The following is a 66,081-nucleotide window of genomic DNA, read 5'->3' on the forward strand; positions in this document are numbered from 1 at the left end:
GCCTATAGGACTTCCCGTCATGGCGCAGCAGAAATGAATCCAACTAGTATCCATGAGGATGTGGGTTTGATCCCTGGCCTCGCCCAGTGGGTTAAGGATCTGGTGTTGCCGTGAGCTGTGGTGTAGGTCACAGATGTGACTCAGATCCTCTGTTGCTGTGACTGTGGTGTGGGCCAGCAGCTGTACCTCCAATTCAACCCCTAGCCTGGGAACCTCCATATGCTGCAGGTGTGGCCCTAAAAAGGAAAATCGATTATTGAGTAGCTGGACCCAAAGAGGCCAATCCCTGTGGAAGGAGGTCTGTGGCTCCCTTGTCCCCTGGCTTCCTCTCCTGGAGCAAGAGAGGAGAGTGAATCCTAGTTTTTAATCCCTGTTCCCTCCCTGCCATGTTGCTGAAGACTGTCTGTACCCCTAGACCGAAGGTCACTGTCCCCCTCCCCACACTGCTAAGGCACCGGGAACCATCCCTCCCCTGGTCTCATGGCCTCAGGGAGAGGACAGCCCTGGCACTATCCCCCAGAACTGTTCCTCTGAGCGTCCCCACCCCCTGGCCGTAACTCTGCACCTCCCTCACATCATCTGAATGTGAGGATATCTGGCTTTTCTTGAGACTCAACTAAAAAAACTTGCACAACTTTAAAGTCGAGAATTATGTTTTACTCTTTTATTTGGCAGATAAAACTGCCAAATAAAAGAACTTGAGCCCAGGAAGGAGGCAGCTGCCCAGGTGGAACCATTCTTTGGAAGAAGGAAGGGAGGAGCCAAACAGGATACATAAGAGTTTTTGCAACAGACAAACAACAGACAAACAACAACAGTTGTTAGAACATCAACTGTCTCTGGTAACTAAAGAAAACCAGGCATCTCGGATGAATTTAGCCCTTTTCTTTCCATGGGAAGATGCAAGAGGCTGGGCTTGTAGAAATGGTCCCTCTATGGGCACCTCAGCTCTCTAGGGCCCACATCCATCCCGAATCCCCTCAGGGTACAGTGTCCATCTGGGTGGCTGCAGGAGCTGATGGTGGTGACCTCCTTAGATTGCTGATACCACAAGTGACATTCTTTGTCCACGAGACCCTAACTGATACACAAGTTCATAACTCTATGATCTGCTTTTGAGTATGTTTTTAAATGCTTGCAGCTTGAGGTGTTTGTTTTTGTTTGGGGAGGCAACGCTGGCAATGCAGGATCCTTAGCCTACTGAGCAAGGCCAGAGATCTCTCGAACCTGCATCCTCATAGAGACATCACAGAATCACAGAGATCCTCACAGGCTCTTTAACCCACTGAGCCACAATAGGAACTCCTGTAGTTTAGTTTAAAAACAAAAACATAAAAAGCTTTTTTATAACCACACCTCACATATACTGTGGTGTAGGTTAGGATATGGGTTAATTACAGTGTTACTAGCGGGTATGAACTATACAGATGTACAAAAAGAGGACCCAAAAGTCCTATTTAGTTCAGTAGCTCATTTTGATTTCCAGACACAGAGCCCTGAAGTGGCAGAAAACCAAATCTGCTCACTCTGGGGGATTCTCATTCAAAACAGTGATCGCTTTGTCATTCCAGGGTCAAACTCAGTGGTATTCAGGAGTGCCATCGCCCCAGCCAACCCCCGAACCCAAATCTAAACTCCCTGGACTACTGAGCAGCACCCTAGGGGGTCCTCCTGGGCACAAAGACTTTTCTGTGTCCCCAGTGTTTTATTTGCAAAAGGAAGGCTGCAGCCTCCTAGACCTTCCTACAGGAGAGCAAGTTCAAACTGACTAATCAGGGAAGGGAGGGGATGCAGAAACAAAGCAGGAGCAGTCAAGAAATGGCCCTGTTGGAGTTCCTGTCGTGGCACAGCGTAAATGAATCCAACTAGGAACTGTGACGTTGTGGGTTCAGTCTCTGGCCTCGCTCTGTGGGTTAAAATTCCGGCATTGCCGTGAGCTGTGGTGTAGGTCACAGACGCAGCTTGGAACTGGCATTGCTGTGGCTGTGGCGTTGTCCAGCAGCTATAGCTCCCATTTGACCCCTAGCCTGGGAACCTCCATATGCCGTGGGGGTGGGGGTGGGGGCCCAGTTCTCTCCTCAAGGAACAGGCAGAACAATGTCTTGAAGCTTCTCTGTAGGAACAAAGGACCCCACCCCCGTGGAAGAAAGATGGTGAGTTCAGGCTGAGCCAAGATTCCAGCACTGCCCTCTGACCTCACCACCTACCGATCAGAAGAAAGACATACACCCTGTGGTCCACACCCAGATTTTTGCCTAAAAGACTTCTCCCTGAGGAGTTCCTATAGTGGCTCAGCAGTGATGAACCTGGCTAGTATCTGTGAGGATGCGAGTTTGGTTCTTGGCCTCGCTCAGTGAGTTAAGGGTCTGGCGTTGCCGTGAGCTGTGGTGTAGGTCACTGCTGTGGCTTGGATCCTGCATTGCTGTAGCTGTGGTGTAGCCCAATGGCTGTGGTGTAGGCCAGCGGCTGTAACTCTGATTCAGCCCCTAGCCTGGGAACCCCTATATGCCATGCGTGCCGTCCTAAAATGACCAAACAACCAAAAAACTCCCTGAGAACCACCCAGGAGTTCAAAGCTTTGGAGCACAAGCCACCCACAGTCCTTGCCTGGATCTGCAGTAATCCTTTCTCTGCTCCAAACTCTGACCTTCCGGTGGGTGTGGCCTCGCTGTGCATCGGGCATGCGGACTAGTGCTTGGCCACACCTGGAGCTTGTGGAGGGGCTGCTTAGGATGGCTCCAGCCCTGCACTCTGAGTAGTCCTCCAGGCGTGCTGCCTGTCCTGGGTAGCTTTCTGGCCCCACAGGCTCCCCTCATTAGGTCTCAGGGTCTCTGGATCCTTGTGGATCACTCTGTGGTGTCTTTGTCCCGGTGCCTGTCCTGTCTGGACCGCAGCGGCTCCCAGCCCTTCTGCAAACCAGGTAAGGTGCTCCCACCAGGATGTGGCAGTGGATGGGCTGCCCTCCTCCCTCACTTCCTGTTCTTGGGGGCCACCCCTGCAAGGGTGGGAGGGGTACACACAGGCCCTGCAGCCTCTGCCTCCTTCCCCCTTTCCTCCTACCCTGCTCTGAGCTCCCCCAGGGGCGACGAGAGGACCCCTCTGCCCACAGGCACTGCCTGGCCAGTCTTTCCTATCTCACCTTGTTCACCATCATTCCAACAACAGCCCTCCTGGGACAAATATAGACCCAGTGATGTGGTCCCAGCAGGCTGGAGTGTAGAGAGAAAGGGCACCCTATAGGTTGATGCCTCAGATGACAATTTGCATGCACGCGTGCACACACACACGTTAAAGAGGCCAAAAAGAAATAATGACAGTATAATGGATCCAAAAGGCTTCTCAGAGGGAATGAGATGCTGGGTGTTAAAAGACAGACAAGCTGTGCAGATAGAATTGCTTTGATCAACAATGCGCAAAGCCAAATGCATCTCCTTTTCTATTACTTAAGCCATTTCATTTTAATACTTAGAGCAACTAACTTTTCTTGCCAGAGCAATAAAGGTTTGGGGGTCTGATCACTAAGCCCAAGAGGGCTTCTCCTGTTTCATTCATAACTACCACCACAGGAATTCCCGTTGAGGCTTGGCAGGTTAAGAACCCAACTAGTTCATATCCATGAGGTTGTTGGTTCAATCCCTGGCCTCGCTCAGTGGGTTAAGGATCGGCGCTGTTGTGGTGTAGTTCACAGACGAGGCTCAGATTCCACGTTGCTGTGGTGGTGGCATAGGCCAGCGGCTGCAGCTCTGATAGGACCCCCTAGCCTGGGAACTTCCCTATGTCACAGGTGTGGCCCTAAAAAAAAAAAAAGAGCAAAAAACCACCATCACACATTGCATATCTGTTAGGTGCACATACAGAACTGGGCCTCAGAGAACACAAATATTAACACTTAGAATTTCTGCCACTGCAGAAGGCAGGAAACAAATGGCCTCGTGACAGAAGTAGGTGAGAGGCATTCACATACTTGCCCTCAGAACTGAGTTCTGTGGGGCCAGGGGCCAGGCTCGGTGCTGGGAAGGGGTGGCCCCCAGGGCCTCTACCTCCTGCCCCTGGCACATCCAGCTGTCTCACACCTATGAAAGTTGCTCCCAGCTGCTGAGCCTGTGGTCTCTGTTGCTGTGTGCTCCCGGGGGAGGGGGGGCTCTGGCATCCTTAGCTCTGATGCCCACCTGCCCCCTGTGGCCCCCTCCCTGGGCCCACAGCTCCCATGTTCTTCCTCAGAGGCCTCCAGGGAGAGGGCAGAGCACAGAGGGAGCCTTCCCAACAGCCCTCAGCTCTCACGGCACCACCCAGGGGTGAGAGGGCGGTGTCTGTCTGAGGGGGACAGAACCTCCAGAAGCAAGCAAGGGAATTGAGAACAGTAGTCAATTAGACAGCCCTGCTCCCCGACCTCCACGTCTGCTCCCTGTTCTGCGGTCTATGTGGGGCTGCTGGGCTCCTGTGCTTTTCCCCACAGGGCACCTCACTCCAGCACCCTTTCCTGTCCCTTAAGTCTGGGTCACTCAGTCCAGGGAAGCCAATAAAAGACTCTAGGACAAAAGCATATCACATTACAACAACATTTTATGAGGAAGGGGAGTACAGGCACAAAGAGAGAAAGGATGTAAAGGGCTTTTTTTTTTTTTTTAATTCATTTATTTGGACTTGAAATTTATTTTTATTTTAAAATTAATTTTTATCTTATTATTTTTTGACCTCGGTATGCAGGTGCCTGATGTGGGAATCTCAGTTCCCAGACCAGAGACTGAAACCGAGCTGCAGTGGTGAAAGCACTGAATTCTAACCACTAGACCAGCAGGAAACTCCTGTAAAGGGCTTGTTCATAGCTCCTTTCAATAGCTGAGAGTGGACATGAAATGATCTTGTACTTGGGTTTGCTGGATACATCTGTAGAGTGATGGAACAGTGTTTTTTTGTTTTTTTTTTTTTAAATGCCAATGTGGAAAATACACTTGAAATTACTTCTCTCTGTAACTAAGCAAACCTATGATGAAAAATAATTTTGAATTAAAATGTGAGAGGCAATACCTTTTTTTTTTTTTTTTTTCCTCTCTTGGCTGTCCCACAGCATATGGATGGAGTTCGGGGCCAGGAATCAAATCCAAGCTGCTGTTACGATCTATACTGCAGCTGCAGAAATGCAGGATCCTTAACCCACTGTACAGGCCAGGGGTTGAACCTGAGTCCCAGTGCTTCCAAGACGCGGCTGATCCCGTTGTACCGCAGCGGGAACTCCAGGAAATACGGTTACCCAATTTTCTTTCAGCGGGTCCTGGAGCCAGCACTTTGGAAGGCGGCTGGGCTGAAGGGAGGAGGAGGAGGAGGAGGCAGGGCCACAGCCATCCCCCACCTCCCACCCCCGGGGCAGAACAGTGGCTGCTGGGTTGTGGTTCTGAGGTCCAGCCCTGGCTGCTCCAGCTTCTCTTGAGCCAGGATGTGGGCCACTGCCTAGAGCAGAGTCCCTTACTTTGGAGAAGGACCCTTACGAGGGGCCATTGTTTAAAATCACACCCCTTAAGTGTCAGAAGGGCCAAAAAGCCTTGAACAACAGGTTCTGAGATTGGCTTCTTGGTTGCTTGAAGCGGAGGTGGGGATTGATGAGCCTGAGAGCAATCCTGCGACTCCAGGTTTCTCCTTGGAGGCGGTTCCAGAAGAGACCACTAGAGGGCAGGAGATGCCGCTCAACCTCCTCTTGGGTCTCCGGGTGGGCGTGTCGGTTGAGGCTCCCGGGGCCCTCGGCCACATTCCTTCTCCCAAAGAAGCGGGGCTTCGGGCTTCCCCACCGTCCTGACCAAGAATTTTCCTAAGGTCAGTTGCCTAACCTGCGAACAAAGGAGGTCTAAATGCTAGTCTCTCCTACGTGTTCAAACCTCTTCATTGTAATGCAGATTCCCACCCTCCGCCCCGCCCCAAGCAGCTTTCCTCCCCATCATCTCGTTTTAGAGAGGTCGCCAGGTGAGCCACACACAAGGGATCCTCAGTGAGCTGTGTACATGTGACTGTACCCCTGTCTTCAGGGACCCAGGTTCCCGGTATCTGAGAGGAAAGTAACACAGAATAAAAGGCTAATTCCAGATGATGCTGGCCCCTTGCCAACAAGCCACGATCCTCGCCTGCAAGCCTGTGTCTAGTTGCCTAGAGAAGTGAATGCCAGGTGGTGCTGAGTGATGGCTTTAGGTTAAGAAATGAAAAGGGAGAGGGCTCAGCAGGAAGTGAGAAGCCTTCCTTTGCTGAAGGTAAGTGGGAAGTGGGGTCCTTCCTACCATAACTTGTGTCCATTGTGCAGCTTGGGAAACTGAGACCCAAAGTGAGGGAACTGGGCAAAGAGCACACACTTTTTTGTTTGTTTGCTTTTTGGGGCCGAACCTGCAGCATGTGGGACTTCCCAGGGTAGGGGTCTAATCAGAGATGCAGCTGCTGGCCTACGCCACAGCCACAGAAACGCTGGATTGGAGCTGCATCTGCAACCTACACCACAGCTCACAGCAATGCCAGATCCTTAACCCACTGAGTAAGGCCAGGGATCGAACCCAAGTCCTCGTGGATTCTAGTTGAGTCCCTAACCCACTGAGCCACAATGGGAACTCCAGGTCACACAGTTTTATCAGAGCAGAGTCTGGTTTGCTCTCCAGGCTATTCTATCACAGCCTTCTTTCCCGCCTCCTTACAAAATATTTCAAATGGAAATTTCATTTTACTTTACCTTACCTTGTTATTTCTTTGTATTTCATGCATTTGCATTTAGAAAACTGAGAAATAAAGGTATAAGAAAATCACCAGAAATCTCACTATTTAGCAGTCATCTCAATACATTTGTGTCTCATTCCAAAAAATGTTATAAATACACATACACAAAATGGTGTTGTATGTATTTTGTGAAAAATATGTAACATAAGTGGGGTCCTGCTAAATATAGGCATTTTTGTTTTCCACTTAAATGCACACACAAACAGCACTTTTTTAAAAATTTAATTTTATTGAGTATAAGTGATTTACAAAGTTGTGTTAGTTTCAGGTGTGCAGCAAAGTGAATCAGTCATCCATGTAAATATACCCATTCTTTTTTCCCGTATAGGATATTACAGACTATTGAGTAGATGTTCCTGTGCTATATAGTAGGTTCTCATTAAGCATCTATTTTATACAGTTTACAGTGGTGTGTATATGTTATTCCCACCCTCCCAATTCTTCCCTTCCCCCATGATTTCACCTGTGATAACCATAAGATTGGTTTTGAAATCTGTGAGTTTGTTTCTGTTTCTTAAATAAGTTCAGTTTGTATCATTTTTTATTAGATTCCGCATATAAGTGACATTATGATATTTGTCTTTGGCTTACTTCACTCAGTATGATAATCTCTAGTCCATTCATGTTGCTGCACATGGCATTGTTTCATTCTTTTTTATTGCTGAATAATATTCCACTGTATATATGTACCATATCTTCTTTAGTCCTCTGTCAATGGACATTTAGGTTGCTTCCATGTCTTGGCTACCATGAATAGTGCTTCAGTGAACATAGAGGTGCATGTATCCTTTCAAATTAGAGTTTTCTCTGGGTATATGCCCAGGAGTGGGATTGCTGGATCATGTGGTAGTTCTATATTTAGCTTTTTAAGGAATCTCCTTACTATTCTTCATAGTGGTTGCACCAGTGTGCCAGCCCACAAACAGTGTAGGAGGCTTCCCTTTTCTCCACACTTTTCTCCAGCATTTATTGTATGTATTGTTTATTGTTTGTAGGCTTTTTTAAAAAAGATTTTTATTTTTTCCATTATAATTTAGAGTGTTCTGTCCATTTCTACTGTACAGCAAAATGACCTATATATATATATATGTGTGTGTGTGTGTGTGTGTGTGTGTGTATATTTATGTGTGTGTGTGTGTATATACATATATATATATATATATATATATCCTTTTTCTTACATTATCTTCCATCATGTTCCATCACAAGTGACTAGACATAGTTCCTCGGATTCATTTCCGCTGAGCCACAATGGGAACTCTGGTTACTACCATTGCTTTTAAATGTTGCATTAAAATATGATTTATCTTGATTACTGAGTTTTTGGCATCTCCTTAAATTTCGCGCCTGAGCCAAAGGCCTTTGCCTCACTCTACTCCCCGCCTGGCTGAATGAGGATGAAAGGGTTACTGAATGAGCAGGTGACCAAAACGGGGTCAGATCAGATCCTCAATCCCTTCCCTCTGGAGCCTGAGTTTCCACATCTCTACAATGGAGCCCATAACCCTCTGGTTTCTATGGAATATCCCAGGCCTGGCCAATGAGGTGTTTGGGAAAAGTCTAAAGTGCTTTCTGTATGTGAAGAACTGTTAGTACTTTTTTTCCAAAGATAGGTCCAACAAAGTGGTGCGCAGCATTCAGTTTTGGGTTTTGTTCCCTGTGCTATGCAGCAGGATCTCATTGCTTATCCACTCCAAATACAATAGTTTGCATCTATTAACCCCAAACTCCCAGTCCATCCCACTCCCTCCCCCTTCCCCTTGGCAACCAGAAGTCTGTTCTTCAAGTCCATGAGTTTCTTTTCTGTGGAAAGTTTCAATTGTGCTGTACATTAGATTCTGGGTATAAGTGATATCATGTAGTATTTATCTTTCTCTTTCTGACTTACCTCACTTAGTATGAGAGTCTCTAGTTCCATCCATGTTACTGCAAATGGCATTATTTTGTTCCTTTTTATGGCTGGGTAGTATTCCATTGTGTATATATACCACATCTTTTTAATCCATTCATCTATCAATGGGCATTTAGGTTGTTTCCATGTTTTGGCTATTGTGAACAGTGCTAAAATGTACATACGGCTGCATGTATCTTTTTCAATGAAAGTTTTGTCCATATATTTGGAGTGGGATTGCTGGGTCATGTAGTTGTTCTATATATAGTTTTCTGAGGTACCTCCATACTGTCTTCCATAGTGGTTGGACCAATTTACATTCCCAGCAATGCAGGAGGGTTCCCTTTTCTCCATACACTCTCCAGCATTTGTTATTTGTGGACTTGTTAATAATGGCCATTCTGACTGGTGTGCGGTGGTACCTCATTATAGTTTTGATTTGCATTTCTCTAATAATTAGTGATATTGAGCATTTTTTCATGTGCTTATTGGCCATCTGTATATCTTCTTTGGAGAAATGTATATCTTCTTCAGGTTTTCTGCCCATTTTTCAATTGGGTTATTAGTTGTGGGCTTTTTGATGATGGCCATTCTGACTGATGTGACGTGATACCTCATTGTAATTTTGATTTCTCTAATAATTAGTGATGTTGAGCATATTTTTCATGTGTTTTTCAGCCATCTGTTATGTCTTTGGAGAAATCTCGAATAGCACTCTTTTTTAAACTTTTTTTTAAAAGTTGAAGTATAGTTGATTTACAATGTTGTGTTAGTTTCAGGTGTACAGCAAAGTGATTCATATATAAGAATGAATTCTTTTCCATTATAGGTTATTACAAGATACTGAATAGTTCCCTGTGCTATACAAGTAGGTCCTTGTTGTTTATTTTATATATAATAGTATATATCTATTTTTTTTCCTTTTAGGGCTGCACCTGCAGCACATGGAAGTTCCCAGGCTAGGGGTCGAATCAGAGCTACAGCTACTGGCCTACACCACAGCCACACCAGATCTGAGCCAGATCTGCAACCTACACCACAGCTCATGGCAACGCCAGATCCATAACCCACTGAGCAAGGCCGGGGATTAAACCAGAGTCCTCATTGATACTAGTCAAGTTCATCACCTCTGAGCCACAACGGAAACTCTAATAGATTGTATCTATTAATCTCAAATTTCTAGTTTATCCCTCCCTTCCCCCCTTTCCTCTTTGTACCCATACATTTGATGGGCATGACTTTTAATGACTGCATAGTATTCTATTCAGTTGTATGAATGAATAATAAACTCCAACCAGCTTTCTTACTGACAAACATTTAAGATGGTTCTGTTTTTTTGGGTTTTATTTTTTAACTATGGTATATAACACTTAATGTATGCCCTTGTACTTATACCAAAGTGTCCTTATTTATTTCTCTAGGATAAATTCCAACACACTATTATTTGAGATTTCATGGCTTTTCATAAATACCTCCCAACTGACCCACAGAAATTTGTACCAGCATATACTCCCACGAGCAGAAGGGTTTGTGCCCCTTCCCTGGTTGTCTGCCTTTTGAGAGTTCTTTTTGAAAAAACCTTTGACAATTAGAAGATACCCATGGGGGGTGTCATTTATGAAAACCTAGTTGAGTGATCCTTTAAGTATTTATTCCTCACTTTTTAATTCCTTTTTTCAGTTGCCTTTTTGAGTCCTTTGTTGATGTTGTTGTTTTTAAAACTGGGACAATCTTACCGATTTATAAGGGCTTTATGCATTTTAAAGTTAATTAGCCTTTTCCATAGATATTGCAAATAATCTATCTCAGGGATTTGGGGATTTTGTTTTTGGGTTCCTTTGCCAGTGAGGGGAGGGGTTGATCTAGAAGTAGTCAATTCCTGCTTATTCTGCAGCACTACATGCCTCCCAAAGCAGCCTGAACCAGGGGAGAAGCTCTGGCCTAAAGGTCACGAGGCCCAGGCTCTACCCTGTGGCAGATTATTTTCCAACGTGGCCTCAGCACCACCACCCAGCCCATGTATTTTTAAAGAGCTCGGGGAGTTCCTGTTGTGGCTAAGTGGGTTAGGAACCTATCATAATGTTGGTGAGGATGCGGGTTCGAGCCCTGGCCTTGTTCAGTGGGTTAGGATCTGGCATTGCTGCAAGCTGCAGTTGTAGGTGGCAGATGTGGCTCAGATCTGGTGTGGCTGTGGATGTGGTATAGTCCTGCAGCTGCAGCTCCGATTGGACCCCTAGCCTGGTAATTCCCATATGCTGCAGGTGCGGCCCTAGAAAGAAAAAAAAAAGTAAAACACCGTTTTAATTCCTTCACCACCAATTATGGGTTGAATTCTTCCCCCTCAAAAAGAAATGCTGAAGTCCTAACCCCATGTACCTCAGAATATGACCTTGTTTGGAGACAGGGTCTTTACAGGTACTTGGGTTCAGGTAAGGTCATTGAGATGGGCCTTCATCCAGTAGGATCTGGTGTCTTTATAAAAAGAGAAATTTGCAGAGTTCCCGTCATGGCGCAGTGGAAACGAATCCAGCTAGGAACCATGAAGTTGCAGGTTCGATCCCTGGCCTTGGTCAGTGGGTTAAGGGTCTGGTGTTGCTGTGAGCTGTGGTAGAGGTCGAAGATGCAGATCTGGTGTGGCTGTGGTGTAGGCGGCAGCTGTAGCTCTGATATGACCCCTAGCCTGGGAACCTCCATGTGCCTTGGGTGTGGCCCTAAAAAAGCCCCCCCCCCCAAAAAAAAGCGAGAGAAATTTGGACTCAGAGACACACAATCCAGGAAAAGCCCATGTGAAATGGAGGCTGGCACTGGGGTGATGCATCTACAAGGCAAAGAGGCCAAAGCTGACCGCCAAGCCCCTAAAGCCAGGAGCAGATCCCTCCCCAACCCTCAGAAGGGACTGACCCTGGGAGTTCCCATGTGGCTTAGCAGTAACAAGCCCAACCAGTATCTATGAAGTTTTGGCTTCGATCCCTGGCCTGGCTCAGTGGGTTAAGGATCTGGTGTTGCCGTGAGCTGTGGTGTAGGTCACAGATTTGGCTCAGATCCTGCATTTCTGTGGCTGTGGTATAGGCTGGCTGCTACAGCTCCAATCAGACCCCTAGCCTGGGAACATATATATGCTGCGGGTACGGCTGTAAAAACAAACAAAAGCCAACAACAACAATAAAAAAGAAGAGCCTGACCCTGACAACACCCTGACCCCAGACGTCTGACCTCCAGAATGTGAACACCGTAAATCCCATTGGACGTCGTGAGGGGAGCCTAGACAACGAATGGCGTGGGATACACTGTACCTTGGTTCTAACAGCTGAGTTCCTGGGAGGGAAAGAGCACATGGGTTCAGAAAGGAAACCAACGCGGGGAGTTCCCGTCATGAATCTGACTAGGAACCATGAGGTTGCCGGTTCAATCCCTGGCCTTGCTCAGTGGGTTAAGGATCCGACATTGCTGTGAGCTGTGGTGTAGGTCGCAGACGCGGCTCGGATCCCACGTTGCTGTGGCTACACCGTAGCCCGGTGGCTACAGCTCTGATTAGACCCCTAGCCTTGGAATCTCCATATGCCCCCGGAGCGGCCCTAAAAAAAAAAAAAAAAAAAAAGGGAAACCAACGTGAGCGTGAGCTGCAAATGTGTGCCCGCCTCCCGGGCCCCCGCATCCCTCATCCAGAGCTCAGCACCTCCTGCGAGCCTGGCAGTCAGCCCTGTGTTAGGTCAGGGCCTTGGAGGCTGGATTAGACTTCACTGGTCTCCACAAGTGACTCCCATGTGGAGCAAGGTGGGAACCATTGCACATTTAATGGGGAGAAAAAAAACCCTAAGGGATTTAATGGGGATGGAGTTACATCAGTTATTGCTTAATTCTTAGTACAACCGAGGTTTCCAATCCATCAACATCTGATGTCTTTCCGTTTATTTAAAAGCTACAATTTTTTTTTTTTTTGTCTTTTTTGGGCTGCACCTGCAGCATATGGGAGTTTCCAGGCTAAGGGTTTAATCAGAGATGCAGCTGCTGGCCTATACCACAGTCACAGAAACGCTAGATTGGAGCTGCATCACGGCAACACAGGATCCTTAACCCACTGAGCAAGGCCAGTGATTGAACCCGCAACCTCATGGTTCCTAGTCAGATTCGTTTCTGCTGCGCCATGAGGGGAACTACCAATTCTTTTTTTTTTTTTTTTTAATTTTTTTTTTCTTCAGGGTTGCAGGTGTGGCATATGGGAGTTCCCAGGCTAAGGGTCGAATCAGAGGTATAGCTGCCAGCCTATGTCACAGTTCATGGCAATGCAGGATCCTTAACCCACTGAGCAGGGCCAGGGATCAAACCCATATCTTCATGGATACGAGTTGGGTTCATTTCCACTGAGCCACAATGGGAATTCCAAGAGCTATAATTCTTGAGCAACTATTACACTCTGACCCATAGCCTAAATCAAATGTCATCTACTTGTTATTGATGTGGCATCTGAACCCAACCCAGAGAGGTAAATAAACCTGCAAAGGCGACACAGTGAGCATGCTGGAATCCTGGGCTCGATCTGTCTCATGCTCTTTCCATTTTGTGGCCTCTTCTCATTACTAAGGAGGCCTCCAGCCAGTTCTAGTTTACAGCCTTTCATGGGCATAAGTAGCTGCCTTAAAAAAACAGACAAGGGACTGATAAAAACAAATTGCAAATCAGGTCATCTGTCGTAACATGGGAAAATGTACAAATGTAGAGAGACGGGAATGAAGCGGTCATGGAACACTGTGCATCCTGCTGCCTATTTTTGTACAACCAGGGGTACATGTGTTTTGCACTTAGGGAGAGACTGGAAGCAGACACGAGAAACTGGTAACCGTGGTTCTCTCTGGGGAGGGGTATGTGGTGCTGGGTTAGGGAGAAGGGGTTTCACTTTTCTGCACAGATTAACCTCTACTGTCATTAGAAGGCTTTGCTAGAAGCATGCACTACCTTTCTAACTAAAAGAACTCGTTGAGAGAGAGGTGAGGAAAGATTTTCCCCATATGGCTGATTGCAGAACCTTGAAAATGGGAAGTTCCTTGGTTCCCCTTCACAACCGTAGTGGCCGTGGAGTAATTGCATCCTCCTGCGGGTCACCTTGTGGCGTGGGGGTGGGGGTGGGGAAGGAAGAGGCAACACGCCTGTCCCTGGCCTCCCGAGGGTCCTCTGCTAGGCTGACGGTGAGTGTAGCCATAGCTGCTGCCCTGAAGATGAGCTGGAGGTGGTCCCCACTGGGGTGTGAAGGCTGCTTCACCGGGGGCTCCAGAGGGCCTTGCAGCACTTCCTGTTTGGGGACCACGTGAAAGTGACAGAGGAAGCTGCGGTTGGGACAGTGAGAGTGCCATATGGGGAGGATACTCTTTGCTCTTTGGGGTGGAACACTCCTGGGAGCACCTGCAAAAGGCTCAGCCAGGTGGGGATGCACCCCTATGCTGCCCCAGGTCCCTGGAGACCATGGGGTATGCGAGACCTTCACCCTGATTCCCTGCCCCACCCCAATAGCCTCCCCCGCCCTCACCGGACCCACCCTTCCCTCTCCCCAGCACTTCTCACACTGCGCTGAAATGACCTATTTCTTTGTCCAATTTCCGGACTGGCCTTTGCAGTTTTTGAAAGCAAAGTCTCTGTTGTACGCACCTTTGCTTTTCTAACACTTAGCGTGGTGCAGGGCTCATAACAGGCACACCTTAAACTTTAGATGGAGGGACAGATGGATCGATGGAGCTAGTGCTGTGGAAGCCAATATACTCCCAATCCAGATACAAATTCTTCCAGCCCAAACTCTCTCCCACTGCCTAGATGTGGCCCCCCACATCAGCCAGCTGTCCAGTGGGTGTGAGCATACAGCACACTCTAGGAGACATTGCATGTCTGTTCTCATTGGTCTTCCTGAGTGGCTGAAAAGAGAACAGACTTGCAACAATGAGAAGTCACAGACTGGGAGAAAATATTTGCAAAGCACCTACCTGATAAAGAACCAGCATCCGAAATATGTAAAGAACTCTTAAAACTCAATAGTAAGAAAAAAGAAGACTCGACTTAATAAGTGGGCAAAGGATCTAAACCTATCTCATCAAAGAAGATATACAGGTGGAAAGTATCATGTGAAATGATGCTCAGCACCAATGTAAGTAGGGAATTATTAATTAAAAGAGCAATGATAATTAAATGAAAGAGCACTGTGGTGGTTTGGGTTGCTGCTGTGCCAAAGTTTCCATCCCTGGCCTGGGAACTTCCATGTGCTTTAGGAGCAGCCGAAAACAAAGCCAAAAAAACAAAACCCCAAAAAACAAAAACAAACAAACAAAAAACAACCATGAACTACCACTATTTATCTTAGGAATGACCAAAATCCAGAACACTAACACCACCAAATGGTGGCAAAGATGTGAAGAACAGCAACTCTTGTTAATTTCTTTGGGAATACAAAGTGGAACAGATACTTTGATATCATTGCTTACAAAACTAATTATGCTCCTACCACACGATTTAGCAATCATGCTCCCTAGTATTCATCCAAAGAAGCTGAAAACATACCCACACAAAAACCTGAAATCAGATGTTTACAGCAGCTTTATTCATAACTGCCAAAACGTGGAAACCAAGGAAGATGTCCTTCGGTAGGTGAATGGATCAAGGAGCTGTGGTCCATCCAGACAATGGGATATTAGCCCCAAAAAGACATGAGCTATCAAGCCATGCAAAGACATGGAGGAGCCTTAGATGCATATTACTAAGTGAAAGATGCCCATCTGAAAGGCCACACACTGTATGACTCCAACTACTTGACATTCTGGAAAGGAAAAACTATGGAGACAGTAAAAAGATCAGTTGTTTCAGGGTGGAGTGGAAGGGAATGATGAAGAGGTGGAGTGCAGAGGGGTGAATACAATAGAGCTATGAACTATTGTGTATGATATTGTATAGGTGAACACATGTTATTCCACCCTAAACAGAGCCCATAGAATGTACAGCTCCAAGAGTGAACTTTAAACTATAGACTATATATAAGAACAGTGTATCAACATTGCCTCGTCCATTGTAACGAGAGTACCACACTTCCTAATGCAAGATGTTAATAATAGGGGAAACTCTGGATGTGTGTGTGTGTGTGTGTGAAGTGTATGCACTTTCTGCTCAATGTTTTCTGTAACTATAAAACAGCTCAGGAGTTCCCCAGTTGCACAGTGGGTTAAGGATCCAGCATTGTCACCACTGTAGCTAGGGTTGCTGCTATGGCACAGGTTTGATCTCTGGCCTGGGAACTTCCACATTCCACAGGTGTGGCCAAAAAACAAAACAAAACAGAAGTTACCAGTTCATACTCATCATGTCAAAATAAAGAGAAAAGTGGTACTCAAGTGTGGATTATTTTGTATCAAATTAGATGGCAAAGCATTATGCTTATTGTTTAATAACACATAAGGATGATAGAGGAATCCAGCATTGTCACTGCAGCAGCTTGGGTTGCTGCTGTGGTATGGATTTAATTCCTGTCTGGGGAATTTTCCCCTGTCATGGGTGTGGCAAAAAAAAAAAAAAAAGTTGAGGAAATTGGGAGCAATATCAATAACGACTCAAAAACAAGGTGAATGATTTCAAGTGGTTTTTCTTGTCTCTTGATGACTTAACAGATGTTGCCAATACTGTTTAGTTAGTGTTGTTGATTTGAGGAATGGACGAGTTTGAAATAACTCAAGAATTGGCCTCTCTCTGAAACAACTATAGGCAAGAATATTTTTAAAGACATTAAGAAAACACTAAATCAGTGCAAACTGAAGTGGAATCTGCTAAGATGTGTTACAGATGATGTTGGCAAAAATATAGGTGGAGTAGAAAAAGCCTTAGTCGAGAGTTCCCAGGTGGCACAGCACATTAAGGACCCAGATTGTCACTGCTGTGGCTTGAGTTCCATCCCTGGCCCAGGAAATTCCACACTCTACTCTTTTAAAAAAGAGCAAGAGCAGCCCTTGACAACTGATTATTTGATGTGTGGAGGTGTTAGGATAGCCATGGTAACTTCTCTCTGCAACAGTCATTGGCATCAGATATTTACAAATCAGGGTCTTCTCTGTGCACTGGGGGAGATGCACAGAACTGCAGCAGGATGATCTGGTGGGATGATGACTTCCACCCTACATCTCCAGTCCGGCCAGCTCAGGGTCTGCTCTGTGACTAAGCATCCCATTCTGATACACCTGAGTCCCCTTAGCAAGCCAGATAGCTATTTATAGCAGCCCTGCTTTTCTAGGAAGATGTCTTCTTTCATCTCAAGGGAGCTCCTAGAATAGAGAACAAGTCAGCACTCTGCTCAGATGTGCCTGCCCCTGACAGCTGAATCCTGGAACAGTGAGAGTCTTTTGCCTCTGGGCAGAGGAACAGATCTGGGAAGGCAGAGACCAAATGCTGCTGCCTTAAAATATAAACCTTTATTGGAACGGACTTTTTTTTTTTTTTATGTTTTCCGCTGTACAGCATGGGGACCAAGTTACACATACATGTATACATATTTTTTCCTCCCATTGTTGTGTTGCGATGTATCTACACATAGTTCTCAATGCTACACAGCAGGATCTCATTGTAAATCCACTCCAAGAGCAATACTTTGCATGGAACAGACTTTTAAAACTGCACATATGGTTGTCCCAGAATGTTTAAAACAGCATAAAACACAAATCTAAGGTTTCATTTTGGGACTGGTGATTATAGTGCTGAAACTGAAGGGGTTGAGAATGTAGATTGTGTGGGAAGAGAGGGCCCCTGGGCCTGGCAGTGGGCCCCTTCAGCTGTGTTAGTGTCCCTGGGGCAGCCACAACAAAGCACACAGAATGGTGGTTTAAACAACAGGCATTTATTGCGTCAAAGGCCTGGAGTCAGGAAGTCTGAGATCAAGGTGTGTGAAGGGCTGGTTCTGAGGCCTGTGGGGGAAGGCTCTGTTCCAGCCTCCCTTCCTGGCTTGTGGATGGCAGTCTTCATGTTTACTTCTTTTATTTATTATTTTAATTTTATATTTTAGGAGTTCCCTGGTGACTCAGTGGGTTAAGGAGCAGGCATTGCTACTGCAGTGGCTCGAGCCATTGCTGTGGTGTGGGTTTGATGCCTGGCCCAGGAACTTCTATGCAGTGAGTGTGCCCAAAGGGGAAAAAAAAAGAATACTTCTTTAAAATTGATGTACAGTTGATTTGCAATGGTTAATTTCTGCTGTACAGCATAGTCATATATATATATATATATATATGGCACCTCATATATATACATTCTTTTTCATATTCTTTTCCATGATGGTTTATCACAGGATATTGACTACATTTCCCTGTGCTCTACACTAGGACCTTGTTTATCCATCCTGTATATAATGGTTGGCCTCTGTTAATCCCAAAGTCCCAATCCATCCTTCTCCCACCCCCACCCCTTGGCAACCACAAGTCTCTAAGTCTGTTTCTGTTTTGTAGAGAAGTTCATTTGTGTCATATTTTTATTTTATTTTATTTTTTATGGCCACACCCCATGGCATATGGAAGTTTCTGAACCAGGGATTAATCCAAATCAGTCAAGTTCTTAGCCCACTGTGCCACAGTGGGAGCTCCTGTGTCATATTTTAGATTCCACACGTACGTGATATCATGTCATGACACATGACATTCTTTCTGTGTCTGTCCAAATTTCCTCTTTTTATAAGGACCCAAGTCAAACTGAGTTAGCATCCACCATAATGACCTCATTTTGACCTGTTTGGCCACAGTAAGTCATTTGAAGCAGTTACCTGAGTTGTACATGGGTGGGGCTGGTGGGAGCATTTGAATGCACTGATTTAATTGATTATGTTAGTGGAATAGATGCCCAGTGTCACTCTTTGGATCCACATCTGCCACCCAAGGGCCATCGTGGAAGAGGCCGCTCTGCCCTTGTAGGGCTGGGTGCTGGGAAGAACCCTGTCCCCGCCTCCGGGACAGTGTAGGGGTGCTGACGGTGCAGACCCGGAGGGAACAGCCCTTCCAGTCCATCCCAGTCTGGGGATGAAGGCTAGTGGCAGGACCACTGCTATGAGCAAGGTCAGCCGCCGTGCCTGTAGCCTGGGTGTTGCTAAATGGAAAACACTTGGACCACAGGTCTAGGCTGGACCGGAGCCACCCAGCAGATCCACCGCGGTGCCAGCGGCCTCCTGAACCATTTTGAATTGTCCCCAGCAGTGCTCCAGAGACTACATGCAGCAGAAGACCTAGAAGCAATCCCAGGGTCACCTTTGGGAACTGAGCACTCTCTCTGGGTGACTGAACCTGGTGAGAGACAGTGTGGCTCCTGCTTGTGCACTGGGGGTCATTTGGCTTGGCAGACACTACGGCCCTGGGTAGAAGCAGATGGTTGTGCTTTCTGCACATAAGGCTTTCTGCCCAGAGGTAAGTGGACTTCTGTTGTCTTAGGACAAATCATTCTATGGAAGGAATAGAAGTATTTTATATCTTGCCTCTTTCCAAAAGGAAGTTGAGATAGCTGCCCGTATCGTAAGGGAAATTACTATTTTGTATGGTGTGAGTCCTGGAATTCATTGAAAGGCCTTGTAGCCCTTTTCACATTGGGTTCCCTTGACCCTGGCCTGAAAGGGAAAGTGGGAAGTGAAACAAAACAGCCTTGAGCAAAGCAAACTGTCTCTGGGAGGACTCGGGGTGTCTGAGGACTTGGGAGGAGAGAGCTGCCTTGGGCATCTCCTCCCAGTGGCCCTCAGGGGACAGGTCAGTGATCTGGAGATGACCAGAAGCTGACCATCCTGTTTAGAGTCCGTATTTTAGCAAAGTTTTTACCTGGGTTTTATGATCATCCCAGCTATGAGCTTAGTCCTTTATTATTATTATTTTATCTTTTTAGGGCCGCACCTGAGGCACATGGAGGTTCCCAGCTAGGGGTCTAATCAGAGCTATAGCTGCCAACCTTCACCACAGCCACAGCAACACCAGATCCGAGCCGAGTCTGCAACCTACATCACAGCTTATGGCAATGCTGGATCCTTAACCCACTGAGCAATGGCAGGGATTGAACCAACAACCTCATGGTTCCTAGTCAGATTTGTTAATCACTGAGCCACGACGGGAACTCCTATGTTGGGTTCTTAACCCACTGAGCCATAACAGAAACTCCGAGCTTCATCCTTTAATATTTTGACTTCCAAGTTCGTCCTGACTTTGATAAACTCAGGTGTAACAACTGAGGAATTATTCCTCTTTTGAAAAGCTGGAAATTGTTGGCCACTAGTTTAATTTTTATAGAATTTACTTTCTCATCTGGACTTTCAGACCTGGGGCAGGGTATCATAAGCTCAATGATGCACGCATCCTTTGAAAATGTAAGACAATTAGGAATTTTAGCATGGTTTTTGTTAGTGATTAGACTTCCTCTGCCATATCATTTTCTTTATTTACTACTCAAAAATCCACCCAGTGCTTATACTGACAGAGCCTCATGGTTTTTTGTTTGTTTGTTTGTTTGTTTTTGTCTTTTTACCTTTTCTAGGGCTGCTTCCGCAGCATATGGAGTTTCCCAGGCCAGGGGTCCAATTGGAGCTGTAGCCACCAGCCTACCCCAGAGCCTCAGCAACACGGGATCCAAGCCGCGTCTGCAGCCTACACCACAGCTCACAGCAACGCCGGATCCTCAACCCACTGAGCGAGGCCAGGGACCAAACCCGCAACCTCATGGTTCCTAGTCGGGTTCATTTCCACTGCGCCACGACAGAAACTCCTTGTTTTTTTTTTTTTTTAATTTTACTGAGACATAATTGACATATAACATTATATGGGCTTCAGGTATGCAACGTCATGATTCAGTATTTGTACATAGTGTGAAATCATCACCACAAGTCTAATGAACATCTGTCCCCACACATGGTTACAATTTTTTTTCCTCGTGAAGAGAGCCTTTAGGATCTACTCAGTACTTTTCAAATACACAGTACGGTGCTCTTAACTACAATCACCACCTATATGCCGTACGGTACACCCCCAGGGCTTGTAACTGGGCATTTGTGCCTTGAGACCCAATTCACCCCTACACAGTAAATGTACTGTCACAAGAAAGCAATTGCTTGCTTTGGAGAATCTAAGAAGGCGTCTGCCTGGCCGTGTTGAGCAGAGCTGCCTAACACCTGTGGTTTACACAGAGGCTCGTGGGAGTCCCAGCTGGCGTCCATCGAGCCTAAGCCTCAAGCATGGGGCGAGCAGGGAGGTCGCTCAGAGCCTGGATCACACAGGGCACTTGGCTCCTGCCCAGCCAAGCCACCCTCCGCTGGAACCATTTCTCTTCTCCAGGACTGAATCCCAATGACTTGGTTTATCCAGGAATCATGCTCATCATTTATAGTTGGGTCTTTTTTGGAAGGGCAAAAAGAACAGAGATTTGGAGACTGCAAATGCAGGCTCGAGCCCTGGCTTTCCCTCTCTGCTGGCTCTGTTGATCCACCTTTCTGAGCCTGAGCCTTGTCCCGCGGGCACTGCTGGCCCTTCCCTGGGCAGAGCTGACCTGTCGTAGGATCCTGGTCCGGGTCCCACCACCACCTCCCATGCAAGATTAGGGCTGCAAAGTTGCAGCCTGGTTTTGTCTGCAGTGCTGGTCTGTCTGGGATCCGCTGTTAGTAACTGTCTCCTGGTCCTAGAGGGCAGCAGTGACACACCTATTCTAAATGGCCAACAGTCCGGGAAGAGTGGCTGCAGAGAAACAGAAGGCAGCCAAGCCCATTCAGCTGATTGCTGAGCCGTGGGTCATGGAATTACCAGGAATGACAAGATGGCCTACAGAGACTGAGGGACCAAGCCCAGATGAAGAGGAATGGAGAGGAGGAGGACTCGGTCCTAACCCAGTCATGGAAGGCATGGAGCCCTTGGCCCGGTCACGTGGCAGGGAAGTCTTGTGCAAGCCACCCTGGGTGTAACGTATGCATCTGCCGAGGAAGGACTTGTCCACGACCAGTAAGTGAAACCGAATTTAGCATCACTTGGGGTTAAAGTTCAGCCCACAAAACCTCCCTTGGTGTACCTCCAGATGCTGCCAGATTAGCCCTGCCCACAGGGCAACCCTACAGCTGGGTCTGAGTCCGGACTCAGCTAAGTTCACACACGTGGGACCATCTCTGTCATGTCCGTGACCTTTCTGTACCCAACACACATGAGAATTTTTGTAAGCAGACCTCATGCAGGATCCGGTCTCAGGCCTGATTTCCAACTTGTGATTCTTTGCCTACAGGCCTCAGCTATGGGCTGTCCATTCCCAATCCCCTCCTCCCACCCTCTGCCTCTGCCTCTGCTCGGTCCCTACCTCCCCCAGCCCAGCCACCCTGCTTCCTCACCTTCTCCTCCTGTGGCCTCTGCCCCAGCTCCTGAGTGTGAGCATGAGCGTGTGTGCCTGGGTATACAAAGCTGCCACTGATGTAAAATCTGGCAGATGGAACAAGAATTCCTTCATTCAGTGAATTCTTGAATTAGGCACTTATGACCTGTAGGAACTAGGGAGAGAGCAGTGAAGTGGCAGACAAAATCCTTGTCCTCCTAGTGGGGCCTGGCCCAGAAGTGCACTGTCGAGGGGACCAGAGTGATGGTGCTGGGGGACCGGGGGGGGGTCCCTTTCTGAGGGGAAGGGGGCAGGGCAGTCTCTGGGTCAGGGAGAGTTGAGGGCAGGGATCCGGCTCCTCCTGGAGGGCTCTCCTTCTGCTCAGGGCCCTTGTGCCCCAGGCTCCATCCAGGAAAAACCAGGGAAGCCTTGTTTTTCCCACCGGCTTTTGCAGTGTGTGAGGATCAAGGCCTTGGAAGTCTCAATATCATCTGCAGGAGTTTTTTCTTTTACGGAAAGTTGTGAAAGGAGAGGGAGTGTTTCTCTAGGCCTGGCCTCATTCCTTCAGGAGCCAAGCTGGCTCCGGGTATGGTGTGGATCTGTGGAAGGGTTGAGATGCTTTGATGACACCACCGTGGAAATCAGAGGAGGGCAGGGCTCGACCTTGGGCTGGGGGTGGGCGGTGGGGGAGAAAGCTGGAAGGTACTGGAAATGGTAGGGCAGTGATGGAGGCTGGCAAAGTTGGTCAAGGTGGGAAGGTAGGTCGTAAGGTCTTGGGACCACCAAGAAGTGAGTGACTTTGGCTGTGTGCTGATGGCGGGCCAGGCACTTGTCACTGTGGTAGCCCGGGTGAGATACTAGAGACAGATCAGTGAGGGAGCCCTGGCACGAATCCTCCTCCAGCTCATCTCCAGCTGTGTGTCCCTTGGTGAGTTACTTAACCTCTCTGGGCCTTGTTTCACTCATCTGGAAAATCCTTTTCATGGTGCTTATTTTATTTTTTGGCCATGGCAGCAGCATGTGGAACTTCCTGGGCCAGGGATCAAACTTGTGCCACAGCAGCAACCCAAGCCGCTGCAGTGACAACTCTGGATCCTTAACCCTCTGCCACAAGGAAACTCACCTGATGACACTTTAGAGGGTTGTTTGAAGGCATTTATTTATTTATTTATTTGCCTTTTAGGGCCTTACCCGCAGCATATGGAGATTCCCAGGCTAGGGGTCTAAACAGAGCTACAGTAGCCAGATCCAAGCTGTGTCTGCGACCTATACCACAGCTCATGGCAATGCCAGATTCTTATCTCACTGAGCGAGGCCAGGGATTGAACCCGTAACCCCGTTGTTCCTAGTCGGATTTGTTTCCACTGAACCACAATGGGAATTGGAAGGCATTTCATAATTCATACCCATCATAATTACCACATTTAATGCTTCTGGCACTTAAGCATTTGTCTGGGAGATTTGCTCCCTAGCAGGAATTTTTGAGATCTTCCAGTTCAATGGCTCTCAAACTTCAGCCTGCACCAGAACTGCCCAGAGGACATGTGAAAACTCAGATTTCTGGACCCCCCCCCACCCCAGAGGCTCAGATCAGTGGGTCTGGGTGGGGCCTGAGAACATGCCTTCTTAACAAGGTTCAGGTGGTCCTGATGCTGCTGATCTGGAGACCACACTTTGAGAACCTCTGTGCGGGCGTAAACACCAATTTTAGAGATGAGAACACAGAAATTCCAAGTGCTTACTCCTTGCCCTTGCTCAGCAAGAGTCTAGGCCTCCCTGGTCCTGGTCCAGGCCAAGATCAGGAGACAGGCGGGCACAGTGCCAGGTTCCAGGGAGTGTCAGGACGCAGGAAATCAGGCTCTAGGTGAAGGGCCCAGAGGTTCCAGTGAGAGGAGTGAGCTTGTCAGAGAGCAGGGCCCGCTATTCGAGGAAGGGAACCGGCCTCAGTGGGAGCCTGAGCCACGGCAGCCTGAGTCTGGATTCAGGAAGTGTGTGTGAGTGTGTGAAGGGAGTAACTACGTTTGTTCCTGTACATGTGAGAGAGTTGCGAAGGGAGGAAGTACATGTGTACTTGTACATGTGTGAGTGCTTGAAGAGGCTATATGTGTGTGCACTTGGACATGTGAGAGAGTGTGTGTGGAGCAGGTATTGTGTAGGTGGCATGGGGGTGGGAGATGAGTGTGAGACTGTGCATGTATGAGAGTGATTTGTGTGTGCGAGCGTGTGTGTCTGTGTGAGTGTGTGAATTGGGGTGAAGCTCTATCTGTCTGCTCAGGCTGCCATAACTAAGCACCACACACTAAGCAGCTTAGACAGCAGACGTGTATTGTGTCCTGGATTTGGAGGCTGGAAGCCTGAGATCAGAAGCTGGGTTGGGCTGGGCTGGTTCCTTCCGAAGCCTCCCTCCTGGGCTCGTGGACCGCCACCTTCTCTCTGTCCTCACACAGCCTCCCTCTGTGTCTGTGTCCCAAACACCTCTTCTTATAAAGACACCACGCATCCTGGATCAGGGCCCAGCCTAATGACCTCGTGTTACTTCATCACCTCTTCAAAGGCCCCATCTTGACACACAGTCCCATTCGGAGGTCCTGGGGGCGAGACTTCACCATATGAACACTAGGGGGCCATGGCTCCGCCCATGACAGTGTGTGTGTGTGTGTGTGTGCACGTGCACATGTGCGCGAGTGCATGTGTGTGTGCACACATGGAAAGCCCAAGTTCCAGAGGACACACTGGTCTGCTGCCTACCCTGTAAGGGTGCTGGTGGGATGAAACCTTTCCTGCTGCACCCTGGGTTTGAGAGTTTATTGGCAGGCCAAGGACTCCCTGCCGTCCCAGGGGGACGTGGTGCTTTAGGTCTCAGGATTGGAGAGGCATTCCTCCCAAGTTGGGTTATTTTTCACCTCCGCCCCGGCCATCACGTGGCAACGTGGCTGTCCCCAGCCCACCCTCAACCTCCACAGGTTCCCCCTGGCAGAAGTTTGGGAAAGGTGGCCTCCCACCCAGGACGAGGGCTGTTGATCAGCCCGGACCCCCTGGTTTGACCCCACTCCCTGGAGCTGTCCCCATGCGGTGTCACCCTTTGTGTCTCCCTGAGGCCAGAGCCCCCGTTTTAAGCCGTTTTGGAGACTGTAGTTAGTTAAGCTCGTTGTGGCGCAGTGAAAGAACTGTTTGTGGGCTTGAAGGGAGATGTGGCAATAGTTAGTTTCAGGCCTTACAAAAGGCGTGTTTTCCATCTGGGATGGATTATTACCTAACAGGCCGTCCTTTATAGGAACGGAACAAAGACCCTGACACAATCTCAACTGTTGGCTTTCTCGGGGCAGCTGGGCAATTGTGTTCACACAAGGGAAGCGGCCTGGGTGCACATGGACTCCCGAGTTAGAACGGGCTAAGTCCTGAACGACAAAGCACCAACACAGTGTCTCAAGGGGGCTGGGGTGGAGGGCAGGTGCTGCAGGAGTCTCAGGGGTGTAGACCACAGGCTGCAGGCCGGCGACCCCCCAGGGCAGTGAGCACAGGGTGTGCCGGGGGCCCACTCTGGAGGTGGTGTTCATGTTTGTTGGCTAAATATTTGTTGATTGAATAATTAATTGATGAACTGAAGATAAGATTTAAAGGGAAAAAGCACATTCCAGGTAGGAAAGAGGGCTGGAAGTGGCAGAGAGATGTTATCACCAGCTTCCTTTTGGGTGGAGTTGCTGCCTTTGAGAAAAGCTTTTAGTTAGGATAATGCCATTCTGCCCAAGATTCCGTATTAAGCACCCATTATATGCAGGACACTAGAAGCAAATAAAAGACATCTGGTTAAAAATGTTGGTTTCTCAGGAAAGGGGAGAGATAAATTAGGAGTTTGGGATTAACTGATACACACTATTATGTATAAAATAGATAACAAGGGCTTGCTGTATAGCACAGGGAATTCTACTCAATATTCTATAATAACCTATATGGGAAAAGAATCTGGAGGAGGTGGTGTTTGAGATGAGTCTCAAAGAAGAGTTAGAAGATGAAGACTTTCTGCAAAGAAGGTGCTATGCCAGAAAGGCATGGAGGATTCAGAGAGTCCTGGAGGGCAATAGAAAGGGGCCATAAGAACATCCGCCTGGAGCCAAGGGGGCAAAAGGGGAAGGGACCTAAAGTAGGTGTGGTCAGGAGTTCCCTCTGTGGCTCAGTGGGTTAAGAACCCAACTAGTATCCATGAAAATTCAGGTTCAATCCCTGACCTCGCTCAGTGGATTAAGAATCCGGCGCTGCTGGGGACTGTGGTGTAGGCTAGCAGCTGAATCTCAGATTCAACCCCTAGCCTGGGAACTTCCATATACTGCAGGCACAGCCATAAAAAGAAAAATAAAGTAGGTGTGATCAGACTTGGAAGGGTCTGGTCTGTCCTGCAAAGGAGTATGGACTTATCCTACAGATAATGGGTCGCTTGGGTCTTAAAGCAGGGTGAGGACAGGGTAACCCTGGTTTTTTAGCCAGAGAATTCTGGTGGCCATTGGAAGGGTAGGGAAGGCAGATCAGGGGCCAGAGGAGCAGAGGGAGGATCAGGAGGAAGTGGGGTGATGAAAGTATGAGCTAAGGTCCCAGCAGCATGTGTCAATGGGACGCTGCCTTTCTGTGTCTTGCAGCTTGATCGGGTTGGTGGGAGGGGGAGGGTGGAGATGCCAATAGGTCCAGGCAGTTCTGAGCAGCAGCACCCCACCTTCCCTCTGTCTGCCAGCCCCATGTTCTGAGTGCTGGTCAACACCCTGGTGCCCGGCTCTGCCCCCTGTCTTGGTATTTCCTAGGGTGAACAAACCTCGGTGCCAGGACACTCCCGTCTGTCCTCATGGCCCCTCTGTTTCTGCAGCTGCCACTCTCCTCACAAGGTCCCCAGGGCTCCTCTCTTCCACGGCTCACCTCCTCCAGGAAGCCTCCCCACTGAGGTTCCTTGCAGAGCGCCCTCCCTCTTCTGACTCCCACAGCATCAATTTCCACACTCCACCCTCCTGGTTTTGCACTGTTACACATTTTGGGCATCTGTCACATCTCTTCAAGTATAGAATGTGGGACTCCAAGGCCTCTCCAAGGAGAATAAAATTCAAAAAGCCTCTGGCCGAGATAAGAATTACCAGACACTCATCATCCCACATGCCTGATTGTAATTGTTAAATTGTTCCTAAGGACCTCCCCCACCCCAGCAACCTGACCTACACCTTCCAGCCCCTACTAGGAAAGGTATGTGACCCACTCCTCACTTCGCTCCTACAGGGGCCTTATACGCCCCCAACCAATCAGCAAGCATACTGAAGAGCCCATCTTTCCCCAGCCAATCAGCAGGTCAGCAGGTGTATCCTGAGACCCCGCCTCTCTCCCTCAGCTGTAAAAGCAGACATGACCATGAGCCCAGGGTCGGCTCTCCCTCATTATCCGGAAGTCAGACCACTGCATTAACAGTGTCTCTTGCCTCAGTAAACGTGTCTTTTCTTCACCTTTTGCTTTAAATCTAGAACATTCCTTTTTTTTTTTTTTTTTTAATCTTTTTAGGGCCAGCCCCATGGCATATGGAAGTTCCCAGGCTAGGGGTTGAATCGGAGTTGCAGCTGCCAGCCTACGCCACAAAAAAGCCACATGGGATCCAAGCCTCACCTGTGACCTACACCAGAGCTCATGGCAATGCCAGATCCTTAACCTACCGAGTGAGGCCAGGGATGGAACTGGAGTCCTCATGGATATCAGTCAGGTTCATTACCACTGAGCCAAATCAGGAACTCCAAATCTGGAAAATTCTTTTTCCAGCCTTTGTGCACAGACCACAACATAGAGTAAGCTCTTTGTGGGAGAGATGATATCACTTAAAGACTTTTCTATACCTCACAGAAGCTGGCACCATGCCACCTGAATAGTAGGACTTGATAGCTGATGGATCCCTTGCCAATCGGCCTGTCAGGAGGCTTATCCACAGCACTGGTTGCTCTGCTGGCTTCAGTGTCACTTGTGGTGGGCAGTAGGGAAACTCAGTTCTGGATGTGACATCAGAAGCCTTGGCCATTTACCATAGCTCACAACCATGATCTGGCTACTGAAACTCTCTGGACTTTCATTTCCTCATTGGTGAAGTGGCAAAGACTAATCCACGGTTGTCAACTACTTTTCACCTTTTGTTGACAACAGGACCCTTTGAAATGTTTTATGCAACTGAGGGAACTGATCCCGCTATAAACTAAAGCCTCCTCTTCCTCCTCCTCTTCCTTCTCCCCTTCCATCCATAGTAGACTTAGGAAAAAAAAAAGTGAAAACTGCCCAGACTGGGTTGTTGCTTCCAAGACTTGAACACCTCCAAGAGTCTAGGATGGCGAAGATGGGCGGTGTGATGGCTCTGGCCCATGCACTGCTTACGTCTACACTTGCTGGGCCAGGTCTGGGCTACGGCTTTGGTTAAGCCCATGCTCGCTAATTATAGAGAAGCAGTTACTGCAAAATTTCCCGAGGAAACCAAAGCTAGGGTTTGGTTTCCACTGAGATTGAGCAACTTCCTTCCAGGGCACTCAGCCCCCTTAACAAAACATTCTCTTTCAACACAGGCAGTCCAATAACACACCAGGGTTGTGATTGTACCTTTGACTTAAATATATAAATGCACCTTCAGGAGGAAGCTGGGCCTGCGGTTACTCACGCTGGTGGGGATGTTTACATGAGTTTGTCCACCTAAATGATCTTAAGACTTGGGGCTGGGTTGAGGTCACGGTTCCTGGGTAGTGTGGAGGCAAACAACAGAGAGGATATAATGTTAGACGCAAACTAAAAATGCAACATCAAGTCCCAGAGAGCATTTCACATTTCACTGGCAGCCATCTAAAAATAACGCAAATCTGCCTTAACGAGATCCAAAGCTTTCCTTACCCGAAGCTTCCCTTCCAAAGCTTTGACCTCTCTGCAGGATATCTGAGCCCCTCGGTGCCCCCGACCCAGCCAGACCCAGCTCACCCCACACGCTGCACCAGCAGGCTGGGTGGGAAGCTCACCGATTTTAGCCTCGCCAGGCTCCAAGGAAAAGCATGGACCAATTCCAGTTAACCAAGTCGATTGCCTCCAAAAGACCCAAATTCCTGGATGCACTTTCCTCTGCCCTGTTCCTAGTAAGGTTTGGACTAGTTTGGGTTGATGGGCTACAAGACCCATCTTGAGATTTTCCAGCTTTTTCTTCTGTCTTGGACACCTGGATCCAAATTTCCCAGCCACTGCCTCATGGTTGTCACTTTTGCCAGACTTTGACCTAGAGATTGCGAATTCCCATTTAGGTTGCTGAGCTTCTCTCCTTCCCTGAACAATGTCCCACTTCAGCTTTCTCTATCCCTAAAAGAACCACTGTGAGCAAAGATAGTCCTTTGAGCCTCTCTGCCTTTGAACAGCTGAGTTCCTGTTCTCACCTCTGAGGTGGTTGTCACAGGGACGCATGGGAATTATTGTCAACACCCGAAGAGCTTCTTCGTCAAGGTAGCAGGGGGTTAGCGTGGCGGGGAGAGTGCTGTGTCATTACACACACACCTGCAGAAGAACTTGAATGGTGTGATGATGTGTGTGTGTGTGTGTGGTGGTGTGTGTGTGTGTGTGTGTGTGCACTTGTGTGTAGAGAGAGACAAGCACTGACCCCTCTATCAGGGGCTTTTGTCTGTCTAGACAGGACACGAAAGTGAATGAGCCATCTATTTTGTTTACAGATGTTTTGTTTGGATAATTGTCTCCCTTTGGGATTCCAGTTCTGTGATGGTTCTGGCTATGAATATTTACTACACAATCTAGGAAAGAGCCTAGAAATTTAAGAACTCCAGAATGTTCTGTTGTGGTTTCCAGTCTTTCTATGGAATGTGCCTCCTGGTGTGTGTGGACGTATGTTTTTGGACGTAATGACTTCCCTGTCCCAAAACTTTTTTTTAATTCTGCAGTCATTCATTTCTGTTTAATTGCTCCATACAGTTAGTGGAATTTAAGAGCAACCACGATATGGGCCCCCGGTTCCAGAAGGTTCTGCCTGATAATGTTTTTTCTCTATTATTAGCTCTTTACAGTGATGATTATGATGTTTTTCAAGTAGTCAGAGGAACAGCAGAAGACACAAACATAAGCCAGTTTCACCCTTAATGTTTCAGTGCATTTTTCTTTTTTCAAAAATATATTACGAACTAATGGCTGTCTTTCCCTATACTGTACAATGTATCCTTGTTGCTTATCTATTTTCTAATCCTAGTTTGTCCCTCTTAATCCCCTACCCTGTCTTTCCCCTCCCCCCTTCCCTCTCTCCCCCCTGGTCACCACTGGGGTGTTCTCTAAATCTGTGCGTCTTTTTTTCGGTTATCTTCGTTTGTTTTATTTTTTTAGATTCCATGTATAAGTGATAGCATAGAGTATTTTTCTGTCTGACTTAAGCGTGATACCCTCTAGATTCATCCATTTTTTTGCAAATGGCACAGACCTACTGATTGTTACTATTTTGCCACATTGGCTTAATCTTTTTTCTCTATCCGCACTTGCTGTCATTATTGTTATTTTTCCTAAACTATCTGCATTAAATCGCATTATTTTGCCCTTTGCTTTGAAGAATAAGGACACTGTCATATAAGCACGATGTAATTGTCACTGTCAGGAAGTTTAACGTTAATACAATATAGGCTCTAATATGCAGGCCATATTCAAATTTCACCCCCTGACCCAATAATGTCCTTTAGAGAAATCACTCTTCCCTCTTCCAGGATCCAGTGTTGCTTGCAGTGGCCAGGTCAACTTAGTCTCCTTTCCGTGGGGACAGCTCCTGGGCTCTGTTTCTCCTGTCACGTAGAGCAGAGTTTGTAAAGCACCGCGGGGACAGCTCCTGGGCTCTGTTTCTCCTGCCACGTAGAGCAAAGTTTGTAAAGCACCCTGCACTGTGGTTTGTCTCGTTTGTTCCTCATGATTAGGTTCAGACGATGCGCTTTGGGCGGAAATGCCAAATAACGATATCTTCCTAGTGCATCGCACAGAGAGGCGCAGATCATCTGTGGGGAGATACTATGAAACTGTAAATATCCTGTTCCTCTCAAACGTGCTGCCAGCTGTTTGTAGGACAAATGGGAGGCCACCCACTCCCAGTCTGCACCTGACCACCCGGGCTCTCCCTCTTGCCGTGTGCACCCCCGCCCCCACAGCGCCCACCTCTCTACCCCCACTTGGAGGACCTGGTCCTCTCATCCCCTCCCTCTCCCCCAACCCCATCACAAAGGTTTGCCGCAGATCAGAGACTCCATAGGCTTGTCAAATCAAAATAAATAAAAAATGCACCCTCTGAGATTCTGTCTGCCTGCTCAGGAATGGTCCCCTAAACAGAGGTCCTTTTTGGAGTGATTCATTTATAGTTGAGGTGGGGCCTCTGAGAACACAAATATCCTTCTTTTCCTCTGACTGTAGGGGGTTCAGACTGAAGGAACATGTAAAGAAGGAAGGAAGGAGACAGGGAGGGAGAGGGAGGAAGGGAGGAGGGGAGGAAGGAGGGATGGGGGAAGAGGAGGGAGAGGGGCATTTAATATGAGTCACCTTCCAATCCCGCACCTCTATGCCCCTCGGAGCAGGGCAAAAAGACCACCTCGGTGTCCCTCACTAGAGGAAGAGCTAAGCATAGTGCCATGAATGCGTACGCATTTAGTTCTTCAACAAATATTTATTAAGAACCTATTGTTGGCACTATCAGTCTGGCACTGTTCTAACTGCCGAGGATGCCACTGTGTTTAAAACACAGTTCCTTGGTGTTCCCATTGTAGCTCAGCATGTAAAGAACCCAACATAGCGTCCGTGAGGATGCGGGTTCAGTCCCCAGCCTCGTTCAGTGGGTTAAGGATCTAGCATTGCCATAAGCTGCAGTTTAGGTCACAGAGGTGGCTCAGATCTGCTGTGGCTGTGGTGTAGGCTGGCAGCTGCAGCTCCAATTCGACCCCTAGCCCAGGAACTGCCATATGCTGCAGGCAGCTATAAAAAGATTAAAAACAAAACAAAACAAAACAAAAAAAAACCAACACAGTTCCCACTCTCATGGAATACACATTTCGGTCAGTGTTAACAGACAGTAAACAAGGGTTATCCACGTGCATACACACACACACATATGCACTCAAGCCAGGGGTATGGTGGGAGAGGTAGGGATGGAATACTTGGCACCATCAGAAGTAATAAACTAGATTTACAAACAGTAGTGTGAATATAACTTAAAAAAGTAGCCCATTGAAAGAAGACATAGAATAAAATGGATGGCAGAGTACTATGTATTGAACTTAAAAAACACATATACAGGATGTTACACATGTGTGTGTATATATATGAATACACATGAGTGTACATTCAGATGTACACCTATATGTAAGACCTTGTACATAAGCAGTGTTAGTGTGCAAACCTAATGGGGGTAAGAATGAACATTCGGAAGGGGGCTCAAGGGGAAAAACATGAAATAAAACAAGAGATGAGCTTTGCCTGGATGGATGACTAGGTGCCAGGAACTGAGATGTAAGGTTATCTCAACTGAATGCAAAAAAAGCCCCAAACCAAAAAAACAAAACAAAACAAAAGAAACCAAAAATGAGGAAGGGAGATTTTAGTTGCCAAGGATGAAGAAATGAAGGCACCATGCCCTCCTCCAAGCATGGGTGTGTGTGTAGTGGGGAGACTGAGGCCCTCTGGGGAGGGCTAGGTCTCCTTCTGGGCAGGTGTCTCCGTGCTTCTCCCCCTGCTATCACAGGGCAGTGACAAGGGCAATCCTGCTAGCAGGAGGAGGCGGGCAAGCACCAGGCAGGGATACATGACATTTGGGCAAAGGCTTAATCTTGCTAAAGCTTGGTTTCCCTTTTTGTGGATTGGACTTCACTTCAGTAATCACTTCAGAAGGTGGTGGTGGGGATTCCACGAGCCAATGCATGGATGGAAAGACTTCACTGCAAGACCTGGACCACCAGGCAGTCTGGGAAATTCTTAGTTATTATCAGCCTTCTCTTTTGCTACCCAAAAAAGATTGCCAAACTAGCTTAGCTTCAGAGCATCTTTCTGCATGCTCGGAACACAGCTGATACACTGTTGGCAGGATACCAGTAACCTCTGCCCAGCGATGCCTGCAGCTTTTGCTTTCTAAACACAGTAAAGCTGACCCTCCACTGTCAGCTCCCAGGATCAGAGGCTGGAGATCACTCTGGTACAAACTCCACCTGGGCGTGTTACCGTGCAAGAACCGGAAGAAAGCCAGCACCGCTCTGTTGATCCCCTCTCTGCCCCCTACTGACTTGCTCGTGTTTAATTTTCAATGCACTGTGCTCAGGACCCCTTCCTTTTTCTAGAAATTGAGGATTGAATCACCTAAGTGCTTGGATCAAAGCACCAGAGAGAGAGGGCGCGTGCGTGTGGGTGTGTCATCTTATTCCAAGTGGTGTCTAAGTTCACATCGCCACATTCTATTTCACAGCGTTTGCTGTCAACTCTCAGCCCAGGCCGAATAGGTCAGCCAACGTTCATGCCTGAGGCTGGCAGGTATTAGGAGCACTGTTTTGAAACCTATCCTTATCAGATGGCTCCAGGTTGCAGGGTGGCTATAGTTAGAGGACAGCCCAGAGTTTCACTGGGACAAAGGGTGGGGCTGCTCTTTGTGGCTGAGATTACAGAGCCATCCAAACTGCTCCACCCTCTGTGTGGCAGGGAACAGAGGGCAGAAGGGCTCCCTGGGTGGAGGAGAATGTGGGCATCAGCTGTGAGCTCCAGCCTGCTATGCCTCTCCCCTCAAAAGCACGCATCAGCTAGTACAAAGCTTGGGGTCAATCCCGCAGATCCACAGCAGATGCTAGATTTGAACTCCCTGTGGTCAGGGACTGTGCCTGTTCTGTTCTCCCAGAAGCTGGCATGGGACTTGGTTCAGATTAGCTGATTGGCAAGTGTTGGCAAAATCGAAACAAGGATGGAAGGAATATGATTAAAGCTTAAAACAAAAAGTAGCTCCCACATCTTTTTGCAGTGCAGCCGGCTAAGATGAATACCAGCTCTTATGCACATAACAGCCTCTCTCACTGCCATTTTAGTGGCTTCGGATATCTTTTTTTTTTCACTTTAGGAGTGCAAACTGCAGGGCCCCCCTGGGTGTTATTCACATGAACATTCTCACCAGCTTAGCGCTATAAACCTGTTTGCACCTGGGTAGCATTTATGTACCTGCAAACCGCCTCTGATGATTCATTCTCTGCCTCACTGTCCCAAGCAAGGCACTGCGGCATCTCTGGTCTCTGCTGCAGCTCCAGGTGGGAGCAGGGCCAGATGGAAATGCAACTGGCAAGGAAGGAGACACCTGGGGTCCGGTCTGAGCCTAACTGCTGAGTCAGACCCCCTGGTTCTTCAAGAAACAAGAATCAAGGTTTCCTTCTGCTGGCTGGCATTTTGCATCTGGTCTTCTGCATCCTTCCAAGGCACCTGGTTCTTCCAAGGAGCTGCTGACAGGCTGCAATCCATTCCAGGCAGACGCAAATTGCAGGAAACCAGACTGCTGGGCTGGTGCCCTGGTCAACTTTTCAAATGGAGTTTGAACTGACTTCCTTGCTGTTTACTGTGATGGCCTTTTCTAATTTTTATTTTACATTTTAAGAATGAGCCCTGGTCTTGGCAACCTGAATCATACATGACTCCAAATATGTTATTACATATGGACAATTCGCATCAAAGTTTTCCCCAGCTTTCTTAGCGTGCCGAGAGCCAAAGAAGTTTTCTGTCTCTGGATAAACAACCTCTATCAGAGAAAGTTTGTCATCTTAGTCATTGTCTTAAGTGCAGAGTTACAGAGTTGGTATTCTTTTTCTTCTCCAGCACCTCAATCTCTGTTCTGAAAGAATTTGGCCAAAAAGCCAGGATTCCAACTTGGATCCTTCCTCATCAAAAAAAAAAAAGGACTGGTTTTCCCTTTATTACAAGTCAAGTTCTGCTTAAAGAAGGGGACCATGACAGCTGTCCTCATAGCTGGGCTTCAGAAGACGAGATTTAGAATCGAAGAGTGTAGGTTTCTTGACTAACGAAGGCCATTTTCGGGTTTTCCATGTCCTGGAACCAGAGCCTTGCAGGCAGATCAGTTAAGGAGCAGTGGAAAGAGCGTGGGGTTTCAAGTAGGTTATGTTAGTTTGAAATGCTGCCTGCCCTACTGTTACCGTCTGTGTTTTCTTAGTGAAATCTAGACCTCTCAGCACGTTTGCAGTGGGAGATGGCCTAGCTGAAAGGTTCAGGCCCCAGCTCCATGCCAAGGCACCCAGGTTCAAATCATGTCCTATGTTTTCTTTTTGAACAACTTTGGGCAAATTACTTAATACACCTTGGCCTCCATGACCTCAGTTATGAGACAATTATAATACTTGTACTTATTTGTAGAGTCGTTTTGAGGATTAAACGATTTAATCTATGTATAGCTCATAGAATAATGCCAGGAACCATGGCAATCACTCAAAAAGGGGGGGAAAGCAAAGAGCTCATAATATTTACAAAATGGGGCTAATTGTGCCTACTTTGTAGGAAGATTCAAAGAGCTAACATTCAAATGCGGAACCCTGGAGTTCCCATTGTGGCTGAGCGGTAATGAACCCAACTAGTATCCATGAAGATGGGAGTTTGATCCCTGGCCTCGCTCAGTGGGTCAAGGATCCCACATTGCTGAGAGCTGTGGTCTAGGTTGCAGATGGCGTTGCTGTGACTATGGTACAGGCAGGCAGCTGCAGCTCCCACCTCTAGCCTGGGAATGCCCTAAAATGCAATCAATCAATCAATCAATCAACCTACTAGGTCTCCAGCTAGGCTTCCATCCCTCCATCTCCTGATGCTGGTACACCTGGAACACTTACTTATCACACACATACAGAGGCTTTGAAAGAGGAGGAAGCAGGAAGCAGATGTTGTTCACAGGGCAGGTATGCTTGTCACCACAGCCGTCCCATCCTCTCTGGCATCCGCTGTGCCTCGGGATGCGCAGCCCCCCTGGAGCCGGTGAACTGGAGTTTGACACTGACTCCCTGGCTATTTACTGTGATGGCCTTTTCTAATTTTTATTTTATTTTATTTTTAATGCCAGCCTTATAGTATCGCCATGGTGTATTTGGGATTCCTCCTCCTTGGGTAGATGTGCTTTTGCTCATAACATCTGTGTGCCTATCAACGATGGTGTGGACTCATGTGACCGTGGACTTGAGCCACCTTGAGCTTTTTATTCTTTTTCATTTCTGAATCAGGATCTGATACTCTTGATTAATTTTTTATGATGATAAAATACACAGGAGATAAAAATTACCGTTGTAACCATACGAAAGCGAACAATTCGGTGGCCTTGAGCACACTAACCCTGTCATCCAGCCATTCGCACTCTCTGCTTCCAGCACTCGACCACCACCTCATCATTCATTTATTCTTCCACTCCTTGGAGTTTCTCTGTTACAGGCTCTTAAAGGACAGGGCCCCATTTTGAAAGCAACAGTCTACCCTTTACAAACATGGAAATAAACCCTGCCTTCTTCATTCAGTTCAGAGTCAAAGAGAGAAAACAGTGAGTTTCTGGTGGCCTAGTGGTTAAGGATCCGGCGTTGTTCCTGCTGTGTTGTGGGTTCAATCCCTGGCCCAGGAGCTTGCTCATGGCACAGGCACAGCCAAAAAAAAAAAACAAAACAAAAAAAACCAAAAAATCAAAACCAGACTGATTTTTAGGAAAAGCACAGACTTTGTTTATCTTCATATTTTTCTTGATTTTTCTCTTATTTTTTTGTCATCTTAAACATGCAGTTATACATACCATGACTTTGTAGGCTTTGTTTTTCAAGACTCATCCCCAAAGCTAATTATCTTCAGTCACTCTTTCTTTTATTTTTTTCCCTTTTTTAAAAAAAAATTATGTCACACCCACAGCATAGGGAAGTTCCTGGGCTGAGGATTGAATTGAGCCACAGTTGCAGCAAAACTGGGTCCTTTAACTCACTGTGCTGGGCCAGGGATCAAACGTGTGCATCTGCAGCACTCCAAGCTGTTGCAGTTGGAGTCTTTATTTTTTTAGGGCCGCACCCACGGCACATGGAAATTCCCAGGCTAGGGGTCTATTCAAAGCAATAGCTGCCAGCCTACATCACAGCCACAGCAACACCAGATCCGAGCCGCATCTGGAAACTACACCACAGCTCACAGCAACACCGGATCCTTAATCCACTGAGCAAGGCCAGGGATAGAACCCATGACCTCATGGTTCCTAGTTGGATGTGTTTCCACTGAGCCATGACAGGAACTCCTGCAGTTGGATTCTTAACCCACTGTGCCACAGCAGGTACTCCTCCGTGGCTCTTTCTTGGTAAAGATTGGCACCTGTAGCTAATGGCCACAAGGACCAAACTGAATGATGTCTAGTTGGCATCATTGAGTAAACATGTGTGTAGTTTCCTCATTCTTTCTCTATACACATCGATGTCTTTGACAAATTTTTAAGGTGAAGTAATAAGTGGCCTGAAGACCTGATGCCGCATCACTAACAGTGCTGACAGTAGAGTAGCCCTCTGTTTAGCACAAGGAACCCTTTCATGCTCTCCAGCTCTTTGTCTCATGATCTGGTTTCTCTAGACCAGATGTCATTAGACTTATGCAGAAAGTGGACAATCAAGGTACCTGATCCTTATTCTGGAGTCAAAATACCACTGGAGGAGTTCCCGCTGTAGCTCAGTGGGTTATGAACCCAACTTACGTCCATAAAGATGGAGGTTTGATCCCTGGCCTCGCTCAGTGGGTTAAGGATCCAGCATTGCTGTGAGCTGTGGTGTAGGTCCCAGATGCAGCTCAGATTCGATCCAGTGTTGCTGTGGCTGTAGTGCAGGCCAGCAGCTGCAGCTCCCATTTGACCCCTAGCCTGTGAATCTCCATACCATATGCTGCAGGTGTGGTCCTAAAAAGAAAAAAAACAAAACCAAACCCCCCCAAAACCAAAAAAAAAAAAACAAACCCCAAATACCACTGGAGTGTATACAAAACTGAATTTTAGCTCTGTCAGTGTAGGGCTTTGAGACAGCTTGGCCTCAAAAACCTTTTTAGGTGATGTTTTACCAGTTGGTGGTTTTCTACCTAACCTCCCAGTTCCTGTTTCTTTGCATGAGGAAGAAACATGCTTTATGAAACCAGGTGGCTTGGCACATCTAGGAGGGAGGAGTGAGCTTGAGGTCTGCACACGGGGGATTTAAACCAGCCGCTGGCAGGCATGGGAGAAATCAGTTTTCCCCATACAGGTGATAGTTTCTCAGAGCTGGGCTTATAGCATCTTTATACATCATTTTTCCCCAAGATAAATATTACTGATTGAAATTGTTTCTTAGCCACCTACATCTTGTCCATGTTTCATATATGAAATCTCTCTATATATATTTATATTTATAAATACATATACATGCATATAAATAGATTTGCATATATACAGTAAAATATACCCATATATACATATACATATACGTGCATATACGTGTGTGTGTGTGTGTGTGTTACACACATAGGGCTAAAAGGCTGACGTCTAAATGTGACCTCTAGGTTAAATCTGCGGGCTCCTGATCTCAACATTTCAGATATCTGTTTTTTGAAGAAAAGATAACAGTTTGCTTAGATTCTTGAGTTTCATTAAAGACTGAATGTCCTTTTCCACCAAGATCTGTTCTCAGGCAAGAGGGTTACAACATCAGATCATGAATCCCATAACCGCGTCACTACTCTTCCCACCTGTCAGCATTGCTACGTGTGATAGAAGGGAAATAGACCCTTCAAAGTAGATGGGAGGGCTCAGTGGGTTAAGAACCCAACTAGTATCCATGAAGATGTGGGTTCCATCCCTGGAGCTGTGGTGTAGGTCGCAGATGCAACTTGGATCCCATATTGCTGTGGCTGGGGCGTAGGTCAGCAGCTGCAGCTCCAATTCCACCCCTAGCCTGGGAACTTCCATATGCTGTGAGTGTGGCCCTAACCCTAACCCTAAAAAAAAGAAAGAAAGAAAGAAAGAAAGAAAGAAAGAAAGGAAGGAAGGAAGGAAGGAAGGAAGGAAGGAAGGAAGGAAGGAAGGAAGAAAGAAAGAAAGACAGACAGACAGAAAGAAAGAAAGAAAAAAAATAAATAGGAGGCCTGTCATCTCTGGCACCAAGAATGTATCAGAAACCTTAGAAAATAAGGTAAGGAGTTCCCGTTGTGGCGCAGTGGTTAACGAATCCGACTAGGAACCATGAGGTTGCGGGTTCGGTCCCTGCCCTTGCTCAGCGGGTTAAGGGTCCGGCGTTGCCGTGAGCTGTGGTGTAGGTTGCAGACGCGGCTCGGATCCCGCGTTGCTGTGGCTCTGGCGTAGGCCGGTGGCTACAGCTCCGATTCGACCCCTAGCCTGGGAACCTCCATATGCCGCAGGAGCGGCCCAAGAAATAGCAAAAAGACAAAAAAAAAAAAAAAAAAAAAAAAAGAAAAGAAGGTAAGAGCCGAGCCCCACTTGCCCAGGACTACTTGACTCCTGGCTACTGTGCTTTGCCCTCCTGTTTAAATTACAGCAGGCTGTGGTTGCTGACTGGAACAGGCTGCAGAATTTGATACGGGGAAATGCCTGTGATTGGAGTTGTTAGACGTGGGCCTTGAGGGACATTCGCTTTATCTTTTTGGCTGACTTGTCTGTACCATGTGACATCATCCTCAAACTCCCAGGGTGCTTTTAGCTGGTAAAGTGACTCTTAGCATCAAAAGGCTTTAGTGGGCATTCTCTGGGCTGTTTCATCCAGTGCAGGCGTTACTACCACAGACCCAGATTCAGCTGAAACACACTCAGCAGGGAGCTCACTGCCTTCCTTCCCCACCAAACCTGTATACGAAGCCAGCTTTGCAGGCAGGTGGCCTGTATAGTTGCACATGATGTGCACTCAGAAGGGCCCTACACTTGGTTTAATGCTCTGCTGTTGCTGTCTTGAAATTCTCCATTTTTTGGGAAGGAGACCCTACATTTCCTGTTCATACTGGGCCTCACCAATTGTGTAGCCATCCTGCCGGGACACATAAGCTTCTCTTGACCACCAACCACACACAGCATGTTTGCACAGAGCAATTTCCTAGCCTCCTCCGGCCATGCTCTCAGCACACAGAAGTTCCCAGGCCAGGGATTGATCCTGAGCCACAGCTGTAACCATGCCACAGCAGTGACAATGCCTAGTCCTTAACTGCTAGGTTACCATGGAACTCCATGAGCTCAGTTTTATAGCTGGAATAACCAAGTCCCTGGAGAGTATGTGATTTGTCCAAAAGATGGAATGGTCCCAGGACTCGATGTGTTGACCTTCTAGGGGCTTCTCTTTCCACTGTCCATGGTACTGCCCACACATATGTGTAGGGTGAGGTCTATGAGCCCTTGACACACACTTGCTGCATCGCATTCTAGATCAGAACCCTGGAACCAATTTGAGCACACAGGCCACATCCAGATACCATCAGCTTGAGGCTGTGTTTAAAGCCCCTGCCTCCACCTCCCTACACGCCCTATTCTGTGTTCTTGCATGGTCTTTGCACAAAGCTGTCATAGAACTGCCAGACAGTTTTGCTCACGAATGTCCCCCACTTCGCTCTGGGCTCCTTGTTTATTGGCCAAGGGGCACACTCTAGATGTGGACAGACCCAGTTGACTCTCAGTTTGGCTGGTGTATTAGTTTGCTAGTGCTGCCATGCAAAGCACCACAACCTGGGAGGCTTAAAACAACAAATGTGTATATTCATCACCATGCTGAGCGTTAGACATCCAAGGTCAAGACGTTGTCAGGCTCAGCTCCTTCTGAGGCTGTGAGGCAGAATCTGTCCCAGGATCTCCCTGAGCCTCTGGCGGTTTGCTCACAATCTTCAGTGTTCCTTGCTTGTAGAATCATCACCCTGATTTTCACATGGTGTCCTCTCAGTATGTATGTCTGTCTGTGTCCAAATTTCTTTTTCTTTTTAAAAATTTTATTGAGTATATTTGACTTACAATGTTGTAGCTTTCAAGTGTACAGCAAAGAGAATCAGTTATACATATACATGTATCCACTTTTTTTTTTTCCATGGCTGCACCACAGTATTATGGAAGTTTCCTGGGCCAGGGATTGACTCTGAGCCACAGCTGTGACCTATGCCACAGCTGTGGCAATGCTGAATCCCCTAACCCATTGCACCAGGCCAGAGGTTGAACCCTTGCCTCTGCAGCAACTTGAGCCCTGCCGTCAGATTCTTAACCCACTGTACCACAGTGAGAATTCCACGTAAGTTTATTTGTTTTTCCCATTTGGGTTATTACAGACTATTGAGTAGATTTCCCTGTGCAATACAATGGGTACTTGTAAATTATCGATTTTATATACAGCAACATGTATATGTTATTCTCATCCTCCTAATTTATCCCTCCCTCCCTCCCATGGTTTCTTCTATGGAAGCACAAGTTTGATTTCAAAATCTGAGTCTGTTTTTTATAAATAAGTTCTCTTTTTCTGTCTTTTGTCTTTTTTTTTTTTTTTTTAAGGGCTGCACCTTTGGCATATGGAAGTTCCCAGGCTAGGGGTCGAACAGAGCTACAGCCACTGGCCTATGCCACAGCCACTGGCCTATGCCACAGCCACAGCAATGCCAGATCCAAGCCATGTCTGCGAACTACACCACAGCTCACGGCAATGCCGGATACTTAACCCAATGAGTGAGGCCAGGGATTGAACCCACGTCCTCATGGATATTAGTCAGGTTTGCTAACTACTGAGCCACAACAGGAATGCCTATAAATTAGTCCTTTTGTATCATTTTTTATTATATGCCACATATAAGGCATATCATGTGATACTTGCCTTTCTCTGTCTGACTTACTTCACCTAGAATGATAATCTCTAGGTCATCCATGTTGTTGCAAATGGCATTGTTTCATTCTTTTTTAGGGCTGAGTAATATTCCATTGTATATATGTACTACATCTTCTTATCCACTCTTCTGTCAATGGACATTTAGGTTGTTTCCATGTCTCGGCTACTGTAAATAGTGCTGCCCATGAGCACTGGGATGCATGTATCTTTTCAAATTATAGCTTTGTCTGGATATATGCCCAGGAGAGGGATTGCTGAGCCATATGTTAGTTCTATATTTAATTTTCTGAGGAACCTCAATACTGTTCTCCATAGTGATTGTACCAATTTACATTCCCACCAACAGTGTAGGGCGGTCCCCAAATTTCTTTTTCTTATGAAGTCACCAGTCATACTGGGTTAGGGTTCACCCTAATGACCTCACTGTGATTATTTCTATAAAGACATAATCTCTAAATAATATCACATTCTGAGGTCCTGGGGGTTAGGACTCCAACATTACTCTCTGGGTTGGGGTGGGGCACAATTTAACCCATAACTGGTTTCCTGACTTTGAGTAAGTACCTAAGACCTGCAGAATTTCAGTTTCTTCATCCGTGAAATAGAGATTTTAAAAAATACCTACTATACAGGCTTCTTCTTAATAATTATTATCAGATTAGATAAGGGACTTTAAGTTTTGTCTTGTTCTCAAAGCAATGTATGGAGCAGTGAGGTTAGCTACAATCATGTGGGTTAAAAGAGGTATGGCAACTCTATCCATTTTCTGTGTGTGTGTGTGTGTGTGTGTGTGTGTGTGCGTGCACACACGTGCCTGCATGCCGCCATGGACTGACTTTCTAAACCATCAGAGCCAAAGGCAGACTCTAATGGTTTGGAACCTAAGGCACAAACCACATCTCAAACAAACATGGTGACTTCGCTCAAATGCAAGACAATATCAGCACAAAAATCAAGAGCTAGACCCTTTTGCTGCTGCTAAGTCAGCCTTATCATTTTGTTCACAGTTAAGTCAGCCTTATCATTTTGTTCACAGTCAGCAGCATGTTCCCCAGACTTCCTGATCAGACCCGTTAAAAGCACAGACCCTCTTCCCAGAGAGCCAGGTCTAGTTATTCTGGGTGAGACTGAGGGTTCTATATTTTCCTACCTCCTCTGCCTCATTGGACAAACTGGGAGACCTGGGCAAAGCAGCCCAGGGCTGCTCTCGATGGGCTGGGGCTGAACCTGGCCTCTCACCATCACATCCCCCTGCGGCTGACTCACCAGCTGTAAGTCACTGAACCTGGGGGTCTGTGTCTCTTCAGCTCCAACCTTGGTCCTGCCTTTGAGCCGAGATCTCACAGTCCTGTTCAGCTATAACATGCCATCCCTTTGCTCAGCGGTTCAGACTTGTCTGCTTTATAACGTGCTCCTTGAATACCTCTGACATCTTTTTCCACGTGTCTTCCCACCAGCTGGAGAGGTGAGTGTTCCGTATTCAGTGGGTCCAGCCAAGCTGATCTGCAGATGGGCCAGAATAAAACCTGCAGCAGAGCATCTCACTGGGAAGGCTGCTGCCTTGTCTTTCCCCTTAAAGCAGCTTGTTCCACCCATCAGGGAAAGCTGGGGACCAGCTGGGCTGGTTTGTTTTAGGCTCACCTTTTAACACGGCCCACTTTGTGAATCATTGTTTCGAAAGATGGTTGGTTTTGCCCTTGGCAGATTCAGTGTTTCACTGATGAGCAAATTGCTTTAATTTTTTGTTTTGTCAAATGAAAGAACTGAGTTCCTCTCCTACGCTGCTTGTGGGAATGCAAACTGGTACAGCCACACTGGAACACAGTTTTGCAGTTTCTTTTTTCTTTTTTTTGTCTTTTTGCTATTTCTTGGGCCGCTCCCACAGCACATGGAGGTTCCCAGGCTAGGGGTCCAATTGGAGCTGTAGCCACCGGCCTACGCCACAGCCACAGCAACGCCGGATCGTTAACCCACTGAGCAAGGGCAGGGACCGAACCCGAAACCTCATGGTTCCTAGTCGGATTCGTTAACCACTGCGCCACGACGGGAACTCCTGCAGTTTCTTAAAATGTCAATCACAGAGTTACCATATGGCCCAGCAATTTGGTCCTAGGCATACACTTCAGAGAAATGAAAACATGTCTAGGAGTTCCCTTGTGGCCTAGTGGGTTAAGGATCTGGCATTGTCACTGCTTTCGCCTGGGTCACTGCAGTGGTGCATGTTTAATTCCTGGCTTGGGAACTTCTGCATGGCATGGGCATGGCCAAAAACCAAACCAAAACAAAACAGCACCCCCCCCAAAAGTATCTACACAGACCCTTGTGCATGAATAGCAACATTATTCATGATAAACAAAAAGTGAAAAACACCCAAATGTCCATCAATGGATAAACAAATTTGTGGCATATCCACACAATGGAATATTACCCAGTCATAAAAAGAATGAAGTACTGTTCTATGCTACAACTTAGATGAACCTTGAAAATAGAATGTTAAGATGCCAGACAAAGGGGGTCACCTGTTGTAGGATTCCTTTTATATGGAAGGTCCAAAATAGGCAACTCTACAGCGACAGAAAGCAGATTCACAGTCGTTGCTGGGGCTTGGGGGGAAGGGAAGCAGGGGTGACTCCTTAAGGCCTATGGGGTACTCTGGGGTGATGAAAAAGGTTGGAAACTAGAGAGAGAGAGAAAGACGATGATTGCACAGCCGTGAATGCACTTGATGCCACTGAGTCATACCCTTTCACATGCTTCTTTGTGTGTCACATGAATCTCACATCAGGAAAAAGAGGGGGAAAGGGAAAAAGAGGGCGGGGTGGAGGGAAGGAAGAATGAGAAAGAGGGAGGGAGGCAATAGGATGACACCAGCCGTCTTTTTTCTTAGTTTCAAGGAAAATGTGAGCATTGTGTCACTGAAATGGAACAGAGTATTGCTCTGATCCCAGTGATCACAGATCTCCTCTGAGGGCAGGAACAGCCTTTGATTCTGCAAGTCACAAGATGTGGCAGTCCACACCCAGCGGGGCCCACCAGCATCCTCTCCATCAAGCACCATCCGCTCAGAGGACTCTGCCCTGACCCTGAGCCACACAAGTTACTTCCTGCTCTGGGGTCGGGGGCACCCAGGGGAGGGGGAGCCCTTCTGGGCTGAAGTCATTAGCCACATCTAGGGACCCTGTTTTATCAGTTCTTAACTGTCTCAATTAGACCTTCCCTGGTGCTTGGCACAGTAAAGACCTAGATTTTTTTATTTAAAAAAAAAAACAAAACAAGAAAACAAAATAGGAAGTTCCCATTGTAGCTTAGCGGTAACAAACTCGACTAGTATCCATGAGGACTTGGGTTTGATCCCTGGCCCCACTCAGTCGGTTAAGGATCTGGCATTGCTGTGGCTGTGGTGTAGGCTGGCAGCTGCAACTCCGATTCAACCCCTAGCTTGGGAACTTCTGTGTGCCATGAGTGCGGCCTAAAAAGGAAAAAAAAAAAAAAAAAAAAAAAAAAGAAGTCATGTTCTGATGCAAAAGCCCAGTTCCCTTAGATTCCTGTTACAATGGCTATTTTCTTCTTATTTGAATATTTGGACAGATGATGTCATTGTTTCCCAGCTTAAGACTTTCAGTAAACCACTTAGTCTTTCAATCAGGTTATTAAAATGAAATGAAATTTTTAGTTTTCATTTAAAAATTTAAATTTCATTGAAAATTGAGTAAAAACAGAAGCGTCTTTGACAAAAATGCAGCATGGTTGTGAGCCCTGGTCCCCGTCCCCAACAACCCCCCCGCAACGTAATCCTGCCTGAATGCCCCCCTCCTGCTCCAACGACGGAATCTGTGCCAGTTCATGTCTCCAGGGCTGGAGTTTACAGCCGCGCCATCACATGATGGGGCGACTCGTGCTTCTTAATCAGAGCATCAGATGATTTTGTCTGTGCAGTTGTGCTTTTCTTTGCACAAAGCTTCTTCCCAGCGAGGCCTGTTCTGAGCTCGAGGGCCTTTCCTTGGCTCCACTTTGACGACTCAACGGGTTTCCTGTGCCAAGGGCCCTTCCACCAAGACTTTTTCTCACATGAGCCCCCACATTAGAGCCAGAACCGACTTCATTCCTCGGAGATAGGGCTGCTCCTCAGGTGGCTTGGGGGACTTTGAACATAGAGCCCTGAAATAGGAGACTGAACGAGGATTGCACTTGGATTCTGCCTTTGCCCCTTAGTAGCTGTGTGACTTTGAACAAGTTACTTAACTTATCTGGGCTACCATTTCTACATCTGTGAAACAGGACTTCCTGACAGGATGCAGAGAGAGAAAAGGTATTCTCTGGTGGCTCAGGGTGTTATGGATCCAACGTTGTCACTGCTGTGGCTTGGGTTCAATCCCTGGCCTGAGAATTCCACAGGCCTCAGGGGAGAACAAAGAAAACAAAAACAAAGAAAGTAATGAGCTCAGGCCCAGAATGGGACTCCAGCTAAGGAGGGGATGGAGGTTGCCCAGTTTGAGACCTTGGCAGTCCCCTGACGTCCCAAAGCCTCGGCTGTCAGCCTCTCTGAGTGGGAGAGGCTCAGCCTGTCTCTGGGTGCTCTTTGGGAATTCAAAAGAAAAGATGCATATTTCCGGTGCCAGGCTCATGTTAGGCACCGAAGAAATGTTTTTGTTGACTATGAGACACCATATATTTACCTCCATGGACTTTTTAAATGATCGAATTAACAATGCATGTAAAAATACTCTGTGAACTATACAGTCATGTGACAGGTCATTATCACTCTTGGAATCTGCTTTTTCTCTTAGACCCGTCAAACCTTGAAAAAGTTGGAAGAAACAATGCAGTGATCATCTGAATATCCTTCCGATAGATCACCAATTCTTAACCTTTGTTCCCTTCCTCTATCTCGATCTCTGTGTGTATCTGCTTACCATCTATTTATAATTCGTTGAACCATTCGAAAGTATGTTGCAGACTTATACCTGACACTCAAGTGAGTTAGCATCATTCACCTAAGAATAAGGCCATTCTCCTCATACACCTAAGTACTCTTATTACCAAGAACTTTACCACATATACAATAATATTATATGATGTACAATCTATACATAAATTTCCCCAATTATCCCCACAATCTCTATAAAAGCTATGTTTTTGGTTTCAAGTCAAGATCCCAATTTCATCTGGTTGTTGTCTCTGTAGCCATTTTTCATCTAGAGCTGTGCCACTCAGTACAGATGCTCCCAGTCATTTGTGGCTAGTGGGCCCTTGAAATATGGCTGGTCCAGACTGATTGTCCTCAAGACTTAGCACACACATGTACAAAGAATGCAAATTGTCTCATCAGTAATTCTGTATATTGCTTGCATATTAAAATGATAATACATTGAATGTATTGGGCTAAAGATATGTTATTCAAAATAGTTTTACCTGTGGCTATTCAAAATTTTTTCATTGCATATATAGCACACATTGTATTTTTGTTGGACAGCACGGTTCTAGAATATTCTCTCGTCTTTTTTTTTTTTCTCTTGTGATATGGACATTTTTGAAGAAGCCAAGCCAATTGTCTGCAGAAGGCCCTAAAATCTGAATTTGTCTATTTCCTTCTGACAAGAGTACAATCTGTTCGTCTTGGTACTTCATAGGACATTGTGTCAGGAGCTCACGGTGTTGCATTGTTGGGACTGCAAGTCTGATCACTTGGTAAAAGTGGCACCTGCCAGATGCTCTAATGTAAAGTCCCCTTCCTCCCCTTGTAATCAGTAAATAACCTCAGGGGTGATCTTTTGAGACCATATGCACGTCCTGCTCCTACAACCTTTTCTCCAATGATTTTGGCAGCTAGTGATGATCTTGGCATCTATCAATTATATACATCAAAGGTCACAAAAATCACAGGCGTCTTTATTTTAACTTGGGCGTGACTTATTTCCTGTTTGTGTTACTTATGCTAAGACAGGATATGAATAATTCACTGCCTTATAAATCTCACTGATTACTGGTGGCATGACAAGAATGCAGCATAGTTTATATAATCTCTATGGGTGATTATTTAGGTCATTTCTGTTTTTTTTTGCTATTAAAAATATCGATTCCATGAACATCCTTTTAAACTGTCTGAACAAACATTTCCTTCTTCAAGATATACTCCTGGAAGTGGTATTTCTGAGTATGTTTAGTGAAATTTTTGACACATGTGGTCAGATCACCCTCCAGAAGTATTGCACAGTTCACACTCTTAGTGAATCATCTAAGACGCTTTCAGTTGCAAAGGAACAGTAATTAAAACACAAATTGGCTTAAATAATAGAAATTTACTTTCTCATGCAAATCAGTACTCCATATAAAAGTTCTAATACACTACTTTTTTTTTTTTTTTTGGCTATGCATGCAGCATGCATAAGTTCCTGAGCCAAGGCTGGAACTGTCGTAGCAGTGACCCGAGCCATAGCAGTGACAACACCCAATCCTTAACCTACTGTGCCACAAGGGAACTCCCAATGCACTCTATTTTTACTGGACTTCATTTTTTTAGAAAGACGCTGGTTGTGATCCATCAAATAAACTTCATGTTTACAGTTTGAAAAACACTGACCTTAAAGACTTGGATTCCATTCTGCAGCTGGAGGCAGGTGGCCACTTGAACAAATTCTGAATTCTGTTAGGAAAAGAGGAGTCAATCATCTTATCTACACGAGGTACCAAAACACAGCTTCCCCCAGATGCTCCGCCCCCTGGACATCACCCAGCTTCCTAGTCTTGCTGATCAAAGAGTGAATAATCTCTCTTTTTAAAAATTTCATCAATGTAACAGTGAGCTTTTATGTGCAAGCAGTATTTTATAGTGTAGCATCTTGTGATAGACCTGCCTGGGTTCATAGCATGGAACCACCACTTATCAGCTGTGTGATCTTGAGCAAGTTATTTAGCCTCTCTGTGCCTCTGATGCCTCATCTCTAAAACGGAGATAATAATATCTACCTTACAGGTTTGTTATGAGAATTAAAAGAGAGAATTTGTGTAAACAGCTTAGCACAAAAGTGAATTTCAAAAAGCAACTGCTGGAGTTCCCTGGCGGCCTAGCAGATTAAGGATCTGGCATTGTCACTGCAGTGACTTGGGTTGCTGCTGTGGCATTGGGTTCAATCCCTGGGTTTGGAACTTCAATCCCTGGGTTGGGTGAGGCCAAAGAAAAGGAGTTCCCATTTTGGCTCAGTGGGTTAAGAACCTGACTGTTATCCATGGGAATATGGGTTTGATCCCTGGCCTCTCTCAGTGGGTTAAAGGATCCAGCATTGCCCTGAGCCGTGGTGTATGTTGCAGATGTGGCTTGGGTCTGGCTTTGCTGTGGCTGTGGTGTAGGCCAACAGCTGCAGCTCTAATTCAACCCCCAGCCTGGGAACTTCCATATGCTGCAGGTGTGGCCCTAAAAAGACAAAAAAAGGAAAAAGAAAAAAGAAAAGGGGGGGAAGCAACTGCTTTTGCGTTTCACAGAATTCTGTTGCTCTATTGGGATGCAGTAGAATCTGGGCTTGAACCCACCACACCAGGGAAAAGAGGCCAAATGGCACTTAAGCTGTGCTGGCCTGACTGCCTGGTTTTCTGATTCTACACAGCTCTGGTACATGGAGATGGAAGGGACAGTGAGGACAAAGCCCTGGGCCCTGGGAAGTTGAGAAAGATGACAAGGACTCTGTCTTCCAGGCTTCACTAAGGAAAAGACCACAAAAACAAAAACAAAAACACAAATGCCCTCATCACAAATGTGTTTCATATTCAGTGCACGCAGCTCCTTGCCCTTGGTTGGCCCTTGTTCGAAGGTTCACGGCAGCCACTTCTCGGAGTCCGGTATCTTCCTGTGTTTGGTGTGAGATTCCCTCAGCCTCCGTCCATGACTTCCATCTTCCAACAGGTGCCAGCACTTTGCCCAAGACACTGTGAGCTCCTGATGGATGGTAGATGATTGGTTAAATAAGCTCGATTCTCAACCGTGTTTTTGAAGATGCCAGAGTAACGGCAATGTAATTTTCCCCTTGATTTTAGTTTTTCTTCTGGGATCCATAGTGGTTTATGTACAAATTCTCATGATCAGTGTCTCTTTAGTGGGGAAGGGAAGCCTAAATATTTAGGGAAAATAGGAAGGACAAAAGGATTAAGAGAAAAAAAAGAAGTGGTCAGAGTTTTTGTGAAAGAACTGATACCTTAAAAGGAGGGGCAGTGGGAAGGTGATATACAAACTGTAAAGGAGCCTGTGAAATCCCAGGTTTCAGTGCAGACCAGGGCCAGGCCTGCCTCTTTTGCTCAAGGTCTAAGAACCTCGACACATCTGTCATGTGAATGCATGCAGGCAGATTTCAGTTGAGATTCATGAGGAAAAGGTGATTTGCCCCTAATTGAAAAGTGGACATGTGGCAAGAGCAGGTAATTCCCAGAAGAAACACAAATCCATGGGTTTTAAAAATTAAAAAAGATGGGGAATTACTTGGTTTTCCTGGTCTTTCCTACATATGCAGAAGGTCACGTTATTAAACTTGTGGTTTGTTTTCTGAAAAAGAAAAAGAAACACAAATTCCCCCAAAGTAAAATATTAGGTTGACATGAATCACCCAAAGAGTGACAACAAGATTGTTTGAAATGGTGAATGGGATGGTAATAACAATAATGTTTATAGTATTGTTTGTTCCTATGACTCCTTTTCCCTAGTGTGACTTTATTCCAATAGGACAACAGAAATTCATAAGGGAAAAAGCAGCTACTTTCTGAAACACGTTTTCTGTGCTAAGCACTTTATATGAATTATCTCTTTTAATTCTCACAACAAATCTATAATGTAGATATTTTTATCCCCATTTTAGCCTGAAACAGAGAGGTTAAGTAACTTACCCAAAGTCACACAGTAGAGAAATGGTGGTTCCAGATTATGAACCCAGCCAGGCCTCTCACAGAACCCGCGCTATACAGTATTGCTTGTATATGAAATCTCATTGTTATGCAGATGGAAGAAAAATGCCGTGGCTTTCTGGAGTTCCTGTTGTGGCTCATTGGGTTAAGAGCCCGACTAGTATCCATGAGGATGAGGGTTCGAACTCAGGCCTCGCTCAGTGGGTTAAGAAACTGGTGTTGCCACAAGCTGCAGGCTACGGTCACGAATCCAGCTTGGGTCTGGCTTTGCTGCGGCTGTGGCATAGGCTGACAGCTGCAGCTCTGATTCCACCCCAGCCTTGGAACCTCTGTATGCTGCAGGTGTGTCCCTAAAATGGCAAAAAAAAGAAAAAAAGAAAAAAAGAAAAAGAAAAATGCAGTAGCATTCTGAAATATAACTATATGCTCTAGTGTTAACTCAAAGTCTAGAGATGTCCCCCATATTGGTGACACCAGTTACTGTAGGATAACAGTGATGCTGAAATTTCCAGTGACCTTAAAAAGTTCACAGGGTTTGGGGAGCCACTTCTGCAGCCTTCATTGTGGGAAATAATCAAATCTAAGTCATCTCCACTCTGGACTCATTCCCTTTTCCAGGGCTGTCCCATTATGCTGCTGTAATGACTAAGCCATCAAGAGAGAGTTTTCCCATAATGACATATGCTGCATAGGACTAAATTCTATCAAGCCAGTCTTTGAGTCTGGGCCTGGAAGGGAGATTATTAATACCTCTGTATTTCAGAATTGGGCTAAAAGGGCCAGTGTCTATTCACATAATGAGACCCGAGTCTCCTCCTTCTAGGAAGCCTGACCTCCCCAGCTCACTCTCATCCCCATGAACCTGCTTCACTGTGGAGCCTCCCACAACCTCACCTCCCTGACGGGGCAGTATTGGAATGCGCCAGGCCTAGAGACCCTCTCAGGGCTCATCCAGGCATTGTGCCTCCTCCTTGGGTTAATTTATAGTTACTCCGGGCCACAGAAGGCAGACAGGGCAGAAAAAAGCAAAGCCCCATCATTCACTGCACCAGTGTCTTTATTTTTAAGCCCATCCCATCTGGAGTCCTTTCTCTGACATCCTAAATTATGATCCTAATAAATATTTAGCTAGACAACAGCTCGTACATCACCTGATGACTTCCCTTGTTACTTATAAACTTCGAGGATCAGAGATAAAGAACCAAGCATGATTAAAGTGGCAGTTGTTTCAAAAACTGAAGCAGAATTATAAGCAGGCCACATTGAATTGCACTTGGCTTTACTGCACTTTGCAGATACTATTTTTTACAAATCGAAGGCCTGGCGTCGTGCAAATCTGTGGGTGCCATTTTTCCAACAGCGTTTGCTCACTTCCTGTTTCTGTGTCACATATCTGTACTTCTTGAGATATTTCAAACTTTTGCATTCTTATTCTGTTTGTTTCGGGGATCTGTGATCAGTGATTTTGCTATTACCACCATGACTCACTGAAGGTTCAGATGACAGCATTCTTTACCCTCAAAGTATTAAGATACGTACATTGAGGTTTTTTTAGACATAATGCTATTGCACAAAACAGACTATAGCAATGTAAACAATTTTTTTTTGCTTTTTTTTGGGGGGGGGCCCGCATGTGCGGCACATGGAAGTTCCCAGGCCAGGGGTCGAATCGGAGCGGCAACTGCTGGCCTGCACCACAGCCACAGCAACATCAGATCCGAGCCTCGTCTGCAACCTACACCACCGCTCACGGCAACACCAGATACTTAACCCACTGAGAAAGGCTAGGGATCAACCCGAATCCTCGTGAATACTAGTCAGGTTCATTTCCACTGAGCCATAATGGGAACTCCCTAAACATAACTTTATATGCACTGAGAAACCAAAAAGTTTGTGTGACTTGCTTTATTGTGATGCTCTGCAGCTAAATCTACAATATCTCCGAGGTCTGCCTATTACTGAAATTGTCTGAGTTCTAATGATTGGTGTACTTAGCCTCTCCTCAGCTAAAATCCTGGGCTTTTTCAGTTTCTGATAATAAAGAAAATCTGATGAGCCCATCCCCCTGCTTAAATTGTATCAGTGCTCCCCATTTACCCTCAGGATAAAATCCAACCCTTTTATCAGGATAAGGAAAGTTCTCCCTAGTCTATTCCCTACTCACCTCTTTAGTCTTCTCCCTCAACACCCCCGACTTCTGCCCCTTGGTGCCAAAACACCAAGGTCTCTCAGCCTCTTGGCGGGTCCACAAGGTCCCCTCCTCTTACCCTCTCTGTTGTTGTTGTTGTTATTATTATTATTACTATTATTTTTGCCACCCCCAAGGCATATGGAAGTTTCCCGGCCAGGGATCAAATCCGAGCTGCAGCTCCCAACTATGCCACAGCTGCAGCCATCCTAGGTCTTTAACCCACAGTGCCAGGGCTGGGGATCAAACCTGCACTGCTGCAGAGACAATGCTGGATCCTTAACCTACTGTGTCACAGCGGGAACTCCTTTTTTTTTTTTCCTCTGTAAATTTTTGAGAGCAAAGACTGTTACCTTTGGCTACATTCCCAACACCCAGCCAGAGTGCCTGGCACTTGGTAGGTGCTTGTAAAACATTTGTGATTAAATGTTATTTATGCATTCAGGTGATTTTTGATATTTTTCCTCTATGTAGACTACAGTTATCCATTCTCTTGGTGTACGCTCTGCTACTTACTGAGGACAAGGAGTGACTACTATTTTCTTTTTCTTTTTCTTTTTTTTTTTTCGGTCTTTTTTTTGTCCTTTTAGGGCTGCACCAGTGGCATATGGAGGTTCCCAGGCTAGGGGTCGAATAGGAGCTACAGCTGCTGGCCTACGCCACAGTCACACCAGATCTGAGCCACACCTGTGACCTACACCACAGCTCACGGCAACGCGGATCCTTAACCCACTGAGTGAGGCCAGGGATCGAACCCGCAACCTCATGGTTCCTAGTTGGATTCATTTCCTCTGCACCACGATGAGAATCCCCACTATTTTCTCACACCCCAAGCTGGTGCCACCTCCAGCCATCCCCAGGGCAGCCCTCTCTCCACCCCTCAACATGCTGAGCCAAGTCTCCATCCTGCTGTGTAGGAACTTGAGCATTAATTCCCCTGAGGAACTGGCTTTCCTTTGACAAGAAGGGTGAGTCAGTGGAAGTGTGTTTAAGATCAGGTGAGCTGCGATTACAGCTCTGCGCCAAGATGAACATGGGTGGGTGGGCAGCACAGAAACCTGAGACTAAGGGAGACTGGTTAGGGAACTGTGACAGTAAATAATGTACATGGGGCTCCTGGGGTTAGGAATGGAGAGAAAGAGCCAGCTATGAACAGGGAGGATCTGGCAAGTCATCAGAGAGAGGGACAAAATAGAGAGAGGCTCAAGGTTGACTTCAAACTCTTGGGTCTAGAAGATGAAAAGGCAGGTGAGAGCACTCACAGAAATAGGAACCATTAGTGTGGTTGTGTGAAGTGCTTTGTTTTTCAGGGAGGAGAGGTGTGCGTTGGATCTGCTAACAACGTATGCACGTTAAAAAGCTCAATTATTCGAATATGAATTACAGATAGCATATATTAAATAATTGCTAGGCACCTGTCACTTTACAGCATTAACTTCTTTTTCAATAAATTTGTTATTGGAGTATAGTTGAGATACAGTGTTATGTTAATTTCTTCTGTGCAAAGTGATTCAGTTATGCATAATTTATATGCATGTATATATATATTTTTCCTATTCTTTTCCACTATGGTTTATCCCAGGATATTGACTGTAGTTCCCTCTGCTATACAATAGTGCCTTGTTGTTTACCCATCCCATATGTAATAGTTTGCATTAGCTAACCCCAAACTCCCAGCCCATCTCTCCCCCATCCTCCTCCCCTTGATGACCACAAGTCTGTTCTCCATGTTACAGCCTTCACTTCTCTGATGCTGACCACAACATCGTGAGGTCCATTCTATGATTCTCTCCATTTTCCAGCTAAGGAGCCGGAGACCTAAGTCACTTGTCTGCATTCACACAGCTTTCCTGAGGGATGCAGCCTGGGCTCTGTGACCCCAGCATCTTCAACTGCAGTGGAAACTGAGGCTCGAGAGAAGGGTTCCAAGCTCCCTGTGGATTTCAGGGCCATCCGCTGTAGGATTCTAATTCAGTGCTGTGATTGGATGAGCTCGTCAAGGGAGATAAAGTGCAGAGCAAAGAGCTGAGGACCAAGAATGGAAATGAAAGACTAAGATGAGCAGCAAAGGGAAGAAGAGAAGACAAAGGTGGAGGCAAGCTGGAGCAGCAGAGAAGGGGGGAAGGTGGAGTAAAGCGTCTTAGAAGAAGGTGGAAACATGTTCTAGTAGAGGGTGATGCTCCTATCAGGTGCTGTACAGAAATGTCAAAAAGGAAACGTATCTTAAGGCCAGGGGATTGTTTAATATTTGTTGACTGGTTTGGTCAGCATTTGCCTAAGTCTCCCAAGCACCTGCAGGTGGAAGGTTGTCGAGGAAGCAAATGGGCAACACCAGCAGCCTTCCTAGAATTGTACCAGGTCCAGCACAGAAAGGTCAAGGGAAATTTGCACTGTAGTTCCATGCATCAAAGATGCATACCTGGCACATGCCAAGTATCAAGGTTGCTTGAAACCCACAGGGTACACTCCTACAAAGCTATGAAACCTCAGAATCACTCTGAGTTAACAAACTGACACTTAGTCACTTAGTTTAACACATAATCAGAGATGGTCTTGACTCTCATGTACTGGGCCCCCACTACCATGTGCCAAAGATCCAGATCTTGTTTCAAGCTCTCCTCTCAGGTTCTGGCACCAGATAACACGGAATATGGCCATTTCCAGAATTAGCTGGCACCCTTGTTCATCTAGGATTATTGATTGTAATATTTTACGTGCAATGACAGAATTTACAAACCAAGATCATTTTCTTCAACTTTGCCAGTTGCTGATGAATCTTTCAGCGTTTCTGAAACCCAGGGACTTTAAGATGATCTCGGCTAACACTGGCCTCTTTGGAAGAGGAGACGTTTCTTTCCTTTTCCTTGGTTAAATAATAAATGAACTGGCATCCAAGTTGCTAAAACTGAACTCCCATTAGGGGCTTAATGGCTTGAAAGTGTGTGTGCTGAGAAAGAGGGCTAGGACAGCCTGGAAGTCTTTAGAAACTGTAGGATGTTATAACTAAAGCAACATTGGAGTTCCCTTCATGGCTCAGCAGTTAACAAACCCAACTAGGATCCATGAGGATGCAGGTTCTATCCCTGGCCTTGCTCAGTGGGTTAAAGATCTGGCGTTGCCATGGGCTGTCATGTAGATTGCAGACACAGCTCGGATCCCATGTTGCTGTGGCTGTGGTGTAGGCCAGCAGCTGTAGCTCCAATTCAATCCCTAGTCTGAGGACCTCCATATGCCGTGGGTGCGGACACCCCCCCCCCAAAAAAAAAAAACAAAAACTGAAGCAACATCAAAAACCATTTATCTTAAGCCTGTCTCTTGCTGATGAGCAAAATGGAGCCAAGAAATGTGAAGGGTTTTGCTCAAGTCCTGCAGCTGGTTACAGCATTAGAACTAGAGCCTAGGTCTCTTGACTTTAATCCAGTTCTCTTTCCACTGTGCTGCTCAAAAAAACAGTGCACTGATCCACGAATATCCTCCCCGTAGCATCCCCAGCATGTTAGCATCTAATATCACCTACTGTCTCCATAGGTACAAGCTTGTGCCTTAAGCAAAAGAGAAGGGAAGCAAGAGAGACAGGCAGACAAGCTCTTCAAAACGTATTGAGCAAATACTGAAGGAGTTTCTTAAGAGGTAACATAAGCTTTGGGGAAAGACCACTCAGGCTTTGAAATAGTCACTCTTGGTTTTAATCCCAGCTTCATCCTTTTTGATGTGCAAGTTTGGGCAAGTTGTTCCTTAAAATCTGTATTCGTTTTCCATTGTTCCTGAGACAAATGACCACAAACCTAGTGGCTTCAAACCATACAAGAAGCTCTCCTGTGTTGAAGTGGGTTAAGGATCTGGCATTGTCACTGCAGCGGCTTGGGTCACTGCTATGGTGTGGGTTTGATCCCTGGCCCAGGAACTTCTACATGCTGTGTGCATGACCAAACACACACACACACACACACTCTATTACAGTTCTAGAACAAATCCAAAATGAGTCTTATGGATTAAAACCAAGTGTTGGCAGGGCAGGTTCCTTTAGGAGGCTCCCAAAGAGAATCTGTCTCCTTACCTGTTCCAGCTCCTAGAGGCCACCTGTTTCCTTGGCTGTATTCCTGATCCCTTCCTCTCATCACTCTAACTTCCTGTTTCAGTCATTACATCTCCTGCTACTGACTTTGACCTGCTCCTTGTTTCCCTCTTATAAGAGTTTGCATGTGCATACATTGGACCTACCCAGGTAACCTCAAATAATCACATCAGCGAAGTCTTTTTTTTTTTTGCCATATAAGGTAGCCTATTCATAAAGTCGGGGGAATGTGATGCGGACATCTTGGGGTCCAGTATTCTGTCTTCCACACACTGAGCTCAGAGGTAATGCTGCAGATAACAATTTCCATCAAACAGTGGTTAGATATCACTTCCCATAAGACTTCCTTGGCACCTTCAAAACCAGGTTAGTGTTTCCTCTGACGTGCTCCCCTACCATCTGGGCTCACCTCTTTGAGCTTACTACACTGACTGTAATTTCTTGATCATAGTATATCTTCCATGCTAGACTATACAGCTCTGGAAAGCAGGGACTGTGCCAATTTATTTTTGTACCTCTTGTCCCCACTAGTGTCCAGCACATGGCAGTTGTCCAATAAATAGTTGTCATAAGTATTAAATGGAGACCATACAAAATGCGCAGTGGTACCCAGCTCAGATAGGTGTTCGGTAGATGAAGGATGTTTTCAAGAACACCCATCATGCCCATGATGTGAGAGAATTTTGGAGTTCCTGTCCTGGCTCAGGGGTAATGAAACTGACTAGTATCCATGAGGATGCAGGTTTGATTCCTGGCCTCGCTCAGTGTATTAAGGATCCAGCGTTGCTGTGAGCTGTGGTATAGATCACAGATGCAGCTCAGATCCTTCGTTGCTGTGGCTGTGATGTAGGCTAGCAGCTGCACCTCGGATTCGACCTCTAGCCTGGGAACTTCCATATTCAAGGTGTGTGGCCCTAAAAAGAAAAAAAAAGGGAGAGAATATCGATGGGTGACAAGTCCAAGATCTCCATCCCTAATGGAAAAATTCAAGATTGCATGTCTTCTGGCTTATGGACAAAGACCCTTTGGGGCAATTAGAGTCAATGGCATGGCTCACTTTCTGTGTTTTATTATAATGTTGGTTTGCCCAGCACTCAGCACACCTTTGCTGAAGACAGAGTGGCTGGCTGGTTCTCAGAGGCCAAGTAGGACAGGAGCAGGTGGCAAGGAAGAAACCTACCACTTGTATTTCAATGGGGCAGAGCAGAAGAATAACCTGGGTGGGTCTTGACCCTTTCAAATGCTGTGACCTTTGGCATCTGTTTCTTCTCATCTCAGTGGTCAGAATTGCTTTCCTCTACTGGTCATACCTGGTCCAGTGAGCATGATGGGAAGATGGGCAGTAGGCTCAGTAGTGCTGGGCAGCCTTGTGGTGCCAGAGTCACTGTGTTCTTGGAGTCACCGCTGGCCTCCTGCAAGTCATTCCTCTTTCAATTCTGTATCTACCAAATGCAGGATTCACCTCTCAGATGCCAGGAAACTCAAAGACTTTGTGTTCCCATCATTAAAGGGGAGAAGTTAAATTTAAAAGCTGCTGTAGACACACCTATCAGACACTTATTGGCAAAGGCTCAAGTCAAGGCCAAAGCAAGCTTTGATTTTGTTTCAAAGCCTGGAGCAGGGAATTTAGTGCCAGGACTTTAAAGGTGCCTGTTGTTTAAGGTGAGCCTCCCTGCCCTACTTGGATTCAGATTCAGACATGTCCTGCTGTGGGGATGCTGGTTCCCCTACAGTAGGACTTGAACCAGCAACCTTTCTTTCTAGCCAAGCAGTGACATGCACTGATCACACACACAGCTGGGACCCAATAGGCGTGCCTATGTTTGCTGACAAAATTAGACCACATGGTCTGCAGAAGAAAAAGTTCACTGGGAACTATATCTAGTCACATATGATAGAGATGATAATGTGAGAAAAAAAGAATGTATATGTGTATATATGACTGGGTCACCTTGCTGTACAGTAGAAAATTGACAGAACACTGCAAACCAGCTATAACAGAAAAAAAATAAAAATCATTAATACAAAAGAAAGAAAGAAAAAGTTAATGACTTGTGAATGTATTTCCATGAAAAGTAAAACGAAGGAACGAATATTCAACCCAACTTAGTTTTGCATTCAACAAGACACCTTTTAAAGAAGAGCAAATTGCATAATCAGGCCACATGAGTTTTCTTGAAGACCAGTGAGGTTTTCTTTAATTTTTTACAGACCTTTTAAATTTTATTTTTAAAAATTAAAAAAAAATTATTGGCGTATAGTTGCTTTACAAAGTTATGTTAGTTTCAGGTTACAGCCAGGTGATTCGTTATACATACATACATAGTCATTCTTTTTCATATTCTTTTCCCATATAGCTTATTAAAGAATATTGAATATAGTTCCCTGTACTGTACAGTAGGTCTTTGTTAGTTATCTATTTTATACATAGCAGTGTGTATATGTTAATCCCAAATGCCTAATTTATCCCAATCCCTGCCCCCAACACACATACACACATTTCCCCTTTGGTAACCCTAAGTTTATTTTTGAATCTGTGAGTCTGTTTCTGTTTTGTAAATAAGTTCATTCGTATCATATTTTAGATTCCATATATCAGTGATCTAATATGATATTTGTCTCTGTCTGACTTCACTGAGTATGATAATCTCTAGGTCCATCCATGTTGCTACCATTTACTTTTAAATCCTTATCTTTAAAGTAATTTGTGCTATGGAGTTCCCATCATGGCTCAGTGGTAATGAATCTGACTAGTATCCATGAGGATGTGGGTTCAATCCCTGGCCTTGCTCAGTGGGTTAAGGATCCAGCATTGCCGTGAGCTGTGGTGTAGTTAGCAGATGCGGCTCTGACTTGACCCTAGCCTGGGAACTTCTATATGCCACAGGTGCGGCCCTAAAAAGACCCCAAAAACACAAATTCCCATGTACCTAGAGGCCAATTTATGGGGAGACTGACTTGCAAAGCCCCTTTCCAACTTTCAGACACAACCAGGAGGAATCACTCTGCGAGGTATTTGGAATGAGCGCATCCTGTGAGAGAGGCACCAGCTACTCGGACACACACGGAACAGTGGCATCCAGGAGGCTTTTCAATGAGAACATCTTTCCAAGTTCCTGGAAGGACCCCATGTTGCCTGTCTCTTTATAATCAGCCCTGGTCCCGATGTCAAACTCTAAGAGCAGCTGTACCTCCTCCCTCTACCAGGGAAATGCTTCTTCACGGGCTACAGCGCCAAAGGAAAGGCCTGGAAAGCCTCATCCTCTGCTGTGAGTCAGGGCAAGTTCTCCTGAACCTTCCCCTCTATAGCAAGGATGGTGGGTTCTCAAGAAGCAGGAAGCTTCTTGAGCAAGTGATTCACTGGGGAAGCAGTCTTAGGAGAAGGGGGATGAGGGAAGTAAGATAGGGCAGGGGAAACCCAAGCAAGGTAGGGTTTCAGCCAGGCCAACTCCAAACTCATTGCTTCATGTAGCGCTGGGCACCCCATTGCAACACAAAGTCAATCCCCCTTAGCGCAAGCAGCCTGAGCTTTGTGCCATGGTGGAGACAGCCTGGTGAGGGTGGGGCATGGTCTTGTAGGAACCATGATTCCTATTGCAAGGGGCCATTTCCAGGAGAATGGGCTGGGAGATGTCATCAGCCAACACTCAGAGCAGCCTGTAGGTAAAAGGATGTGGAGGGGCTCTCCTAGCATCTACCTGGTGGACACTGCCAACGCTGGGTTGAGTCCTCACTGTTGTGTCCTTTCTGGCCATTTCTCAGAACACAAGTGAGCTCAGCCCAGGGAGATGTGGACGCTACAAAACCTGTTGGTCACCATTATGTGTGTGCACATCACCAAATCCTCTGCCCACCCCACCCCCCACCACCCTGACACTTGGCTTGTGCCACTCCCCATGTTGTGCTTTTGTATCCTGCACGGCAGCCAGACTGTACTTCTGTCTGTTCCTTGAACACCCACTAAGCTCATTCTCTTTTCATTTGCCTTTCTTTCTAATGGAATAGTCCCTCACTTTGATACAGTGGTGCCATTTTCTTTTTTTAAAAAACGAATTTTGGGAGTTCCTATGTGGCTCAGCAGTAATGAACCTGACTAGTATCCATGAGGATGCTGGTTCGATCCCTGGCCTTGCTCAGTGGGTTAAGGATCTGGCATTGCGGTGAGCTGTGGTATAGGTCGCAGACGTGGCTCGGATCCTGCGTTCCTGTGGCTGTGGTGTCAGCAGGCAGCTACAGCTCTGATTCGACCTCTAGCCTGAGAACTTCCATATGCTGCGGTTGCAGCCCTAAAAATACCAAAAAAATAAATATATTTCATTGAAGTATAGTTGATTTACAATGTTGGGTAATTTCTGCTGGAGAGCAAAGTGATTCAGTTATACATACATATACATTCTTTGTCATATTCTTTTCCATGATGGTTTATCATAGGAAATTGGATAGAGTTCCCTGTGCTCTACAGTAGGACCTTGTTATTTATCCATCCTGTATATACCCGTTTGCATCTGCTAACCCAGACTTCCACTCCATTCCTCCTCTGCTCTCCTCCCCCTTGTACTGTCCTCCTACAAGTCTGGTCTCTACATCTGTGAGTCTGTTCCTGTTTTGTGGATAAGTTCATTTGTGCCACATTTTAGATTCCACATACAAGTGATCTCATAGGGTATTCGTCTTTATCTTTCTGACTTACTTCACTTAGTATGATAATCTCTAGGTCCAAACATGTTGCTGCAAATGGCATTTCATTCTTTTTATGGTTGAATTGTATTCCATTGTATGTATGTACCACATCTTTTTTATCCATCCTCTGTTGATAGACATTTAGGTTGCTTCCACATCTTGGCAATTATAAATAATGTTGCAATGAACATTGGAGTACATGTATCTTTTCGAATTATAATTTTGTCTGGATATATGTCTAGGAGTAGGATGGTAGGACCATAATGCAACTCTATTTTTGATTTTTTGAGGAACCTCCACCCTGTTTTCCATAGTGACTATACCAATTACATTCCCACCAGCAATGGAGAAGGGTTCCCTTTTCTCCACACACTTTCAGCAGTAGCTATTTGTAGACTTTTTAATGACGGCCATTCTGACCAGTGTGAGGTGTTACCTCACTGTAGTTTTGATTCTCATTTCTCTAATAATTAGTGCTGTTGAGGAGCATCTTTTCATGTGCCTGTTGGCCATCTGTATGTATTCTATGGAGAAATGTCTATTTAGGTATTCTGCTCATTTTTCGATTGGGTTGTTTGTTTTTCTCTCATTGAGTCGCATGAGCTGTTTGTATATTTTGGAAATTTAGCCCTCGTCAGTCACATCATTTGCAAATATCTTCGCCCAGACTGTAGGTGGTCAGGTGGTCCCATTTTCTAAGGTGAGATGGGGTGAAATGGTATCAGGGAGGAGGGCAGTGCAACGGAAGACGTGGAAATCAAGAAGTCCGTCTGAGGAGTTTCTGCTGAGGCTCAGCGGTTAACGAACCCAACTAGTATCCATGAGGATGCAGGTTTAATCCCTGGCCTCGTTCAGTAGGTTAAGGATCCAGCGTTGCCGGGAGTGTGGTGTAGGTTGCAGATGCAGCTCAGATCCTGCGTTGCTGTGGCTGTGGTGTAGGCTGGTGGCTTCAGCTCCAATTCGACCCCTGGGAACCTCCATATGCCATGGGAGTGGCCCTAAAAAGACAAAAAGAAAAAAGAGAAAAAGAGTTCTGTCTGAGCAACCTATTAGATTTCTAAGTAGAGTTATAAAGAGAGACACTTGGGTAACTGAGTCTGGAGTCATGGTTCTTAAAACCAGCCTGTGTTAGATTCCTCTGGAGGACTTGTTAAAACAGACTGCTGTGTCCTGCCCCCAGAGTTTCTGATTCAATAGGTCTGGGGTGAGGCCTGAAAATATGTATTTTTAATGAATTCCCAGGTGACATTGATGTCCATGGTTGGGGAACACACTTTGAGAAGGACTGGCCCCAAGTTCCAGAAGGTTGGGGCTGAATCTAGAATTGAAAATCTTTGGTGGAGTTCCCTTCATGGCTCAGTGGCTAATGAATCCAACTAGGAACGATGAGGTTGTGGGTTCAATCCCTGGCCTTGCTCAGTGGGTTAAGGATCCGGCATTGCTGTGAGCTGTGGTGTAGGTCGCAGACGCAGCTCAGATCCCGTGTTGCTGTGGCTGTGGTGTAGGCCAGCGGCTACAGCTCCGATGGGACCCCTAGCCTGGGAACCTCCATATGCCGTGGAAAAAAAAACAAAAAACAGAAAGAAAGAAAAGCTTTGGCATCTAGACAATATTTAAGCCACAGAATGACACATGATCATCTGAGACGGAGCAAAGCCCCCAGACTAAATTATGAGCTGAAGTGTGTCCCCTTGGCAAAAAAAAAAAATTTCATATGCTGAGGTCCTAGCCCCTAGTACCTCAGAACGTGGCCTTATTTGGAAAATAGGATTGTTGCAGATTTAATTAGTTAAGATGAGGTCACATTTGATTACGGTGGGCCCTTTTTCCAACATTACTGTTGTCTTATCAAAAGGAGAAATCTGGACACAACGATACACACACAGGGAGTTCCTGCAGTGGCCAGCGAGTTAAGAACCCCAACATAGTCTCTGTGAGAATGCAGGTTTGATCTCTGGCCTCGCTGGGTGGGTTAAGGATCCAGCGTTGCTGCAAGCTGGTCACAGATGCAGCTCGGATTCAGTGGTTTGTGGCTGTGGTGTAGGCCAGGAGCTGCAGCTCCAATTCAACTCCGAGCCTGGGAACCACCTTGTGCTGCACATGTGGCCATAAAAAAAGGAGAAGAAAAAAAAAAAGACACACAGCAAGAATGCAATGTGACAATGTAGGCAGAGATGCAAAAAGCATGGAATGCTGAAGATTGCCAGTAAACATCTAGAAATCAGGAGAGAGGCCTTCAATGATCCTCCCACACAGCCCGGGAAGGAAGAAACTCTGCCGACACCGTGATCTTGGATTTGTTTAAGATCCATTTCTATTGTTTAAGCCACCCTGTTGATGGTACTTTGTTACAGTGGTCCTAGCAAATGAATACAACGACAATCCACTGACATTCAGAGATCCTGTGGGGAGGAGAGGCCAGCAGAGAAGTGACCAGTGGAAAATGTGGGAGAACGTAATACCCCAGAAGCCAAGGAAAGACGGTGCTTAAGCAGCAGCGTGGTCTTTGCTGCCAAGTGCTGCAGAGAAGTCAAGTCACATGAGGACAGAGAAGGATTGTGTTATAGGGCTATGGTTTAAAAAGGCAGGGAGTCTCTGATGACCTTGGGAGAAGTTTTCAGGAAAGGGGAGGGGCCAGAACCAACGGGATGTGGGCAGGTTTCCTGGGCGGGGCAGCAAAACATGGGGCCATAGCTGGAGGACAATGTAGGATCAGAGGGTTTTTGTAAAGCTAGACCCTGGGAATAATTTGCATGCTCGTAAGACTGATAGACAGGAGTTCCTGTTGTGGCTCAGTGGGTTAAGAATCTGACATAGTGTCCATGAGGATGTGGGTTTTATCCCTGACCTTGCTCAGTGGGTCAGTGGGTTAAGGATCCTGCGTTGCCATCAGCTGTGGTGTAGGTCGCAGAGATGTGTCTTGGATCCTGCATTGCTGTGGCTGTGGCATAGGCTGGCAGCTACAACTCCGATTCAACCCCTAGCTGCAGGTGCAACCCTAAAAAGCAAAGTAAGCAAACAAACAAGAAAAGCAAAAACCCCAAAATTATGACTGAAAAATAGACTGGAAAAAAGTGTGAATGTTAGTGGGGGAGGGGGTGGGTGGAAGAATAGCTGGGGAAATATGCTGACTCTATGGTCTGCAGTTGTGAAATAGCCATTCCAAGGAAGAGATGGAAAGAGCACTGTTTGCCAAACTAGGCTGGACAGTAGAGCTGGAGTTTTGAGAGCAGGCACAGAGGTCAGGAGTCCTCGGGCTTGCTTCTAGAATGACTCAGGGAGCTGTCCCCCTTCCCGTTCCTCTGACTGCTCAGCTGATGGGAAAGGTCAAGGCAATGAAATATTTTGAAAGTAGTATCTCTGGTAGTTCAAAATCTGCCATTGATTTGAAGGAGGTAAATAGATACTCTTTCCTTTGCAAATGTTTGTGTTTTTATTTTTTAAAGTTTAATTGATGTATAGTTGATTTACAATGTTGTGATAATTTCTCCTGTACAGCAAATGATTCAGTTATACATGACACATATCCATTCTCTTCATATTCTTTTCCCACATGGATTATCACAGTATATTGGGTTGTTCCCTGTGCTATACAGCAGGTCCCCATTGACCAGTCATTCCATATACCTCAGTGCGCCTATGCCAGTCCCAAACCCCTACTCTGTCCCTCCCCTCCACCTGGCCCCTTTGTTAACTATGAATTTGTTTTCCAAGTCTGTGAGTCTGTTTCTATTCTGCAAATAAGTTCATCTGCATCCTTTTTTTTAAAGATTCCACATGTAAGTGATATCATTTGATGTTTGTCTTTCTCTGCCTTACTTTACTTAGTACGATAATCTCTAGGTCCATCCATGTTGCTGCAAAAGGAATTATTTGGAGTTCCCATTGTGGCTCAGTGGTTAACAAATCTGACTAGGAACCATGAGGTTGCGGGTTTGATCCCTGGCCTTGCTCAGTGGGTTAAGGATCCGGCATTGCCATGAGCTGTGGTTGTAGGTCGAAGTCACAGCTCAGATCCCAAGTTGCTGTGGCTGTGCTGTAGGCCGGTGGCTACAACTCCAATTAGACCCCTAGCCTGGGAACCTTCATATGCCTCAGGAGCAGCCCAAGAAATGGCAAAAAGACAAAAAAAAAAAAAAAAAAGGAATTATTTCATTCTTTTTCATGGATGTGTAATATTCTATGGTATATTTCTACCACATCTTCTTTATCCACTCCTCTGTCAATGGACATTTAGGTTGTTTCCAAGTCTTGGGCTAATGTAAGCAGTGCTGCAGTGAACACTGGGTTGCATGCATCTTTTCAAAGATGGTTTTCTCCAGACAGATGCCCAGAAGTGGGACTGCTCTATCATATGGTAGTTCTACATTTTTGGAAAACCTCCATACTATTTTCCATAGACACCGTATCTTTTTATCTTCCCAACCACCCAGAGTGG

General features: G+C 46.2%; 1 long non-coding RNA gene across 2 annotated transcripts; it reads left to right on the forward strand.

Moving 5' to 3' along the window:
• Nucleotides 20,379-55,793, forward strand: LOC110256722. Of its 2 annotated transcripts, none has more exons than XR_002338620.1 (3): nucleotides 20,379-21,597; nucleotides 43,122-43,279; nucleotides 54,625-55,793. It is a non-coding gene; the product is annotated as an uncharacterized LOC110256722 (long non-coding RNA). The 2 variants fall into 2 exon arrangements; XR_002338621.1 differs by lacking the exon at nucleotides 54,625-55,793 and adding an exon at nucleotides 46,602-47,187.

The sequence above is a fragment of the Sus scrofa genome, chromosome 14 (genome assembly GCF_000003025.6).
Source record: "Sus scrofa isolate TJ Tabasco breed Duroc chromosome 14, Sscrofa11.1, whole genome shotgun sequence".
In the NCBI taxonomy this organism is placed as follows: Eukaryota; Metazoa; Chordata; class Mammalia; order Artiodactyla; family Suidae; genus Sus; species Sus scrofa.